We start from the raw sequence: 72,089 nt of genomic DNA on the forward strand, positions 1-72,089 counted from the left end.
GCGAGCAGAGTTCAAGTGATAAAGCAAGCACACATACAATTTTGGGGGATGGGGACCATAAACAGCCTTTTACTCTACTAAAATTAACAGCGCTATTTTCCATCACAAAGAGATGTGTTTCAAAAACCAGCAAAAGCCTCCATAATTGTTTTAAAATCAAAAGAAAACAAAGGAAAAATAGAAAAAACAGGTACAAAATAGAGTGGAAAGGCTGAAATGGATTTTATTTCACAACACAGAAGAATTAAGAAGGAAAGTGTACTGAAATAAAGAAAAGCACTGAAGGAAAATAAGGAAAACCAACTCTTTAATGTACTGTAATTACTTATTCCACTATTACCTTTTTCTGCAACATTTTATTGATGGTGTTTCATGGATCATCAATAAAGTAACACTATAAAAAGCCCTAGAATCTTATTTCCTTCTGGTGTTTGTGCTAGATTGGCAGCAACTAGTCCATGACAAAAGGGCAACCAGTTGAGCTTGAAGACCTGATGCAAGAGCAAGGAGGGGGGGGAAATAATTAAAAAAATTTTGCAATAATAATGTGTTAACTTTGGAAGGAACACCAAGTGAAACAAATGAATAAATAATTAAAGGATAACAGTATTTTCAAAGCAAATGGACTATTTCTGTTACCAAGATGATAGGGCATTTGACAGCTAAGACGACAGCAAGGCATTCTGCTTCCAAACCATAAAATGTGAGAGTTAATATTACACTAATGAGCCACAAGCATACTTCTGGCTTGTTATTTATTAACACTAATAAATGAGCTCATAATACTGATCAGAAGTTTTGTTTTTTTTCTTCACACATCTCACAAAAGAATTTCAGGTGACAAGTACTATGATACATATGGTAGAAACAAACAGCTGTGGCCACAAAGATGTTTTGTTAACTGATGATTAATATATTCAGGAAGCAATCACACTATTCATTAGTAAAAGTTTACAAACATTAAAAAGTGCATAACATTTGAAACCAACAACACCACAAAAATATATATAATATATATACTATATATAAAGTGACATCACCTCCTGTTAATAAAAGAAAACATATCTTCTGACTTTGTGATTGGTGCTTATGTGATTGCCATGGTTTACTAGTCAGTTACTCTCTTTACTCACCTTAGTCACACAGAGGTGTGGCTGCCCCATTTTGCAGTATTTGGCCTCATATACGACCTTGTTTATTGGGGCAGGATTGGGGGGGGGGGGGAAGGAAATCAATCAGCACAGCTACTGCAGAATAGGTTATTATTAACTCAGATATTTCAATGAAGGTCCAGTTTGGACTGTCATTTTGGAATAGCTGTATCCTGGTTTCAGCTGGGAAAAATACAGTCTTTTGGGTGCTAGATACCAAGTCTCTCACGTCCCTCTCCACATCCTGGCCAAAAAGCTGCTGTAGCAGCTTCTAGCACTTGGCTGTACCTGGTGCGTCAGTAACAGGCTACTGGCTGTGCAAACTCAACAGCCTGATCAACTGAGGCAAAGGCAAGGGACAGAAAAAATAGTCCCCCTGGCTGGATCCAGCCCATGATCCACTAGCTGGACTATCCTGCAATCTAAAACTCATTCCAGAATACATAAGTGGCAACAACCTACGCCAGTTATTCTCCCGTGTGTAAACAAAGGCCCATCTTTAATAATGTGAACCAGGAAAATCTCTAGCACCACGGAATTTGTTTGAATTTTAACCCATATAAGGTTATAAATGTATTCTTAAAACTACCATAACAATAAAATGCTTGGACTAACATTTTAAAAAAATATCTCAGAGAAAGATTAAGAAATTGGGAGTAAAATTAGAAAAATGGGGAAGAATAACATAAAAGATTCCATTTGAGTCTCTGATATGCAACTAACTACAGGCAAGTGGCAAAACTGTACCAAGGACACAAAACACGCTGAAGTATTCACATTAACAAATCGTTTTGAAGGCTCATCTAGTGACAAATTAGAGTGTTGCTGAGTCATTTAGGTTTAGGCATAATCAATTTAGCTGTTGACGTTTTAAATCTATCATGTGCACATCACCACATTATGCAAAAAACCAGCCCTTTCAAAACGCGTGGTAGAAAAATTCACAGTAACAGAAATATTCCTCATAAGCAGTTGAGAAGGGGCAGTGTAGAGCATCTAAGTTGTACAATACAAAAACCATTGTAAATAACAGAGCTGTAAAACAGACGCAAAGTTCTAAAAACAGTGCTTTCTTTACAGTTCTTTTAATGGGTGAACACTTTGGCCAGAGAATTTTAAACTCTGAGGATCACACCAGCCTTTTCTTAAGATACACAATTAGATCCTCTGACTTTTCAAAGGCCATTTGCTACAAGATTTACCTGTTCTACTTTCTAAAAGTGTTCCCATCAAGTAGTCATTATGAAGGGATCCATCTGATGACACTATCCCAAAAAATCAATACATGTTCAACCATTGCTAATGACAGAGGTAGAGAAAATTCTGTCTTCTGCCACAGCTTGTACCCCCATTTTTAGCATTGTGTTGAGTGGGTTCCAGCAGTGAAGACACATGCGCTTTCTTTTCCACCAGCTTGCTCATGGAAACAAATTTGTTCCAGCATGCTCTTGTAGTCTGAAAACATCCAGCAGCTGCTGCAGTCGGTCAAAGTCGAATGTCAGCTTTCTTGCTTTGCTGCCTCCCCTTGGGCCTCCCCGGTTTGCTCACTTGGATTTCGTTGTGCATCTCCTTCTCCTTCTATAACATACAAGAAAAGGACGAGTGATGTACCCTAAAACAAAGAAGTCTTGCTCCCATATTCCCAATTGTTCATCCACCAGTCTCAAAAACAAAGTAAAAAGAAACTGAAACTGAAATCTTGCATTAAATATTAAACCTTTTACTACTAAGATAGCCATACTTTGCATCTCGAGACACCTTCAACAACAAATTCCTAGTTGCAACCACCATTACCATTTTAAGTACAGGCTTGAAGTAGCTAGAAGTTAAAGAATTTAACAAAAATAGTAGGGTATTTTTGACAATTTATTCACTATGATACTATGACAATATAAGAGAAAAAAAACTTCATTACGCCAAGTCTGAACAGCATTTACTATAAAGACACACGGCTTCAATAAAAGCAATAGTTTGTGAAAGCTGTGTTTGTTCTGTACGTCCATTTTCAGTACCACGCCCCACGGCATTCAGTCCGGCTGTCTCACTGCAAACCACAGAATGATCTGAGGAATAGAAAACATCTTACAGTGGCACAGTGAGCAGACAACTCATAAAGGCTGTCTAAAGAAGGCTAAGTAGTGCATTGACAATGGTCTATTAGTACCTATATGCAAAGTGTTGTATTTCACCTAATGGTTAAAGATCTAGCAGGTTCAGAGAGCTGGAAACTAAGTGCAAGTCAGTCACAAGTCCCTGAACACTGGACTAATTAGCTATAGGTACATAATATGGAAAAACATTAGGTAAGGAATAATCTTAATACAGAAGCTGTCTCTTGTATCTTGCAAGGATTTGTATTGAACTGGCTTGATACAGTAAAGAGAAGAAAATTCCATGGACTAAGGTGTAAAGAGGTCTAAGTAGGGGTAGTTGTACCTCTTAACTTTAATATCTAGATCTTTGAAAGGGAGGCGGTTTGAAAGGGCTGGTCGAATCTGGCGAATCAACAAATGATTACAGGACTGGTGCTACAGCCAGGGGTTCGGCTGCTTAGACCATGGGACTTGCTTTGAGAAACCTGGTCTACTGGGGGCTGATGGGGTCCGTCTGTCGGAGAAGGGGAAGAGCATCTTTGGTCATAGGCTGGCCAAGCTGGTGAAGAGGGCTTTAATCTAAAGTTGCCAGAGGAGGGGAACCTCAGTCCATCCCACTCCTACCAGTTTGATGCCAGTGCCAGCAATAGATGCCCAGAGCTGGGAGAAGGATCCCAGGTCAGCAGGAGATCACCTGAAGTGCAGCACAAAGGAATTCAGCCAGTCAGTCAGCTTCATTGGGGGCCCGACTTAAATGCCTGTATGCAAATGCACCTAGCATGGGGAATAAACAAGAGGAGTTGGAGACCTGTGCACACCTGCAGGGCTATGATCTTACTGGCATCATGAAGATGTGGTAGGATGGCTCCTATGACTGGAGTATTGGAATGGAAGGATACAGGCTCTTTAGGAAGGACAGGAAGGGGAGATGAGGAGGGGGTGTCACCCTCTATGTCAATGACCAGCTGGAGTGCATGGAGCTCTGCCTGGGGGATCTAGATGATCTTTAAGGTCATTCCAACCCAAGCTATTCTGATTCTGTGATGAGGAGCTGACCAAGAGCTTATGGGTCAGGATTAAAGGGAGGGCAGGGACAGGTGACTCTGTAGTGGGGGTCTGCTACAGGCCACCTGACCAGGAAGACTGAGCAGATGAAGGCCCCTATAGACAGATAGGAGCAGCTTCACGTTGGCACACCCTGGTCCTCATGGGGGATAACACGGCAGGGCACAAACAATCCAGGAGGTTTCTGGAATGCGTTGATGATAATGTCCTTCTCTAAGTGATAGAGGAGCCAACAAGGAGAGGTGTCATGCTGGACCTTGTTCTTGCCAACAAGGAGGGGTTGGTGGGAAATGTGAAGCTCAAGGGCACCCTTGGACGCAGTGACCATGAAATGATGGAGTTCAAGATCATTAGGGCAGCAAGGAGGGTGCACAGCCCTCTCCCTTCAGGAGAGCAAGCTTTGGCCTCTTCAGGGATCTGCTTGGTAGAGTACTATGGGACAAAGCCCTGGAAGGAAGAGGGGGCCAAGAAACCTGGTTAGTATTCAAGGATCACCTCCTCCAAGCTCGGGAGTGATGCATCCCAACAAAGAAAAAGTCAAGCAAAACCACCAAGAGGCCCCCATGGATGAAGAAGAAGCTCCTGGGCAAAGTCAAACAAAAAAAGGAAGACTACAGAGGGTGGAAGCAAGGGCAGGTAGCAAGGGAAGAATACAGAGAAATTGTCCAAGCAGCCAGGGATCAGGTTAGGAAAGCTAAAGCTCTGATGGAATTAAATCTGGCCAGGGATGTCAAGGACAACAAGAAAAGCTTCTATAGGTATGTCAACAATAAAAGGAAGACTAGGGAAAGTGTGGGCCCTCCCCAGAAGGAAACAGGTGACCTGGTTACCTGGGATATGGAGAAGGCTGAGGTACTCGACTTTTTTGCCTCAGTTTTCACCAGCAAGTGCTTTAGCCACACTGCCCAAGTTGTGGAGGGCAAAGGCAGAGACCAGGAGAATGAAGAACTGCCCACTGTAGGAGAAGATCAGGTCTGAGACCGTCTAAGAAACCTGAAGGTGCACAAGTCCATGGGACCTGATGAGATGCATCCGCCAGTCCTAAGGGAACTGGTGAATGAAGTGGCTAAGCCACTGTCCATTGTATTTGAGAAGTTGTGGCAGTCCAGTGAAGTTCCCACTGACTGGAAAAGGGGAAACATAACCCCCATTTTTAAAAAGGAAAAAAGGAAGACCTGGGGAACTACAGGCTCGTCAGCCTCACCTCTGTGCCTGGCAAGATCATGGAGCAGATCCTGCTGGAAACTATGCTCAGGCACACGGACAATAAGGAGGTGATTGGTGATAGCCAACATGGCTTCACTAAGGGAAAACTATGCCTGACAAATTTGGTGGCCTTCTACAACAGGGTTACAGCGTTGGTGGATAAGGGAAGAGCAACTGGCATCATCTACCTGGACTTGTAGAGCAGGTTGCTCAAAGCTCCATCCAACCTCACCTTGAACACTTCCAGGGAGGGGGAAGTTCCCCTCCTGAGCAACATCGTCTAGTGAAGGGTGTCCCTGCCTATGGCAGGGGAGTTGGAACTAGATGATCTTTGAGGTCCCTTCCAACCCAAAGAAGTCTAGATCAGTGGAGTCTAAGCTTTTTTTATTCCTTTTTTGCCTGGTCTTTAGTCTGTTTATTCTGACTACTGGGAAGTCTTTAATATCCTTCATACTATCTAGGCAAGTCAAGCTTTCCTGAAAGAATTATTAAAAAAACAAAAACCAAAAAAATCCGAAACTGAAGAGAAAAACTTGCAGACTATTGATGTTTAAATGAAAAATCATCCTGGACACAACGCCCAAATATTTCACTACCTAAATGTTAAATGTAGTGCACAAAGATTCAGAGAAAGAGCATTATGGTTCTAATATATCACTTCTTAAAAGATTCTCTCAACTCACTGAAAAAATTCACTAGTCTAAATCCATTTTAATCTATAATACGCTGTCTTGGTACTACAGACTCTGTCTTTCTGCTGGCAGAGCTCTCCTACCAAACGTCTTAAAATATGTTTACTAAAATAATTTTGCTTCTGGGTTCCAAGAATCCCAAACTTGCCTAAGCACAGTCTTGAACTATTCTTCCTTAAAAATATGATGGCTATAAGCTCTTAAGAGTAAGAGTTGCAATTCTTACACAGCATTTTGAAATCAACAGGCAGTATTAAAAAACCTCAAGCAAATAATACGATACTGTAAGCCATAATACAGTTGGGTGAGCTGGTAAGTTAGCAACAATTACTAGTTCTTCTAATACACAGCTTTTAACTCATTTTTCTTCCTGTAACATTACTGACTTTTCAGTATCTATCAGTATTCCAAATGCTTTCACCTAAAAAATTTCTACCATTAACTAAAATCACTTTTAATCACAAATTCTACAATCAGTCCTTCATTCCAGTTCTGTATGACTTTAATGCTTCTACTATCCCCAGTTTTTTGTAGATGGTTGGACCACTACAACTTTTACAAGGAAGTCTCCTTTCCACTTCTGCACTGGATCTGCGTTCTGTGGCATATCTGCAGACACCTAGAAAAGCAGCAGTTTGTTTTAGAGATTAGACTTGCAGAGAACGGACCTTGTTCTTCATTGTACTTTTTCCTTACTACTTTATTTAGCTACAATCACCTGTAAGATGAACTGAATATAAAGTTTCTTGGAATTGCATCAGTTACCTTGAGAGAGAGTTGACCAGATGAGCTACCTACTCACATCCCTACTAAAAAACTTTCTTTTGCCTCCTGTCTTATGATTTCTGTTGCAGTTTTCTATTTATAAGATGTATGCAGTGTTGCTTTTACTAAATTTAGATAAAATGTGTTGCCACAGTGTACTTGGAACCTATATTTTGAAGTTTGGTAAATATATCCGTTTCACAGATATTAGCAGGTTAGCTTATTATGGACAAAGAACACTGAAACAGTTGTTTTGAAGGGAGAGTATTATACAGTAATTATATGTATTATACATAATCATGCAGTAAACTCTTGATTAGCTGTCATTGGCTCATCAATGAGGAGATTAACCAGCACTGTCTTCAGATATCAAATAGTACATGACAGAAAATATATGGTCATTGAACAAGGCCTCGCTGCCTGGTGCTGTTCAAAGCTGTTCCTGTTCTTTGCGGGAAATTTATCTGCAGACTTTTTAAAGTGCATGTACTAAATATGCCTGGGTAGCATAATTTACATATGTTTTATAATAACCTTTTTTTTTTTTAATGATGTGCATTATCCTACTCTGCCATTACTCCATGAAGTTGAAAGCAAATGTACTTGCACTTTTGCAAAAAAATGCATATAGCTGTAATAAGAATAAAAGGGAAAAAAAATTGAAACTTGATGTCTATATTTGTATAATTAGGTAGTACTTAGCATAAATTGACATGCAAATTGAAAGTAGTAAGAGATAACCTCCAAACATGTATTTTCCTCCTAATCCTGTCAGGTGTGAGGCATATATGCATCCCGTAAGCACTAGTATATTCTAAACTGGAATTTGGGATGCAAAAAATTTTTGAGCTTCTCTTTGGTTTCGAAAGACATGATGGGATAATACACTAATACTCACATGAATGATAATACAATGCATTTTTCAATATTTGTGGTTCTGAGTCTTTTATCCAGCACCTAGGTGTACTAATAATACAAAAGTTAAATGTTTTCATTGTATCTAATTCAAACTGCATAACCTCCTGAAGAAGTATGCAGGTGTTTTTGTGTATCTGCTACCTAAAGTAATTTTGTGAGCAACTCTGTACACTTTTCTGCAATGATTAAGTTATCCAAGCTGCAAAACAGGTCTCCAAGAAAAACTAAATAGACTTCTGAATTAAGTGTTAAAAATTAGGCTAACAGTTATTTAAACCATTCTCATCACTACAGAGCTAACTAGTGCATGTACTTAAATGCATATCAACATTTACAGGCACAAAGTCACATTCTTTTTATAGCTCATAAAAGAACACAGTTCTGGCTTACAATCACTCCAACAACTTCACTTAAAAATAAGGATTTTTTTATATCTTCTAAATGGACAAGATCAAAGGCAATTTTAATAAGTGTTAATTTGAGACTGAAGAAAATTCAAGCAAGAAGGAAGGTTGGCATTCTGCATTTCAAATGCCACCTACTTTATATTTTTCCAACATTTTACATGTATCCTCAGATTAAAATAAATAGACACACCTACACACATACTAATAAAGCTTTTCTTTTTAAACAGAAAAAAAAAAAAATTAAAGGCCCTCCTCACCTAGAATTGTATGCATCTAGAAGCTATAGGCCCCAAACTGGCCACTGCAGAAGGAATGACTTAGGATGTGCATTAGTCTGAAAGCCAAAAAAAGAATCACCCTCCCTCCAAACAGCCCTACAACCACCCAAATGTCACACTGCCCACATCTGATTGATGAGACTGCCTCTCAAAACTCTTGCTGTCGTCTCTGAGAAAAATAGATGCACAAACAGGGCAGCTACTTATCAACAGTTTGTTCTTTGCTGCATTCGTTTTCTTCTGCTATTATTAAAATAAACATAAGATCTCTTTCCTAAGATCTGAAAAGGGCTTTGAAATATCTCTAAGATCCAGTCATTAACCCCCATGTAACATAAAAATAATTACACAGCCACACTCCTATTTTTATTTAATATAAGGTCCTTTACTATACACTGAAGATGCACAAACAGCTAAAAATTTTGGCAATATTAGAGGTGAAGCAGAATGAAATATCAGCAGAAAGGGGAAAGAGACAATTTACCCAGAAACAAAGATCCAAGTAAAACAAAGATAAATAATAAAGATTTCCTTATTTTCTTCCTTATACTCGATTTTCCCTAAAATTTATCCTGACATGGACTCTGCCACTAGGCACTCACTGCAGAATGACTTTTCCTTTTTCAGTAATATGTTGTACTTGCAAATTACCACCCTTCCCATTTATGAAACCTGGGCTTCTTATTGCAGGCAACCTCTACTGATCTTCCATTATCAGAAAGAAATATTTTTGTTGCTGAAGGACAAGGGAATAATGTGTGCACATAAACAATGTTTTGTGTAATACTCTTTTCATTTTAGTTTTAAGTCATTATATTAAGAGACCAAAATGTACTCACCTGCTTTGTTTATATCAAGCTCTGATAACTTTAAGGCTAGTTCACTGGAGTTCCCGCCCGGAGAGGACACAAGTATGTCATGTAATGCATTTCTTCTACCTGTTCTTCCTGAAGCAATAAAGTCTGCATATGTAGATTCCACATCAGTCATTGCTAACAAATATCCACATAGCAGTACCTGGGTGGGAGAAAAAAAGAACAACACTTAGAACATCACAAAGACAGATGACGTTATGGAACAGGAACAGAAGAACAAGAGGGTTCTCATTGAGTAGATTAGCTATGCAGTGAGTGGCAAATGAATATGCCTCAATTTCAAAATTTGGAGAAGTTAGAGACAAAACAGTAGAAAGCAAAAAAGGTGCGTGGATTTTATGCAATCTATATTCAAAAGTATTTTAAAAAATTTTTCATACTTCATAAAGTGCTAGTGAGTACTTTATAAAAGCAATGATCTCAGCAACATAATTTCTTTATAAGAGCTGTCTCTGCTTTTAATATTAGCTGGGAAGTAGGAGGTAGGTAGGGGGTGGAAGAAAGTTCTTTTCTGCACAAGATGCAGAGCATAAGGAGTAAGAAAGTACAAACTGATAATGCTTTTGCATGCAGAACACTATACTCATGCACAGGCACAGCTATGTTTTGTGTATTTTCCTTTCTGTTAGTATGATTAGTGTTGGCATTGCATATAGACCTCTTAAAAACTCAACTAATTTATTTTGATGTGGTAGTTGCATCGAAGTGAATGCATTACCATAAAGTCACTGAAATGAGTGGAGACATGCTAACAGAGGAAGCAGAACAATAACGCAGAGGTTAGAAAGCAATGCTCTGTAATGTATATATAAACTCACAACTTTTCATTAGCAAATAATTTTTTCTCATATTATGGAATAATGTCATCATGTGCATTAATGTAAGATCTGACAAAGATACAAGGAAACTCCTATTTCAATCTTAGTACGAGAAAGATTTTCATCTCTGCTGGAGTATCTGTTATAGATATAACCTGTTCGGATTTTTTTTTCTTTTTCTTAATTTATAGAATTGTAACCCAAGATTGGGGGCACGGGCATAAGGACAACATTGCACAGTTGCTTACAGTGCAAAGCTTTAGCTATTATTATTAAAGTAGCTGAAACGTCACATTTGCATAGTATAAAATTATTTTAAGTCTGTTCCTACTGCAGTTGCTGTCCACTGAAGAAGCCCCTGAAGTTATCACAAACATTAACAGCAGCAAAAGATTCAGTTTTCTCTCTTTAAATGAAAAAACCCTATTTTTTATAAACACTTATTTTAAAAATAGATCAATAACAGATAACAGCTAACCCTTCTGCACCCTCAACTCTGAATAACTTCACAACTCCTGTCCATTCTTCATCTTCATTCTAGCCTTCACCTCCCCAACTTCAGTCAGCTGTATGAGGGTGTACATATGATGTGTCTGAGAAGCCAAGAAAAGGGTTCTACATCATATTTTATTTAGTCTAAATATAACTATAGCAAGTATCGTTGCAAAACTGACTTAAAAAGAAGTTCATTGCTGTGAAGCTTTGGTATCCCATACCAAATACTGAATAGCTGACAGGATAATTTTGCTCCTGTGAACAACCACTATGAAACAGGAAACTGCTTTAAAAAAAACCCTAAGCACAACACAGCAAAACAACCAAAACCAAAAACCAAAACCAACCCACAAAGCTTAACAACAAACACCTAGTGAATGGAAAGAGGTCAGCACTGACAGAAAGCCTGCCTGACACACAAAATAGTGTAGTGCCTCTCAATTAACAAATGCTTTCGTGAACATGAGAGCATGTGCGTTTCTTCCCATGAAGTGCCCTCTTTTTGAAACACTGCAGGAATATCGAAGCAAATGAGAAGTCTACCATTTGTTCTTTGCCCAAGGTGCAGACATCTCAATGCCAAATATATCAACCATGTAGTAATGAAGCACGTAACTTGCAAAGGTGAAGGGAAACATTGAGGACAGATGTGATAAGGTAAGAAAGTAGCACAAGTTTTCAGACTTATCTAATCTGTTCACTGAAGAATATCATCCAGCAAGATCAGGAGATGAAAGATTTTAAGTGAAGCTTACAGGAGTTATATTTGTTCATGTCTGTTACTACAACTGGCCTGTAGAAAATGAAGTGCAAAACCTGAAAGTAATCAATGTACAGGATCGGATTTTGTCATTAGTGTACCACCAGTCCAAAGTCATTATAGCGATCACTCCTACCAAGACATTAATTTATTTTAGCGTAGAAAAAAACACCACAGAGAAGAACATTCTTTCGCTGCTTTGGAAGCTGCATATCAGTGCATCAGGAACAGAATAAGCAGAGAAGACTGACTACAGTGGAACAAGCCATAGGGCTGTCAGGCTGGCAAAATGAGCAGTGCTGTACTCCATGAGCAATTCCCTGGACTGTATAAACTGCACTCTACAAAGTACTCTTATTTAAGATTATATTATTCTTGAAAAATTCCATAAAACATGGAGAGCACTGGGGGAATTCTCAAGCTTATTTAATTTTAGTGATGAAACAAGCTATAAAACCATAGGAAAATGTGCTTGTGGAGAATTTTATTTTAAAGGTTCATTTTCTATAGGCTCAATATGGCATTACTAACAACATTCTGATCAAAAAAGAATGTTACCAAACATACATTTGTTAACACTTCCAAGTTTTCCTGTCTGCATCTTCTCCTAAATGTCAAACACCATTCTGTTTTGTATTGGCATTATCCTGAGACATTACTGCATAAATATGGAACTCTACTGACATCACCCAAGAGGTCCCCTTCCAATGAATGGCTTAAAGCCCAGCAGTCTGTAATTATTCACTGAACCAGTCATTAAAGAATTACCATTCACTCCAAAAAGCCTTTTTTCCTTCAGTCTCTGTGGAAGGAGTGCAATTTCCTAATAATTCTGTGAAACATAATTTGAATTTCCTAACTAACTGCATTAACAAATATTCCTGTGTTAAAGATTGTGGTCACAGTCCCACTACTTCTAGTAATGTATTAATTTTTTTTTTTAAGTTGCAAAAACAATATTCTGCTACATGGCATTGAACTGAAACAAGAAGGCTGCAAATCTCACTGCTTCTGCCAACTGAACCAGCAAACTAAAGAAAGCAATTCTGTGAGCAAAAAGACTAACGAAACCTGCTGTGGCAGGGTTGGATTCCTTGGTAACTGATAAGATACTATCCCATCTGAAGTCTCCCCCAGCTGTGTTTTGTCTTTCCCCCCATGTAGAATCACTTTGCCTGATAATGGGTTAGAGTTTGCCCTGGGGATTTTTGTATGGCATTTTTCCTTTCCTCAGCTTCTTAGTTGCATAAAACTTCTAGAAATGTGGATATTTTAGACTTCTGTCTCTTTCCCTTCCCAAATCCTTCCTCCCAAAGGATGTTGTGCTGAAAATTAGTAGAGAGCACTTAAAGAATTATGGAGGATGATGAAGGTAGATAGGCATAGCTGCTATCTTGGATTTTAGCCAGTGTAACAAGACATCTCTGTATTATTAATGAATATTCTGGATAACATATACTGCTACACCTACAAAAGGCCTACTTCTATATCCTATGCAAATGAAGTTTTACAGGAAAGCATCATATGGAGTAGAATTAATATCCAGAGCATGCAGGAGGACAAAAGAAGGATGACCAGAACAGTATAATTTAATAGGTACAGAAAGAATCAGTATTTGTGTTTTCAGAAAGTTCCCTTAATACTTCTTGATCTCCACAATCCAATTCTGTGTTAATTTTTCCATTTTCATGCTATATATAACAAATCCTATACCCCAAGTTTCTGAAGCTAACTGTCAAATTTCTACAACTGTTTTCCTTCTTCTACATACTTTAATTTTATTGAAAAAACCTCTTAAAAACCCCCTAACACCTGTGATGGCTTCACAAATGAAATCCCAATTTGACTACATTCCATAATCATTCAGTGTAACATGGTTACGCAGTGCCATTGTTCTCAAGACTTCGGAAGTGAAAGTAGAGAAATTATGTGGCATACCAGCATGAATTAAAAATCAATGTCTATACAGTTTATGGGCTAGAAGTACCGGGAGTTGTTGAATTTAGCCTGTTTAAGAGGCTAGCTACCTAAAGGAAGCCCAGACACATTTAAAGTACCTTCACTAATTCGTATTAGTTATTTTAAAAGGAATACAGAATAAGAAAGGGCACTTGATACATGGCTTGTCTATGGGATTTGGCATGTGTTGCTGGCTACCACAGGAGAGCTGCCATTTTCTTGGCAAACCTGCAGTGTAAGACCAAGAGGTGGGATTCTTCAACATTTACTCCCCCTCTTTCTCCATATATGCTTAATGATGGCATTGAATAAGGGGTTTTCAAATAAAACTCTCCCAGGCTTCGGCTGCTAAACGTTGTATCACGATCAGCACATTATTTAAATATAATTATCTATATTCAGCTTTCATAAGGGAACAAAAAAAAAAAAAAGAGAGAACTTGTCATTTAATAGCACGTCTGCTTTAAAGAAGGTGTATAATTATGCTTTTAAAATAAATTTTGGTTCCAAATCTAGCTTTAGCTTAGAGACAGGACTCTTTCCAGTGAGAAGATAGCTCCATTCCACAGCAACCTGTACCTAGATTCCCATCTCATGCATGGTCTGCCTTGTTGAAAGCAGAAACAGGGCAACAATTTAGCAAGAGTGTACTACTTCTACAAGAGATTATAGATTATATCTGTTGTCCGATACAATAGTATTGCTTTTGCACAGACAGAGGAGCAAGAAAATAGCCTTAACTCTTGAAAGTCAATTAAAGGAAATACAAGTGTCCATGCCAACTAGGGAGCTGGACAGCATCTTATGTAGTTTGAAAATCCCTTATGTAGTTTTGTCTGTCTGATGTTTCTGAAGTGACCACCAAATAGTGGTCACTATTACCAAAATAGTAATGGAGAACAGGGCTCTTTTACATTTTTGACAGTTAAAATATTTTTACTGTCAACATAGTATACATAGTACTAATAAGATCTTAATGGAAATTAGTGGGCAATTCAAATGGTTAAACAATGAAACAAAACAAAGAAAATGACCAGTTGAGATTTTTTTTTTTTTTAACCAGAAAAAAAATAAAGAAGTTGTTTTAAATCTACATAAAAAAAGCAATATGAAGTTGGATATCCTTCAGGTCATAACCTATAAAAAAAGATCATGCACTAAGACAGTTAATAGGTTTTACTTCTGCACTATCTAAGTTATATTTTACCTAGAGAGATCTACAGAACTAAAAGCCAAATATTTAAATTCTTACTATGTTCTTGCTGAGGCAAATTTCATCATGCCCATGCCCATAAAGATTTGGTCTCCCATCTACCACCTACTTTCAGTTCACAAATTCAGTTTTATCTTTCACTATTCCATAAAAACGGGCAGTGAAATAACAGCAGCAAAAAAAAAAAAAAAAAAAAAAAAAAGCAAACATAGTCAATGAAACAATACTACAGAGATCTTGGTTCTTTGGAAAGATGCAGTACAGAAGTTGTCATTCCCACAGACAACTATTGAGGTTATTGGAAGCCATTATAAGTAACAATAAATGTTTTGATATTTTGAAATTAACACCCTATGCAGGAAACAAATCACCATTTAAGTATCCACATGGGGACTCCGTGTTAGGGAATGGAAGAGGGTGAGCTACCATCTACCATCACTAGTCACTGCTCAACCTAAAGAGAATACTGAACGGCAAACAAAAACACGTTTGAGAAAAGAGTTATCTATTGCTGTGTGACTTTTTTACTTGCAGTTGATGAATGGACTTCTTGGCTTCTGAAAGGAAGGAGGGAGTTAAGGCATCACTTTTCAGGATACTCTCTATGAACAACTAAATCTATTGCTATAGGACCTCATAACCATAAAGATGGACAAGGGTCTCAAGCAAGATGAGAGCTGTCAAGCTCCTCATGTGACCCACATCTGGCAGCCCTGCTGAGCATTCCCACATCCATCCGAGCTGTGGGAAGGTTGATGTTAGAAGGTTCTGGGAGGATGAGGCCAGGTATGCAACACTGCAGTTCATGTATTTAGAATGGAGTGGTGCTCCAAACCAAGGAACAGGGTTAACACAATACTGAGCAAATACAGCATTTTGTTCAAAAGGAATGATTTCAGCCTTTGGGGAAAGTCTGTCCTCTGGGGGCCTCTATCCAGCAGCACTCCTTTCAGAACAGAGAGATGACACGAGATGCAAGCCCACAGAAGAATATGAAGACAGAAAACAGACCCTACAACAGGAGAGAGGAGTTCTTCCTCAACTGCTGGATTATTAGCCTATTGAGGATTCACAACAGACTGGAAGCTTGGAAATGCTTTGCACAAAAAAGACACAAGTTTCTGCAGAGAAACGTAGAGTAGATGTCTGTGTAGCATCAGGCCGTTTAGTGGAGGAGAGGGGGGAAGTTGTGTGGGCTTTGCTCATGAAGCATCTCCATATCTTCCTAACCTTGCACTTAATTCAGGATTCATGCCATAAGCAAATTTCTTCTCAGACACTTCCATCAACATGTACCAGCCTGCACAGCCAGTACTTTAAAAGGTACTGATCAACAAACTTCTCATCAGAAAACACAGCCGAGTGTCTGATGTCTATTCTTTAGAGAACTTGTTATAACACTGTAATGACTATTTTTGTAACAGCCACATCTCCTCTATTCACTGCTACATACAACAGCATGTGTATGGTTATTGGGGGGGGGGGGGGGAACGGGACCCAAAACACTGAACATTTATGATCAGTAGTCGGCGAATGTTTTGGGTCAAACTGCTGTGAGCCACTGTAATCCTTACAAACAACTCTCAACTGAAAAAAATTTATAGGTTTAGCCAACTTTTAACTGAAGGTCTGATAGCAAAATAGTTCTGCGAGTTACCTGAAGACCAGTATGACCCTTCCAACCAATCAGTGGTACCAAGGCAATAATGTGGAAGCCACTCAGAAACAGGTTTTTCTATCAAATAGTTTTCTAATTTTTGGCAGAAGCTTAATGCTATGGAAGGAGCTAAGAATGAGATTTAATGGACTAATTTTAAATACCTGTATATGTAGGTAGCACCTATATGAGGTGATTCATCTGACCCATATTAAGCATTTGTTTTAGAATGAATGCAACTAGCACCTTCAATGTGCTTATGTCTTCGTACTGAATAGAAAAGAAAAACAACACTCTAGAAGGTGAGCAGAGATCTTTATTATGCATGCATTAAGTTAGGTGACATTAATCCTACTCTAAATGACCTAAAAGGATTCTGGTCCATTGAATTTTTAAATTAAGCATATATAAAGTGCTTATCCACAGAAGACCTATTCCCCTCTATCTTTTTTATTTCTCCCTGTAGATATACATCTTCCTAGATATTACTTTACTAGTACTAATACTTTTGAAGTCAAAGCAAAGAAAGACTTCATTCTCATAGAAAAAAAAAAAATCAAACAAGAAATAGCACACAGAGTATGCAGTACACTGTTGTGTACTTTTCCAGTTAAATAGGAACCAGCTGTGGTTTTTAAGATGTAGCTGCATGGTGGAAGGCAACCTCCATTCATTTATAAGGGCTGAAATACTCAGCTGAACTACAGATTTGAATCCCTAAGTAATTTATTTTAGTTCCTGCAATTCCTAACAGTGAACCATGAAACTAACATGAAGATTCATGATCTTTAACTAGTTACAAGCCAAAAAACATAGACCATCTCTTCCATAGTAATATATGCTGTGCTGGTTCTGGCTGGGACAGAGTTAATTTTCTTCATAGTAGCCAGTATTGGGCTGTGTGTTGGATTTGTGCTGGAAACAGTGTTGATAACACAGGGATGTTTTCGTTACTGCTGAGCAGTGCTTACACAGAGCCAAGGCCTTTTCTGCTCCTCACACCACCCCACCAGGGAGTAGGCTGGGGGTGCCCAAGGAGTTGGGAGGGGACACAGCCAGGACAGCTGACCCCAACTGACCAAAGGGATATTCCATACCATATGACATGACACTCAGCATATAAAGCTGGGGGAAGAAGAAGGAAGAGGGGGACGTTCAGAGCGATGATGTTTGTCTTCCTAAGTAACCATTTCATGTGATGGAGCCCTGCTTTCCTGGAGATTCCTGCCAATGGGAAATGGTGAATCAATTCCTTGTTTTGCTTTGCTTGCGTGTGTGGCTTTTGCTTTACCTATTAAACTGTCTTTATCTTTTACTCTTCCAATTCTCTCCCCTATTGCACCAGGGAGGAGGGGGAAGGGAGCAAGCAGCTATGTGGGAATTAGTTGCTGGCTGGGGTTAAACCACGACATATGCCCCATCTGATAAAATACATAGCTTTGTTATGCTAGGGTAAGAACTAATGTGAGCCTTGCTCTTCATTATTTTAATATGTCAGTCGAGGTAATGGTTAGCAAGAAGGTATTAGCTAGCATTGCCAAGACTTATCTATGCATGTGGTGGGTTGGGGGAATATGACAGAATTACAAAACCACAATATGGGTGTGAAGAATCAGATCTCAGGTGGGGAGATATCATACAAAAGGGTACTCTGTCTGGAGGACAAGACCAGGAAGAAAAAACATCAGACAGAGATGGGGAGGAAGCAGCAATTGCCTTAAAGAACTCAGTGTTCAGTTAGAGAAACCAGTTAAGCCTGTACAAGCAGAAAGATAGCTTCAACTGTGGTGGACCCCTCCAGCTGCTCTACCAAGAGGTACTCAATGGCTAACGACTCAAGGACTTGACACAGGGCCATTGATTTGAATGAGGGGTTCGGCTCACTGAAAAGACGTTTTATGGGAGGAGGGGAAAGCCTTAGATATCTTACAATGGAAAGATTATCTGGTATTTTGTACTAACATAGTATAGTATTTTATTTTTATACTAATATTAGTATAGTATTTTATACTAATTCTTTGTATGGCATCTTTGTATTTACTAGTCACTAGTCACTAAAAAGTCACTAAAAAGCCTATTTAATAAGAAAACAGATTATCACTTTCCTCCTTCTGGAGGATTCCATCTTAAATATTTTAATTTTCCATCCTTGGAACACAGAGTATTTCCACCACTTACTGCTGAACCAAGATCTAGCACAATTATGGTGCATACTTCATTTCCAGGCAATACTCATATCATTACAATACTCATTTTCCTCTGAAACTGTGATGTATAAGGTTGTCTTAGAAGACCACCTTTCTTCTTATCTGACTGCTAGAGATTTGGCTTAATAGAGTTATCCTTCCTAATGCACTGGTCCCATTCCTAAAGTTAACTAAAGTTTGCATTTTGTGATGTTCTGCATTCTGACAATTTGATTGATATGTTTACAGCATCTGCAACAGCAGTTTGTCGGTAACAAAAGCATTTCAAAGGGAAAGTATGCAGTTAAAACAGCAAAAAGAAAATGTCTAGGTTAACAGTATCATGACAGCATTTAAAACTTAGGCTACACATTATCCTGGGTGGACAGGAGGATGCACCAGCATTTTTGTAAGATTTCTTCCAGACTTATTTGCTAGGATTCTTCAATGTTTCAGTACAATGTGTAGTCTAGCTATCAAGTATTCAAGATATCGAAATACTCCACAGTTTAGCTATCCTTAAACTCTTCTTAGTATTTAAAAAACAACTGTCCCCCTCCAAGACACTTTCCTCAAACCTTTAAGACATTGTAAGCTACTAGGCAGATGCAACATTTGTTGTATGACATATCTTTTCAGCAGGTTCTGATGGAATAGCTTAACTGACTGCATGTGACCGCCTTTTAAAATCATGCAGTCATGACTCATCATGAAAGTATGTGTTGCAGCATCCAGAACAGAAGAGCTTGAGCTTATTGCTGTTTCTTCTTGGGCAGTGTCAAACACAGTACTAGAAAGAAGGGATTTGCCTTTTTTTTGATAGCAAGATCATCCACGACTGTGTGTTACAAATATTTAATATTGGTTCCTATGTTTGCTTTTAATAAAATCAGATTACCTCTCACAAAGAAAAAAAGCTGCTAGCTTGGAGTTTGCCAAGAATACCCCCAGTGACACCATACTTTTCAGTATTTGCAAAGATAAATACCACTAGGCCAGCCCGTGAACGTGAGACAAGCAGCTTTTTAATAATATAAGTATTTGAACCTCTTTGTGCCACAATACATCAATCAGTATTTCATTCATGGTATAGTTGGTCAACTTTTTGGCTTCTCAATAATAAATTAACTTTTTCATGCGATTTTTTTTCCTGTGGCAGGCATTTAACATCTACTTTACATTTGAATTAGTTTTCACAGCCAGACATTCTGCCTTTCTTTTAATTACTATCTAGAAGCTACAAAAAACCAAAAAAAGCACAATTTGGCAGACAGCATTTCAGTTTTTGTGACTTAAAAGCAATTCAATTTATTGTATCTCGCACAATAAATTCACATCTTATATTGCATATCATTTTACTTCGGTTTTCTCTTCGTCTCAACCTTACATTTTTTAAGGTTTCCATCATTTTCGCATTCTGTTCCCATGTGTACACTGACTACTTTAGAGTCTAAGGACTGCCTGGCTCTGTTGCTATGCAACAGCATAGCCTACTTAGGGCTTCCTGAAATAATCGTCTCAAATGTGCTTTTTTTAGACTTGTTTCCAGCAGGAATACTTTACTGTTTCTTTATAATGGACCACTGATATCATTACCACAATATTAGACAGTGGTCACCTGGGAAGTTTTGGTAGCTACATAAGATGACAAAAAGTTTTGGTTGCAAAATTCAGGACATACCTCCTGCATTAGCACAAGGAGGTAAATATCTCAAATATTGATTTATGTTTGCCACATGTTCTCCAGGTATATGAGTGCCATATACTTATAAGGGGAAAAAATAAATATTAATTGTTGTTTGTCTTACTCTATTTCATTCAAGGGAAAAAAAAAAAAGTTCTCTAATGTAGAATAAGCCACCAGTCAGAAAAGAGAAAACTGTCCTGCGAAATATTCAATCTTTCCAGCCCCAAACAGCATTTTTCTTGTTACAGCATTCTAGTGTTGTTGCCGCAAGGGTGGACCAATGTGTTTTCTTTTATTATTACTGGCTTATTTGAGAATCTTAATGTAATTAATTTTTGTAACAAGATGTAGAGCAATATAAACACAGGGCTCTTGTTAAAGCATCAATCAACTCTAGAGGGCCAAATACCTTACTGTGCACCAGGCTGAGGGATCAAAGGAAAGAGGTCTAAAAGTACAAAAGAGATTTTAATGAAAGGAAATATTTTACCTCATATTCTTTTATTTTCCTTGTCCACCTTAGCAAGCTCAGAAGCAGTTACATCTATGGACAGCTGTGTGTCAGTCCAGAATTAAGGTAGAGAGAGAGGAAGGAGGTTTCCCAGACGCAGAGAAAATAGGAACAAGGTTTAAATTAAGGCCCTTGAAGAGGCAAGTCCATCTGCAGTCTTTTCAAGGAAGAGGGGGAAGAGAGCAGCAGTTTCATATTGTTTGCAAGATCCTAAGTCTTAAAGATAACTTTTTCTTAAAAATAGTAAGTTGTGGTAGGCACAGGAATGGGCATCTCAAAAACAAACAGATGAGGTGGTATAAAGGGTTATTTTCCATATGCGTATGTGTAGCCACATTCATGCATAGTAGCCAAGTTATGTAAGAATATGATTCAGCAAGGTATAGTGAGTGTGGCTCTCCCAGAGTGATGCATTTCAAGTCTCTGTTCTTTAAAAACACATAAAAAGTACAGCTCAGACTCAAATTGGTATCAATGCTGTTTTGAAAGCAAAGAGGTCAAGACCTGAAGAGCAACAACATTTGGAAGGATCTCCTTTATGGTAAGCAAACAGTCTGAAACCTGAAAATGATGCGTGATCAGCTGGAGGAGAGAAATGCACTAATAAGGAAGTTTTTCATCTTTCCTTTAGTACGTTCAGTTTGCATTTTACACTTTGCAGTTTTTATGGGCATTTAAAAGACAGGTCAAATGATTTCTAAAATAAAAAAGACAAAAAGAAAGCTCTCACATTTGCCATAAGTTTGAAGACAGGAACCTTACTGACCTCTTTTGCATGTCCATGTTTAAAAAAGAATCTAACCAAGCAAAGAGGAAAAAAAAAGAAAAACAAACAACAACCCTCCTTCCTGAATAATCTTATGTGACCTACGATCATTTTGAACACTTGGGATTGAAATATCTGCACTTTAGAGAGCTGTCCTTAACAATCCTGACAATGTGCTAGTACCAGATGGAAACTAAAAAATGGCTTGCATATACTAATATTTAATTAGCAATTGTGCTGCATTACACAATCTGTCCATGACACTCAGATTTGAGATGCATTTCTAGATGCAAACCCAGGTATCCTGATGAATATCATACCCAACAGCAGTTGAGGAAGATACAGGCTCTGCAAACCACCCATATTTACAATCAGTGCTAGTTATAGCTTTGAATCTGAGAGTCAAATATTGCTTCCCCCCCCCCCCAATTTGATGCCAAACTAAAGCTCAAATACTTCTTATCCCTCTAATGTCCCAATTCTTTATCCAAAAGAAGAAAGAGACAATTGTAAGAAGATAACAGGGTGTGCAACTTACAAGAGGGGATGGTGGAAGCATATAAACAAAGTAGAGTTTCCTTGACTCTCATAGAACTCATTCATTTCAGCCAACCATAACAAATTGCTTAATCACTTCGAGAGATAGCCTAGTAAAAAAGCATACAATAGACATTTTATACTCATGCCAAGAAAAGTTATCCGACCAAACGAACACATATTTTGTGAGCTAGAATTAAGAGCTTGAGGTGCAGAACTCTCCCTTTCACAGCAGTTGCTGAGCACTAAGAAATGTTAAAAGAACTTAAGAAGAATCTGAACATACAGTTCTTCCTACTTGCAATAAAGTGCAAACCATGTTTTCTGGATATGAGCATAAACACACAGGTATGAGCAAAAATAGAAGAACTTACAGAAACCTTTACTACTGTACAAAGTTTCTGAGAGGAATTCATGTTGTGAGGCCACATGAGTGCTTCCATACTGGACCTGAAGAGCTTACCTGACCCTTCAGAGGCCATGCAAAGCACAGAACCCCTCCTTTTATCTACCTGCTGGTGTATTGTTGATAATGCAAGGAAGTACCAGCTGTCTGCTTATAGTAAGAATGCATATGTGGGCAGAATATTTCCTAAGACTTCCAATTCTGAAACACTGGCAAAGTGAGAAAAAAACCTCTCAAGAATCACCCACACACGTGAGTTTCTGTACACCATTTTTTCCATAAAAGGCAAGCTGCAGGTATAACCTCAAAGAGGAAGAAGATAACTATATAAAAGATGTTGCTCCAAATCTAAAGCAACAGAAAAACCACACATACATATCTTATAATCACTACAGAAGTGCCTTGTTAAAGTAAAAACTAAACTTTAGAAATAAAGAGAATAAAAGGATTAAGTAATTGAGAACCAATGAAAAGACCTATAGGCAGATCATGGTAAGAAAGTGCATAAAAATAAACCCAAGTGGTCTCTAAGATTGAGCAGGAAGAAAAAAATCAACACTAAATGCACCCTGGAAAAGAAGAGAAAGAAATATCCTTTATAACCATTATTGCTCCCGGCAAAGCTCTTAGGATGCTGACAGCTAGATGTAAGCCTCTACCCCATCCCAACTAAAACTATCCACCTTTGGACCTAGATGAACATGGGAAGGGCCCTAACACCAGAGAAGATGAGTAGATACCAAGAAGGTTTCCTATACAACAATTTGAGTGTTCAGCAAACTTTGAAAATTACCTCACCTACCCATGTAAATATACATAGAGATATATATATACACTTGCCAAGATGGGTACCATTAAATATTCACTCCATCTGCAAAACTACTTGTATCTAGATTACTTACCAGTAGAGTCTGTGAGCTTAGTAGATTTTCTATAAGCTGTACAAGAACTGCCTAGTATTCCAAATGTTTGTCTATTAAAAAAAAAAAATCTTTGGGTACCTAAAATAATTAGTTTTAAAGAACCACCTGTGGTGGGTTGACCTTGGCTGGCTGCCAGATGCCCACCCAGCTGCTCTCTCACTCCCCCTCCTCAACAGGAAGGAAGGAGAAAACAGGATGAAAGAGCCAAGTGGATCGAGATAAAGACAGGGAGATCTGTTACCAATTATCAGCACTGGCAAAACAGACTCAACTTGGGTAAAATTAATTTACTGCCAATTAAATAATGTTTGAAAAGTGAGAAACAAAGACAAGTTAAAACAACACCTTCCCTCCACCCCCATCTTTTTCTCAGGCTCAGCTTCACTCCTTTCAGCTCCTGACTGCTTTACCTCCTCCCCACCACAAGGCAGCCCAGGGGAATAGGAGGGTGCACTCAGGTCAGTCCCTAACAGTTCCTCTCTGCTGCTTCTTCCTCCTCACACTTTTCCGCTGCCTCAACATGGATCCTTCCCATGGGCTCCAGTGTGGGCTCTCCTCAGGCTGCAGTTCTTTCAGGAAGTGCCAGGCAGCTCCATTGTGGCACATAGTGCTCCACTGTGGTTTCCCCCACAGGCTGCTCCAGTGCCTGGAGCACCACCTCCTCTTCTTCCTCCTTTTTCTTCAACCTTTGCGTTCCCCCTGCTGTTTTTGCTTTTTTGTTTGCTCCTCCTCTACCTGTGTGGTGTTTGTTTTACCTTTCTTAAATATGTTTTCCCAGAGGCACCACCATCTTGGCTGCTGGGCTCAGCTGTGCCCTGCAGTGGGTCCATGGAGCCGACTGGAACCAGCTGGGTTTGTCTTAGGGCAGCCCTGGCCTCTCCTCAGAAGCCATCTCTGCAGCCACCTCACTGCCAACACCTGGACACCAACACCCAGAATACCTGTCAATACAATTCATATTCATCACAAGATACTAAGGGGATATAAATGGCCATGAGAAGCACTTACTATGTTTTCCAGTCTCTTCCTTAAACTTCACTAATTGCTGAGACTGCCCTTCTGTCACTTACTTTCACTTCAGACTGGGAAATCACAGGCACGTGATGATCTCAGCCGTTACATGTCCCTGATATCTCCCAACTGATATGAGGCAGTCTCTTTCCAAGCGAAGGCTATGTGGCAAGTATGTTAATACCACAAGAGATCATAATAAGGCACTATTCTCTAATCACCAGTCTTTACCATCACAGACCAAAAAGAAAATCTCAGTGCTCTCAAAGATCATGATCATTGTAGCCATGACTTTTATAGACACCAGAAGCAATGTGTTTTTCCCCAAGACTGAAGCCCTTATTTTACATGAGAGGACTAGGAATCTTTTCTCTGTTACTTTAAATAACTTAAACATGAGATCAGCTTTGACATGTTTAGGTTTCTGTACCAAGAAAGGTAGAGGAGGAGTATATAGTAGCTTTTCAAGCCTATAGGCTGCTTCCAAGAAAGCATTCACTATAGAAAGTTACAATTTTTTTTTATTTTTTTTTTAAGATCACATCACATTATTCACCTGAATTAATGCCTCTCAGAAGAGCAAGAAGTGCCAAGAATGCAAGCATATTGCAAGAGGTGACATGTTTGTTTGTGGGTTTACTCTAAGCATTGATTAGCTTGTTTAAAAAGTCAATGCTTCACAAGAACAATAGGTAAGACGACAACACTTGCCTATATGCAAGTAGCACACCAAGTTTGGGTGAATGAACACAGTATGTATAGACTGATATTTTCAGTTTCAGGTGACCGACATGAGATACTAAAAAGGACCTCATGCTTCAGAAATCAGTAAGAACCAAACTTTCTTTAAAAAAGTATCTTGGGTTAAGTAGTGAAATAAACTAGCAAGCCTAAGCCTCTTATCAGTTGTGAAAATTAGGCTTAATGTAATGTTGAAATGTAGGACACCACTCATGAAATTTGAAGATCTAGTACAAGCTTCAAGACCTGAAGTTGATGAAAAAACCCCACTGATTTCAGCCGAGTCAGAAATTCATCCACACTGTAAAAAATATTACAGGAAGGAAGGGGTGGGGAAGAGAAGACAAAGACATTTTTCTTTCTACTACTAGGCAATTAATGCCCACATTTTCTAACATGACTATTTAGGCTGGATTAAAAGCTTCACTGAACATGTGCTTCATAGGCAGTGTTTTGGTAAGTAAATTTTAACTTTCAGTGCAATGTCTTTGAATTTTGCCATCCCGAACACCAAAAATTAGCTTTTCTATCCTTCCCTTGAACAAAATTTACCATTGCTACTGCATACCTTTTATCTACAGCCTCCTCATGATCCAACAGAAACAGCACCATTATTTTCAAACAAATAGTACTGATGTTTGCATTACAGATAATATTCCATATTTGTTTTCATCATAGACTCCAATAAAATCAGAGCTGAGCTAAAAATGGAAAGATAAGATGAATCTTCATTTCAGAAAAGCTTTTCAGCACAGTCTGAATAAAATAACATTGAAATGAGAGAGATCTTAACTATACCCTGCTCAGCCTCAGTGTCTATTTTAAATCTTTCTTTCCAAAATGCTCCTCCTCTCCCTAAAGCATTGCTTGTTAACCTGTTGTCAGAAATATCTTTGAGTATAACTTTCAGAATCAAGCAATATTTTCCCCCTTTTGTATTTTGCCACTATTCTTGCTAGCTCCTCTACAGGGATTATTCAAATATTGATACTCAAATATTAAAATAAATTTCTTTTAAAATAATTATATTATTAATTATTGAATATAAACTTTTAAAGTTTATATTTAAAGTTTAAACATGCAAAACACTGAAAGGGAAAAAAAAAAACAAGAATCCAGAAGACTAATTGAAATAGAAAACTATTTCCCCCGAGCTGACCTTTGGATGAAGACTCACACTCTCTGGGCATTTCCTTTCTGTGTGAAGCACTGCTGAATCCACGTGTCCTGACATGTGTCCCTTCCTTTCCACACAGCTATCTTGCATTATGTCATTACTGGAATAACATTTGTATACAGACAGTGATCTACATGTGCCAAGGTGGTTTTTTGGCAGTCACTACCAATCTTTTAGCCATTTGACTTGTGTGCCAAATGAGACAAACTTAGCCAAATTCCCTTTGACTTTATAGATATTTGCCCTGAAACTCCACATACATCACATAATATGAGGATTCTTAGATCCATTAAGTAAATTATTCTTCTGTTTGGCATACCTTAGTATACCATTTAAGGGACTACCAAAGCTAATGGGTTCAACAGAAAGAAAAAATAAACTCAATCAAATTTTCCCCACAAAAAAATAAATACAGAAGGATTTTTTTTTCTTTTCTTAAAAAAGGTACAACTGGACTGCAGAGAGTGTGTAAAGGTGCACAGATTCTCTGAGTTTGACATCTGAAAGCAGATATTATTTGAAAACAGGATTAAAATGAAGAGCTATGTCATCTTCAAGACAAAAACAGTAGCACAGAAAAAGGCAGACACAATATTCACCTTAGGAACACAAGCAGAAAGAAGGGGGTTTGTTTATTTTTAGAAAACAAACAAACCAACCCCCTACACTCCCAAGAGAAACACCACTACACCTCTCCCACTCATCACACACAACACCAAATGCTTCTTATCCAATGAAACTTATCTGAAACATTTTCAGTCAACTTTCCACTTAAATGATAACTTCAAGAAAAAAAAAAAGAAACAAAACCAAAAAGATCACCACTAGGAAAAAAACCCCAACAAACAACAACCAGATAAGTTAACGCAAACCACCACCTCTAATTTGATTAAATACAGATGGTGATTAAGTTGCCAACAAAGGCAAACTGGTTTAGTCTGATTATTAAGCATGTAATCAGATACTACAGAGAGCTCTAATGTTACCACATAAAGCTTTTATGAAGTTGCATAGCGTTATGTCTTTCAGATGCTATAACAGTAGCAATCAAGTATTTCAGAGCTAAACCTTATGACTCAGACAATGTTTGCTCTATTCAGCTTCATATTAGGTTCTTTCTTCTACATTCTTCCTATTAATCTTGGGCAGTCTAAAACAACAGTAATAGGGCAGAGGTGCTCCAGAGACAGATCCGTGCCTGATACTAGATAAAGAGAGTATTCTCCTGTAGAAACAAAGGGCTGATTAGATACATTGAGAAAAATAAGTCAGCTCACGTGCTTCATTATGAAAATTTATCTCAGCATACTATTATAAGACTAAATATATTTTTCCTTAAAACACAGAGACAAAACCACGCTGTGTTTCAAGGCTATTTCTATTTGCTCTGAAGTAGTCTCAAAAATATGGTGTTAAAAATATGGTTAACATCAACTAGATCAGCATAGAATTTAGTAGCTATAATCCTATGCTAGTTTTGTTATAAAAAAGCAAGAATTATAAATAGGTAAAAGCAAAGTATAAACTATAATAGTGCAGAATGATTAGACAAAAACCCCGTGGTCTATATAAGGTGATTACTTCATGTTATGACACTAGGAACAATGCTGGCAAATACACCACCCTTCTGATTGTCAGAAAAAAAAAAAGTGTTTTCTCTATCCAGAACAAGGATTTTTCACTAGCTTTCCTTAACAAGCCTGTGCAGAAAGACTTTGGCAATTGTTGGAAGTGAATACACTTCAGGAGAGGAAGCTACTAGGTCTCCCAGAACAGTGTTGGCAACATTCATAATAAACAAAAAAGCAACAAAAGCTGTGAACTTCTACGCTCTTTACTTGATTTCTGTTGTTTCTTGTCCCACACCAGGACATTTTGAATGATATACAGTTATTAATTTAAATTAATTTACTTATAATTGCTTTAGATTTCACAGATATCAGCATGTGATGGAGCTGATTCTATGTGGGTGGATTTAATGGAAGGATAAGTTTAGTTTGCAATGCCTGTTGTCACATATCTGTGTTTTTCTGCATCAGAATAAGGTACATTAAACAATGACAAACTCATTAACACCTAAATGTGGAATTGCTTATTTGGTTTGCCTCTCATTGTCTTAGTGAGAATTTCACTTTGCGTGGCAGCATAAGGAAAACGGAAGCAATCACTTCACAGAGAACACTGTGGTCATGTCTTACAGGTTCAGGAGAATACCAGCTTGCCATAGCTCTGTTCCTCACATAGAAGTTTGAGAACCATATCGTCTTGGCATTTGAGTATTGTACTGCTGCATTTGGACTCTTTCTGTGGGGCAGGTTTAACTGAAGCTTTGTCTCTTGCATGATCTTAGATCAGCTTATTCCTGTGAAATAAGCATTGAATGACAGAAAAGCTTGTCTTGTGCATAACACCTAGAGCTAGGAAGACTTCCAGAACTGCTCTTATGTTTTACTCTAGAGTCAATTAAAATCAACAAAAATAACCTAAGGACCATGATCCAGAAGTGGAGACTTCCTGTTTTTCAGCTTACATATCATAATACTACAGAGTCAGGCATCCTCTGGTCTGCAAAAAGGCACAGGACCAGAAGGAAAGCAATTGTGCTTGTACGCAATAATCCAGTTTCAACATACCTTTTATACTGGTGGTTCTATACTGTGCTTCGACATAGGTTCAGGTTCTTTGAGGTTGAGGACAGTCTGGAGTCCAGGTATCCTCCTTCCTTGACATAAGGCTATTATATGGAAGATGAGCAATGAGATTCTTGTCTTCCCTATCTCCACACAGAAGGTATTAAACTAAACTCAGACCCTGAGTCAGGACAGCTAGATGTATAGGGACACCTGGTAAATCAACAGATCTCTTTGAATCATAGAAAAACTTTGGCTGGAGGGGACATCTGAAGACCATCAAGTCCATCAACCGCTTGCTCAAAGATAGGCTAACCTCAAATTTCAGTCTGGTTGCTCACGGACTCCAGCTGAATTTTGAGCATCTCCAAGGAACCTGGAGGTTCCCCAGGCACTTTGGACAACCCACATCAGTGCTAGACCATTCTTGCAGTGAAAGATTTCCCTTTCATGTAGTTGGAATTTCTCTCATTGCCACTTGCGACCATTGCCACCTACCCTTTTGTTGTACACCTCCAAGAAAAGTCTATGTCATCTCCATAACCCTTCCTTAGGTAGTGCAGTTAAATGTCCTTGTAGTGTCTTCTCCATACAAAACAAACTGAGTTCCCTCAGCCCCTCCTCGTACATCATGTGCTCCTGCTTCATAATGGTTTTGGTAGCCTCCACTCAACTTGAGTTGGTATGTCAGTATCCCTTTTGTACCGAGGGGTCCAAATGACTGCAATGGCAAACTGCTGCCCTCATCCTTAGTGAGTTTAGGATCAGAGTCCTAGTTACCAGATCATAAACAGTCTTAGGTGAGAGACAGATGGTATGCACATAGAAAGAGTCTGGCCAGCAGTTCTAGATGCTTATAGTTTTTAAGTAAAATAGGAAAGATTACCATCCTGAATTCAGTCTCCTAAAAGGTACATGTAGTTCCCAGATCTTTTCTTGTCTGGAGATCCCAGTCTCATTAAAAGCACTCTAGAAGCAAAGGGTACTGTTTGACAGAAACATTGTTTAATCCATGATTAGTGAGTTTAAAAAGCTGTCACTATCAGCATGTCATAGGTGAAATACACTTACACTCAACTTACACACACAACTGAATCTTGGCAAGACAATTCCCTGACATTAGTTTGACCTACTCTAGACTTGCTCATTCCTATATATACAATATAATTCCTATATATACTATATAATACAAGTAACTAGGTATTTTCCTTTTAATCATACATCTGCACGAGTTTATAAAATCAGACTTTAGCTCTCTACTTTCTGGAAGATAACAGCTCAGTTATTATATTGTATCCTAGTACAATTCAAAACGTTAACATTAGAGGCCAAAGCCATTAATCTGCAAAAGATTGATCTACAACACTAATCGACAAAGGATGAGAGCTCTAACTCTTCACAAGGCAATCTGTCCTCTCAGCTTGTGGTCTCAGGTAGAGACTACCTAGATATCTGGTCACAGGCCTAGAACTTAAGCAGACCGCCTGTATGAACCAGGCACTGAAGGATCCAACTGTGAGATCAAGACAGCATGTTTTAAATTACAGTCTGTGTAATTAGGCACAGTAAAGGCCATCTTCCCTTCTGGAGAAAGACCTGTTAATTACTTTGCTGTCTGCCTATTGCTGCCATTTCTTGTCCTGAAGGACAAGCTGCCCTTTACCTCTTTCTCTCCCCTCTGCTCAAACTTCAGTCTATTTCCTCTTTGGAAAAAGGGACCAGTATCTACTCCTCCCCTCTCCAGATCCTAATATTCAATTAGAAACATGCCTCTTGATATTTTTTAATCCCAAAACAGTGCTACAGATTGAGTAACCATTAAGATTTGATTAATTAAGGTTGCAGAAAGTAGAAGTATAATCTGATATAAAATTAATGCAAAGTGTTCTCAGGGTACCAGCTTTAATTAACTTTACTGGAGAATTTTCACTGGTTGAATTCTCATCAGATTCTACCCATACAGTCAAAAATGTTTAATTTCTCAAGAGAAGATGAAGATTTGCATATTTAACTCCCAAATTTGCAAGAACACACATTATTTGGCCTTGAGCTTGGTGACAGCTGAAAGAGAAACATGGCTATGTATTTTGCTACTAATATTATACTATTTAATTCTATTCTATCTAATAAAGTCTTACACATATAGCTGGGTACATTATCTACAAGCTGGGTAGCATACTACAGAAGGCAGAATGATGATCTCCATTATGAACTGGCACATAAGAGAAAGCCTTAGGAATACGCAGGGCAAACAGGCATTGAAATAAGATCTTATTTTAAAATCAATTTTTGAAGTATTAAAATAAGTAGTAAGAAATTTCATCTGTTAGAATCTGGAAAAAACATCATAATGCATTTTTGCAGTGAAGTTTCCTCATTAATATACTGCAATTAGGAACTTTTAAAGCCTTTGAGTGAGTTTGGTTTTGAAGTATAAACTTGTAAAAGAAGCTAGGAAAAAAATGCAATAAATGTATAGTATGAAGCAATCACTTGGACATATGGTCCAGAGCACAGAGCTGACCTTCATCTCTGTACTTTGAGAGAAAACAAAAAGAAAGGGGAGGGGTACAAGAACAGAGTGAGCTGGAACTGCTAGAAGCTGAAGACAAAGGATTCTACAAAGGCAACTCTCACATGGAGTTCCGGACACAGCACTGAAAAACAAGTAGTTTATAAATTAAGGGTTTTTTTGTTGTTTTATGTTTTTAAAAACATAAGTTTTTTAAAAACTGCTTCTCAGAGACTCTTCAGAAGATCTTACTCATAATTGGTGACCTTTTTTCGCCTTGTATTTCTCATGCTATTTTCAATAATTAATTTGAAAGACCCAGTCAGCATCCTCTGACTGCAACTTATACAAAGGGTTCTCTTCATGCTACTAGATAACACGCATATAGCACAGCTGGCAGTCTTCTGTTTTCACAGTGGTCAAGTCTTCATAATATCTACTGCAAGAGAAGCAGGGGAAGATAATGAGACATTATGCCCCCCTCTTGATTTTTTAGGCAACATGCTGATGTCTGGAAGAATCTTACCTTGTTGTAGATGAAACAAAGAGCTGTAATTAAGAACAGTCTGTACCAAACTTCAAAATGCAAAAAGACAAATAAAGCAAAGTTCATATTGTCCAGTAAAAAGAATGAAGACATACAATGTAATCACAAGAAATTAATGAGGTGTAAAACATTGAAGTGAGGCAAAGTGATGAGTCATACGGAAAGAAACAGAAATGCTCAGGTTTAGTGTTTCAACAGTTTCATAGTTTTCCAGCAAGAAAGTGATCATTTTGATCACTTTGGTGGATTTAATACATAAATTTGCAATGAACATGAAGACAGATGCATTACATATAAACAGCTAAAAAACCCACTAGTCATCTTGGTCTTTAAGATGGCCTGGTAGAACTCTTAATCCTCTTTGTGATGTCTTTGACTTCATCTAACAAACATGCTTAGTAAGCCTTATGAAGAGGTATTTTAGGGTACTGTTGACAAATTTCCTATATTTAAACAACATTCTGACTACCAACACTTTTGAACAAGTAAACTTAATTTGCGTTTCCTTGGTTTCAAAGTTTTATTTTAAGAGAAAGATTGAATGTTTGCATGTTAAGATAAGTTATCAATAGGAAAACAATTATTTCCATTGGTAAAATATGGAAGATGTACAAACTCTTTTTCTCCTTTCTACTGTAGAAAAAACTCCCACTTTTCTTTTCTTTTTTTTTTTTTTGGGGGGGGGGGGGAGAGAGGGAGGAGAAAGGTAAGGAAACACCCACAAATATTGCAGACCATTGCAGAGACTAAGCAAGAAAGGGAAAACCAGATACTCATCGTCAGATAGAGATACTCATCAGTATTTTCTGAGCAGGCGAGACTCTTGTAACTACTCCATCTTTTAGAAATCTTTTCACAGTGAACCCAGAATGAACCCAGAAGCAGCTGCTTACAGTCTGGGCCAGTAATGATTGAAAGACCACCATGAACTTGGTGGGAAGACATTCATCACACCTATATGACAGGTAGTGGGTATGACATAGGTATGAACTTAACACATGACCATATGTTCTGATGTTACTATCTACCACCATGTTGCCTGGCATCTGGAACTAAATAGCAAACCTGACAGGTAACATACAAAAGGTGTTTGAGTTGGCAGACATGAAATAGCATTAACTTCAGTATTGACTGACTAAAATACACTATTAAGCCTATTTCCTTTAGCCAAACTTGTAACCTCCAAAATATATAAAGCCAGCATGTCAGGGTCTTTTTGACAGGATCTTTTTTTCATTAACCATCAGCGATTTGCATTAATTATAATCCTGTCCTTCCAAGCTGTGAGAAGTATGTCACTTTTTCTACTGTTTTGCCTGGGATTCATATCAGAACAATTGCCCTTGGTAACTAAGTCATTATATTTACCCTTTTTTATAAAAGATATTATATTAGCTTTCTTTAGACTCCTGTAATTTCCTTGCTATTCCAAAATATTCAAGTGAAGAGTACAGAAGCATGGAAGAAGGAATGCTGAACAGTTTAGTTTAAATTTGTGTGGCACTGCTGGGTTTTTTTTTTTTGAGCAAGTTGTACCCAATATAAGCACAGTAACAGAAACAGACTAGCAGATTGGTCACAGATGTCGTTACAAGATGAGAAGGATGCCATAGAAGTTCCACAGAAATAAACTGACTTCTTCAAAGGCTTGTAGAAAAGTCTCCCTTGCAGATGAAAATGCTTTCCTGCCTATGTCTTCTCCTAAGAAGCTCGAGGAAAGAAACAAAATTATTTCAGTTATATGAAGTATCTTGTCAGAAAGGCACTTCAAATAGTGAAGACCACAAATGACAAGTTGGTGAACTACTTTCTTTCTGAAATGGGTTATTTGAAGTAAAGCCATTTTAGCTCCTTCAAAGCATCTGGCAGAACATTTGCATTTTGAGAAAAGCCTCACATGTGTAAATATGTAGTTTTCATTCTGCTTCAAACAGATGAGAAAGCACCAAGCATATCATGTTTCCAAGCAATTTTGGAAATAGAAATTACTTGCCAAAACAGGTATTTTCATCAGAAGGCTAGGGCTAAGCCATACTGCCTGAGAGATCCTGCTGGAGCTGCTCCAGCAAATGAAAGAGCTGAAGTACTGCTCAGTGCAGGCAGCAGAGTAGCTTTTGTCATTTTGAGATGAGAAGAAACTCAAAAAAAAGCTTGCCTGCAGAAAAAGCAGCAAAACATGTCAGTCAATGAGACCAAAAAAAGAGATCCTGGTTACATTAAAGTTGCATGTTTGATGAGTACTTTGCAGACTTATGATTAAATGTCAGGATGAGACCTAGACATTCCCATTCTCTGCCTTACCATTCCAGTTTCCATGGAAAGGACATGTACTTGTGCACAGTCCAAGTAGGTGTGCTGTGGATGATCCAAGTGCAGATGGTGAGGCACTCAGCTTGGCATTTTAGAGCTTATTCCAGTCTTGGTTTATTCCTCTCATATTCAGAGACAAAAGGATTTTCAGAGGGTGGCAAAGGATCCTTCAGGAGTAACTGGTTATTGTCAGATATACTTGTGTGCAGATTTCCCAGGTGAAACCAAGCAAATGACTACAAAAGCAAGAATGTGTTTTCGCTGAGTTCTATGTGAAGCTCTCAAAGCAGTCAGTAAAGAGGGAAGGAGAGACAAAGAGAAAGTGACCTATGTTCTGCTTTGGTTATGTTTTGAAGAATACAGCGCTTGAAGGAAGATGACTTGAATTAAACTTGCGAATAGTTAGCCGTCTCAGTTAACAGACAAGCCAGCAGTCAGCAAGGCCTTGCATGCAGCTTCTTTATTTATAGATACACATGGATACTGACTTCATCTATGTCTCACTCTCAGATGTCATCCATGCCACCTTAAATAACCAACAATTCTAATCAAATACGTCTAAAACCACACTCAACGGTAGGAGAGAAGAGACCCTTTTCACAGACAGCTGGTTATGGGGAGGTGCATAACAGCCACTTCAACAATTTTTCTTTACTCTATCCTTAATAGGCTTCTTTTCTATCTCTCTCTATACTTGATCACTTGTAAACTGAAGACCTCTGATTTAATGCTTTCAGTAGCTGAAAGGATTTGAAGAATCTTCTCTTCTAATTCCCATTTTACATGTTAACTTTCCACAATTAATGCCTCTTTCTTTAGCTTGCTTTTAACTTTCAAAGGCTGCTCCTGCATGGAATAAACCCTTATGCTTTGCTATTTAATCCTACTGAATCTTTTCATGCTTCTCTGAATACTTTTTCATTTAGTGATACATCAGCTGGGTTGAATATAAACTGCCTCCATGCCAAGTGTAAGATTTTTAGCTTTAAATGAGCTGGTTAGTTGGAGAAAAAAGTAGGAACTTAAAAGAAAAACAAACCAAAACAAAAAACCCAACACAGATGCCTTTGTTCCTTAGTTTGTAAGAAGTCTCTACGCCCAAACCATACAATAGAAGCACCTCACTACCACGCAAATACGTACACAAGCAGAAAAGAAAAAGGAGAGGAAAAGTTCTGAGTAGAGATTACAGCTACCTTTACTTCTGGTTACTCAAATTTTGCTATTACTGTATTTATAAAAGGAACTACTTGTTCCTTTATGTTGGTCTCAGACTCATTAGTTCCACAGAGAAGGCATTTTGTGTGGAGAAGGAGGGAAAAACTCACTCACTGGACAAACTACTGACATATCAACATTAGTACGCATGTAGAAATATTAAGTTTTTAAGTCCTATATTTGACTTACCCAGAAAGACCCTCACTACATCCACCCTCCCATTCTTCTGGTGACAGTTAACTCCTATTTATTTTATCCTTTCCAGCCTGTCCACATCCATGTCCTTACTTACACAAGAATCTCTTAAGAGATACAACCCTTGGTGAAAATAAAACCCTAGTATTTTGGCCACTGTTATTAAATGTTAATTATTTTTATAAATTACCACTATATAGGGAGAATCAATACAATTGAGGTGTTAAGCTATGACTTCCTTTGGATTTTCACCTCGCATCTTAACACAAAATAAACACATGTAGAGAGTAAAACTGTTCAAAGCCTCTACAACTGTTACTATGAAAGCCATTATACTCCAAATTATTTCTGTATATCTGCCTTCCTTGATAAGGCCTTCAAATGTGCTCAGAGAATAGAGATAAATTAGAACACTTCACTGGAATTACCGCTCTCTGAGCAGAACAGGAATACTTCTGAAAGGGGGATGGGAAGTTGATGGGAAGTTGAAATTTCTTCAAGAGAACAAACAGCAGATATGATCAAATGTTCAAGAAGAGTGTCATAGAAGGAACATCAATTGAAAGAAATCTCACAGGATGCATAGAAAGCTTCTACTGTTTTCATCAGTTTGAACAGAGAAAAGCCAGACAAATTAGCTGAAAATCTGGCCTATCTCAACAGCGACCACATCAAGGGAAAGTCAGGTAAACTAAAAGGCTTCTAATAGAATTTATTTTCTAAACAACATTCAAATCACCTACTGGGAAATTGCACCTAACCCACACAAATTCCCAGACCAAGTTTTAGGCTTGTTCCGAAGAACAAGTTGACACAAGCAAAAAATGTACCAAAATCCTGGCAACAGTTTAACAGTCATAAATGAAAATGTTCTACTGCTCAGCAGTATTCACAGACACTGTTTAACTTAAAGCAAAGATTGCAACTCTGATCCTGCTGATACCTGTTCCATACAAACAAAACACCCTCAAAAGCCCCCATACGTGTCACCAAAATTCATACAAGAATAGAATTATGAAAGAAGATGCTGAAGAGCAGCCCTGAGAGGAGAGTGTAATGAATCATTACTAAGCACAGAGACACGGGCAACTGCTCCTCTCAGGAGCTGGGCAGAAGAGCTTACTTGCCAAAAGCATGCTTAGACACCAAAAACAAGGTGCTCAGGTACTGCCTAAGGCTCAAAGAACATACAACATTCAGTAGCTGGCTCAGATCACACAGCCTGGAAAGCAGGGAAAACTTGAAGTGTTTTTGGCACTTCTTCCTCCCACTGCAGTAGAAAGTTAATGCAACGTACCACCACAGGAAGACAGGCAGTCATTTGGACACTGACTCCAGAACAGTGCTAAAACTTTCTTCTTTCTAGAATTCTGCCTTATAGTTTACTTAAGAAATCACATGCAATTAAGGTATTCAATATGTTACTCTCCAAATAAATATATGGGAGAGTAGTTAAGAACACATATTTATAAAATACTGTGCTACCAAGAAAGACTCAACTATAAACTCAAAAAATTTACTTACTGACAAAATTTAGTAAGAAAAGTATACTTGCAAAACTTGCAATAGGAGTACCAGTGCCTGGCTTAGCCAGACCACAAAGGCTAGAGGAGGCCAAAAGAACAGAAACGCTAGCGAAGAGTGGACTTGGAGAATCTAGTGAACTTACACGAAATACATTTGCACAGCGTGTTGTCCTACTAAAAACACTGCTTAAGCAGAGCTGCAGTCTGTAACAGATGAATGGCCTTCAAAAATTACTTCTAGGAGGCACAGAAGTCATAGGAAAGAGAATTTTCTGCTTGGAAGGAAATAGCATGGTTTAGTGTGCTGCAGCAGTCATGAGAAATCAGTACCTTCTTCTAGAGATTAGCATAAATAACTCCCTGATTTGCAGTCTTATCAGCTATACAACTGTGGGAAAACAATGTTTAAATAACAGCTTTCATCCCTTACTTGCAAATGTTGTCAATAAAAATGGAAGTGCCGTAAAGTATTTTGAGGTCTTCCATGTTGAAAGGTGCTACATAAATAATACATTTCCTCAGTATCTCAGAAAAAGATAACAGAAATGCTTCTTGCTCTTTGGTCTGTACAACAACTGTGTAAGTGTGCAGAGGGTACAATTTAAAAGTATCTTCTTCTAGAGTGACAAGTAGCTAACGCATCATACCATGCAAAATATCTTCATGCAATTTCTTCCTTATGTGCTAATGAAATCATTCCCTGTTATTAGCTTTCTATATATTAAAAGCCTATTGCTACATGAACATATAATGAATACTAAAGCATCAGTGAGGAAGTGATGTTACGTGCTTAAATTCCTTATACAGTATCTATGTTAGTCCAGGTGCATGGCTATCGTGTTCATCTTCCATAAATACCCATTCAAACTTTATTTGTTCTGGAGATGCTCTGCGCATGTGTTGGGGATGGGTGAAGGCTTTGCATCTTGTTTTTCACCACTTATGAGTGTTTTTGCTTTTGTAAAGTTCAAGATAATATTGTCATTGCCCCAGTCAGGCCCTGGTAGTACTGGATTAGGTATAGATACAAAAATTATACTCTAAAAGGACACGTAGCACTAGCAGCATTATTTTTGCACATTGTCACTCAGAGTGAATGACACTGGCATTATACAGTTCTTTACTACCTTATAATATTGTAACTGCCATTCAATAGATCAACATCTAAAATCTCTGCAGGCAAATAAACACATTAAAAAAAAAGCGTTCAACAAGGCCTTTTGCTATTCAGGATAACTTAGAGGACTTCCTATTTAGGATAAATATTCTACTTGGAAAAGGTTTTGGTGTTTGTCTAAGAACTGAATATAAACATTAGATGGCCTGTATACATACAAATATATGAGAAAATGAGCTTACTTCACTGACAAAACCCATGGTTTCCTTAAGCTTTTAAGGCATGCTGTAATCAATTTTGATAAGCTATGTCTCCTTCTCAAGTCATACAGCTTCTATATTCATGCATACTCCATTCACATCTCTTATCACGCTTTGACTCCATGAGACCTTACAAATAACAGTTACTTAAAACGCAGTAGTCTATTTTTAGTTTAGTTGTTTTGGAGGTTTTTGGTTGGTTTTGTTTGTTTGTTTGTTTTTTTTAAATAAAGTGTTTCACATTATACCTGCCTTTTAGAGTCTGAAATTTTTTCACATGCTCCAATTCTTATAGGCATTAATGAATCCTGTTCTCTTATTTTCTGCTTGCCATATCTGAGCTCAGAAAGATTAGCCCAAATCATTAAAGCTGTTATCATCCCACTATTTTAAAACAAGAGTAATACAAAATAAAGGGGTTATGACTGAATCTCTCTTGCTTTATAAGGCTATGCACTACAATTTTTTCTTTCTTACATTTAAAATACACATTTTTGGTATCCAGCTATCAACTGTTATGTCTCCTGCCAATGGCACCAGTTCCTTCCAGTCATACAAGCATATTATTGTACTGATCCCACAATGAAAATGAACCTAACAGGGACAAAAGAGATCAGCCCAAATGAAACATGCAATTAGTAACTGGAAAAAGTATGCATAGTAAAAATACTGGGAAAGACATGGACCAGAAATACAAATTACCATGCTACTAAACAGTGTTCCTAAGTTCTGACCATTGCACATCAGAAATAAATATGCAGGAAGCATATAAAAAGTGACAGAGAATGAATCAGATATGGAACAGAGTCTACATATGCAGAAAGAGTAAACAGACCAAGACAACTCTGTTCTTGAGGAAAAGGAGAATGACAGATATGTCAAATCATGACTTGTGAGAAACTGAAAAGGAAACAATTGCTTAACATTTCTCACATCATGACAATTGAAAGGACCCCCAATTAAATCATTAGGCAACAATTTTTAAGGCAAAACAAAGAGACTTACTTCCTTATACTTCACATGCACTGAGTCACATAATTGCTAAAGGATACTGTGAAGGCTGAGAATATAAATCAGGTGAGCCAAACAGTAAGGACATAATGCCCGCTGTGATTAAATGTAATAATGCAAACATTACTTTATGCTCATGAACGCCTAATAAATGCTGAGCACCAAACACTGGGAAACTGTATCAAAAGATGATTAATCCATTTAATTTATGCATTACTTCTCTAAGCATCCTTTACTGGAATTTTGCCAGTGGTCTTATTTTAATAGCAGATTTATATTCTTACAGACTACATCTATAATGATATGCCACACAGCTTTTCTGAAAAATAAGAGGTTTCTGTCCATCCTATACAGTTTGAACAGGCATCTGAATCACCATTCTGGTGTGAACAACTATTTTTTAATTTACTAGCCAACTAACTAATATTATCTGTCATGTACCACAGGAAAAAAAAAAATTAAAAGTCTCCATATGCATTTCATTAAAAAGATACCCTAATAGTTCATAAGAGCTTTTGCTAAACTTAAATAAGACACATCTTTCATTCCTTTTTTTGTTATATATTTTTGCAGTGTCTAGTAGTGCTTTCTTGCAATTCACTAACAATATGCAGATATCAAGAACTTACTGTGCCTCAAGCAAGCACCTCGGGGAAGTCTGAAAGTAACGGTCTGTTTATCCTGATTGCCCTTTTAAATTTACATTTCAGTGAAGTGATAATGATAGTGAACTGCCACTTAACATCAAGAATTTTTCTTGGCCCTCTTGTGGTAGATAGATGATTTCAAAGTAGAAATAGATTTTTAATTTCTACTTTGACCAGGTTAGACCAAAAAAAAAAAAAAAAATCAAAGGCAAATTCAGAGAGTTACAGAACAGAAATACTAGGCAGAACTCCAGAAATTCTGTGAAAGCAAAGTTGAGAATCCTTAGACTGAACAAAGAAAACAGGGAATTGATGGAACATCAATGGTATTAGGAGACACTCTTGATAAAGGCTCAAGTTCTGCTGTTATTCACTTTCCCTTACTTTGAAGTGTGAAAACTCTGCTTTTGAGGCTAGGCCTGAAGGACTTCACATCAGCTGAGCTCAAGACTTCTCAGTGTAGAAAATCTGTGCACTCATGCTTTTTGCAGTTCTTCAGGTTGATCAGCTATCCAAATAGCAGCGATCATTTTCACAGAACACTTTCTACAGAATTCACTACAGCTTTCTCATTAAGCATCATAGCTATGACTCTCCTGTGAGGTTTACCTCTCTCCTACCTATGAACAATCAACAAGTTAAATAGAGATGCTGAACAGGAACCAATTTAAGGCTGCTGCTGAAGTAATAATATCCTTTACCAATATGATCCACAGTATTTTAAGTGAGGTTTAACATGTACTATAAACAGTATCATGGAAGGGCCATTAATAAGCATCTGTGCTATTTTAAAACAACAGGTGGTGAGATCGTTTCACCAGTTATGTGCTCACCATATGTGTAAGTGGAAATTCTGTAGGAGGTAGAAGGCAAATGAGTGAATAGTTAGCAAATATACATATATTATATAATATATAAAATTATATAGATATATTAAGACGTATATGATCTCATTAAAGCTGCAGCACATTTTACAGGCTAGCGAACAGCTGCCAAGATAACTTTGATATACCTTTGGGTCTTTTGGAATAGCTATTAGAACAAAGATGTGACAAAAAAAAGCAGTCAAGAAAGAGAAACTAAAATTGTATGGTGGAGTTAGACCTATTTGCCTATCACATCTGATGAATCACTGGGACATTAGCGCAGAAAGGGATACATAACTGTGCACAGACCAGCCAATTGCCTTAAAGTACTTCTGAACACGGGGCAGGTTAAATTGCCCGTGAGTCCTGTAAAGCCAAACAACAGCAATGTAGGCAATTTTTAAATTAATTTTAATAAAGGTTAGAAAACAAAACAAATTCTACTAGAGAGAACTACACCCTGGCTGACATGGAAATTCTTCCACTGCAGTTCTTCTGCAGAGCTCATGTTTTATACTTGGTTCACCCAGGGAAGAAGGGCAGAGATATCCTGGAATCATTTTACGATCACAGAAATGCAAGCAGCTCAGAAACACAGCATGTATCATCAGTATGTTAGGGAGGACAAAAACCACTATCATATCTTATTGGTTCTACTGTAAGAATTAAATGAAGAAAAATAAAATTATTTCATCTAGTATTTGGCTAGGACAGTTGCACCAACTCTCCTACGAGAGAGTCCATTTTGTGTTACTTTCTCCTCTGATATGTTTATATTTAAAGACAGGGATATACTGGAAGCATACAGTTCTTGTGCAATTAGATCCTTTCTTTTATAATGTTTTAATAGAGTAATTTTGTAAGAGTATGCAATATGAAGGCTTTCTCAAAACTAGTCTCAATGCATCATGAAACTAATACATATAAATGGATTCATGCTTGTGTTGCTGTCACATGCAGTCCTTTTCAAGAGAAAGGCTTAAATCAGCTTGGTTTTGCAAGAAGCATACATGAACTCTGCACTTTTATCTCCATATTTCAGATGTTGAACTCAGGGCTCATTACCTGGGTTGTAAAGTGCTGACTTACTCTAATAGGTTGAATTCAAAATACAAAGATACTTAATGCCTGTCTTGTTCCCACCAGTAGTATACTATAAATGGATAAAACTCTTAGTTCTCCTTAACAATTGCTACCTTTGCAGTGGACTGGTTACTCACATAAAGGTCTGCTATTGACAATAATTAAAAAGTCCAACATTAAATCCATTTGCATAACGGCAGAGGAAGTTTAAGTTTATGCCTGGCATTTATTTCTCAGATGGAAATTTCTTCTCACCTAGAAACATTAGCTACTGCACACAGAGGGCAAACATTTGGAAATTGTCGATACATTTGTTCTTCAGAAGAAAAAAATGGTATCACTGTTGTTAAAATACCCTTGATTGTTTGCACATGCTAATGTACATAGTCTTAAGTTCACTGTATATCTGTCCACTCACACCCTGCTCAAGCCTTCCTCTAAGGAATTCTTAATTTGGGGAAAATAATCCAATTCAAAGCCTAGTAACAAAACTGAAAAGTTACGTGCTTGCTCTGGAATGTGGTTATTTCAGTTAGTTCAAGCAGCCCTTAGAAACATCAACTTTAACCATTCTCATAATAACAGAAAAGATATTAAATGAATTGTTTCGTTTCAGCGCTTGGAAAGGACCACAAGTGAAATCAAACCTCTGCAACTTCAAGTGCATTTAAGGTTACTGGGTTTTCCAGTTTGTTCTCCTAAGGAAGCAAGCCTTGTGCAAACATACCCATCTGGCCCCTACTCAAAAATTTGGTCAAATGAACCTGCTGCTTCAAAGGCTGACTGCGGCCTAGAAATCTCAAAGATAATTAAGCTCTTACAAATTTGAAGAACTAACCCAGATGAAGAGTTCCAAAATAGCAGACCCTCTGAGGAAAAGGCAGCTAAATCTCAGCTGCTACCCAGTCTGTCTGACATCAACCAGCTGGCCAACTAAACTGTTCTTCCAGTCAGTGGGGCTGTTGCCCCAGATTAACCACAGTAAAGATGCTTTTCTTTGCTTGGCAGAGGTATGGAAGTTACTGTAACAGAAGGAGGACGGGGAGTTCTGGGAAAGAAGTCTGTAGGAAGTGGATTTACATCAGTTACACCATTGAATTAAATTCACACTGATATTAGATACACATTTTTTTCTACAGATATATGCATGTGCACTCTTACATTTTTCATTATTACACCATCTGTCTTTGGAGTACACATAAGATAAAAACAAAAGCAATTCAAGTGTTCAGCGTGAAACCAGTCAGACATACATTCACATCTATGATGACGTGTGACTCTTGGTCAACTACTCCTTCATCCCTACCACTACATTGGTTTAATGTTTATCACTACATTGTTAATGAACAGTCTTTTGAAACATTATTGAGGTTTGCCAGGAAGCACAAACAGCTAAATTTACTGTGCTAACGTTGTGTCACAGCAGTGAGTACTTATACTACCCTGTATTTGCAACAACAGAATGGGAGACCATTCATTACTAAATGCTCTCCTCAGTGAAGAAATTGACTTTATATAGAATGGGTGGACTAATATGAGAAGTATCTGAACTCAGCTACATAGTTTCTTTTTCCGGCCAAAAGTAATTAGAGGAGAAATCAGCAAATGACTACAACATTGCAACCACTGAACAAGCCAGCCAGCCATGCTCTTTTCTAGAAAGGAAAAAACCAAAACAGTAGAGATGTCATAACTCAGAGTCCCAACTGTTTCACAGGAACCAAGTAAATGTTTGGTAGATGAAAGATACAGGTTTGACGGAATGCGAATTTTTTTCTAACTTGAATTGCACACATTGGATGTGCCATGAAGTGCTTAAAAGGAACAAGCTTTTATGGTGTAATAGTGACTGTTCTTCAGAGCAAATATTTGTCTGTTGAACTGATTTCTGACACTGCAATTCACCAGTTACTCTTTGCTTCAGCCTTGTGAAGCCTCAATTGTCTTTTATACGTGTTTCCTGTCTCTGTAGCCATCATTTGCCTTCTCTGTACCCAGCAACAGTACTGAGGCAAATACATGTATTTAAACATCTTCCCAGAAATAATGGCAACTGACTAAGCAACTGCCTGTTACCTCCTTAAGGATTACTTTTATCACTCTAGCACCATGACCAAAGGCTTCAACCACGACTGGGGATCCCACAACTGCATGAGCTGCTCTGTTAACACATAGGATAACAGAACCCTTTAAGGTGAACGGAGAAGTAAATAGACATTCAATAAAATTACCTTCAGCTTCCAATATCCTGCTTCCTTTTTTCATTAAGAACAGATTAATACTCTATCCTTTTCTTCGCAGCGGCACAATCATTGGTTTCACCTCCAAACCAAACCACATAGAGCCGTTAACCATTACTACATGCATAGTGCTCATTCTAATGATCTGCCTCTGTACACCAACCCTAGCCTCCCATATTGACATACCTACTTTAAAGCAACCTTTTTTAGAGCAGAATAAAGAAAAATACAAAACAAAAAAATCACCAACATATGAGACAGAGACATATGCCAGGCATGTTTTCCCCTTCTACTCAATTCCAAAAGACCATATATCTAATGTTAAGACCTGTGTACGTACCACAAACAATGTGCAATGTCAATGGCCAAGCTACAATGCTGCATGTACTCTTGTTTTTCCACTTCTGAAGGTTATATGATGGAAAACAACTCACTAATTCTTCCATTTAGCAAACAAAGGCATTTGAATTTTGCTGATATTTTGTCACACACCTTGTGCTAGATGATAAAAATGGAAAAATGAAAAAAACAAGAAACAGAAGTCCCTGAAAACGTCAACAGAATCCATTTTGGTATAAAGACTGGTTCTCCAACTTCTTCTACACTCCCTTTAGTTTCCTGTGTGAGGCGACTTCCAAATCCAGAAACGTAAATGAGATGACATCCTTTTTCGCTTCTCTTCCCCCCAAAACCCTTCTGCCCTAAGATGTCTTCCCCGTCACTTGACGAACGCACATCGGACTGGAGAGAGCAAGAGGAAACCCGGAGCGCAGTCCTGCACCTGTCGCAGTGCTCCACAGTCCTTCCCGCTTTCGCGCCCGTCCTGTGCTACGCCACAGACAAAGTGCCCCCTCCAGGCGAGGGAATCCCTTCTGACAAGGGTAAAGAAAGCAGCCCGGGCTGCCGAGCAGAGGGCTGGCACAGAGCCACTGCACATCCTGGCAATAAGAGATAAAATGCAACACTGTGGCGCTTCTGAGAGGGCAGCCTTTCTGCTTTTGGAGGGAGCCACAGGAGGAGAAAGGAGAAGGAAGCTACACGCCTGAGCGCAGCTCCAGACCCTGCCCGCACACACGCAGCACGGCGGCTGTTCCCCGGGCCGCCGGCCCGGCCTTCCCCGCGCTCGCAGCCGGTAGGCAGGCGGCGGTCCCGGCAGCTCAGCGAGCCGAGGCAGGCAGCTCGGCAGCGGCAGTGTCGCAGCTCCCCAGCCAGGTAGCGCCGCGGCGCTCGCCGCCCGCCCCCGCACACGCCGCCGGCAGCTCCCGCTCACCTTTCCAGCGACCGGCTCAGCGCATCTTCCTCCCTCCTTCCCGCAGCGGCTGCTGGTGCCGGCCCAGAGCCTCTGGGCTTGGCGGAGCTAGGTGCTCGGCGATGCCCCTCCCTCAGCCGGTGGCAGCTCCCGCTGTCACTTCACCCCCACATCCCGCCGCCGGCGGCGCCGGCAGCTGCTGCTCCTAAATTCACGGCGCTCCGGCGGCATGAAGTCATCCTCCCCGCCCCCTCCCCAGGCCGCCGCACTCCGCTCCCGCTGCGGAGGGGGAGACGGCCCCTCTGCCCGGCCGTTCGAGCCCCGCGGGGCCCTGGCGCTCCACCCTCACCCGAGGAGCCGGCAATCCGGCGGTACTGCACGCACCCCGCTGCCCGGGAGGCTGCCGGCGGCGGCACGATCTCCCGACGGCGCGGCTGCCGGTCGAGGGTCCCTCCCCGGGCACGGCGGCAGGATGGGCCGCTCCGCCCCGCGCCGGCCTTCCCCTCTCGGGAGTCCCCTCAGCGGGCTGCGGGACGTGCGGTGTTCCCGCCCAACGGTCGGTGGCGCGCAGCTCTCTCCAACCGCCGGTACTCAGTTCTCGCCGCTCTGCCCAATCCGGTCGTACGGGGCTAAGCGGTGAGGAACGGGGGAGGGCAGGCTCCCGCAGCGCTGCAAGGCCGGAGCCAAGGGAGAGCCTTCCCCCGGGAGAGCTTTGTGTGTGTCTATCTCTATTTTGAAGGAAAATCCGCTGTAATCCCTCGTGCTGTGTGCAGGTGCCCAGCTCCCCCCCTCCCCTCCGGGCCTCAGGGCGTGCAAGCGCTCCGCAGCTTGTTCCCCCCAAAAATGCAGCTGTTTCTGGGGTGGAAGGGAGTTTCTTTGCCAGTGGCTCTTGCTCTGTGCCTGGGAGGGGACGGCAGAGTAAAGGCACTGCATTCAAGGTCACCAGGACACGGTTCTCCCTTACCAAGGGCGTCCTGATATTTTTAAGATCCACCAGTAGGCAGCATGTCTATTTTTGTTACTTACAGAGTGCCGTGCACATACTGGGTAACTGACAGGCTCGTAAAGAAGGCTGGATTCCCGTCACAGTTTACAACCCCACGAACCCATCCCATGTGCAGGACAAGCATGACTATGTTACTGCATAAATAACACCAGGCAGTCCGCTTCAGATGGATACGTGTGCCGCCAAATCGTTGTAGTCTTAGAGTTTTCGTATTTCACAAGCAAGGCAGGGTTGTGTCTGGTCACAAAAAGTCCTGCTGGACAAGCTCCCAGGAAAACACAACCGTTGTGAACACAGGTGTTTCCAAGGCACTGTGCCTGCACTGTTGACCGGGTAGCCAAGTGGTGCCTCAGCAAGGTTTTGGAGGACACCCAAGTTGGAAATGTTGATGTTTTCCATAGTTGTGATGTCTGAAACAGGAGAGGAGCTGTTTCAGTGTCCTGGGGATAGATAGGAAGGTTGTCTGTAGTGGTAGAGGAAAGCAGAAAACAGGAGAGAAATCTCATTAAGGTAAGGATCTTTGTCTCTCAGATGAAACAGAAAAACTCTGAGCCTGAGTTCCCTTTTGGAAATGCATTGTGTTTATTTTTATAGTGGTTGTGATAAGGCTTTTAAGTGTGCCAGTGTCTTTGATTTGATTCCCTGTACCTGTGCAGTCCTACAGTTGCACTAAATTTGGTCTGCTTCTGTTTACTCCCTACCTCGAACGTTTGCTGTTGATTGGCATCGCAGACCTGAATGTGCAGCACTGGCAGCATTTCAACAGTGATACTTAATCTCTGTTTACAGTGTGTTAGGTTATGTGATTAAAGGCTCATCTCCACATAGACAGAGGCTCTGAGAGGCATGTGGGCAGGCGGGGAGCCCCAAAAAAACAGGTCAGAGAAAGGGACCCCCTGCCCAGCCCATCCCAGGGCTGTCCCAGGGGACCCTCAGCCCCATGGGGCTGGGGGTGGACACCCCAGCAGTCAACCAAAAAGCTCTATGTGTCACCTCACAGATTGAGGGGGCTACTGCCTAGGGGTGCAGGACACATCATGGGGTATATAATAGGAAGAGCATTTTGGGATTGTACAAGGCTTATTATGGGATGTTTAGGGCAAGAATCAAAGGCGAGGAAAGGAGTGGATCAAGGTGATATGAGAATGAGTAATGCGGGAAAGTAGTGGGATAAGGAGGTCAATAAGACTAGTCCTGTGTAAATAGGCTGCGTCAGTACGCTTGTCTGGCTACACCCTATGCCTGATCAGTGCAGTCTCCTGTCTTCTCACAAAACACTACTTTTAACTTTTTTACTGGGTGAGAGGACTCCCTGTTCTGTGTGTGTGTGTGTATGGGGTATGAGTGCTAGCAACAAGAGTAACACCTCAGGTTGTAGGGACCCATGCCAGAGAGGAGGACAGGATTACACCGTTCATGCCGTCTATGTTTGCTTGAGTATTTGTGTCTATGTTGATCTGTGTGGTTGGCCATGTGCATATTTATCTATATTTGTGTATACATACATAATGTGTTTGCATATTAGGAATATGTGTGCTCATTACTGACTAGACCCAGGAAAATGGAGCCATGGCAACCTCTCTTCTATTGGGCTACATGGATCCGCAACTCGACAATCCACTAAGTGATTAATGTGGTAGAAAATCCTTGATCTGTGCAAAAGTAAGAAATATTATTGTTGTTGTTGGTTTTTTTTGTTCTTTGGTAGCAGTAAACTCCAGAGTCAAGAGAAGTAAATGCTCCTGCCCCAAGACTATTAGTACTATTCAATACACATAATTACAAAAAAAAAAAAAAAAAGGAAGGATGCATGGGCAAGACATATACAGAATTTGATTTTAGTAGAAAAACATACAGGTGTGCATCATTTAGCAACATTCAGAGAGTCTGCTCTACTCAGAGAATATCATCTTCATTTTAGTAATCATGGATTCAATCAGTTTAAATGGAAATATAAATACAAATTGATCAAAATCTAAGCATTGGCTTTAAAAAGGTACACTGTAGGGAAAATAGAAGGAACTAGTTAGAGAAATCAGTTGAACAGCTGAATATGGGGAAAGCTTGGAAATTTCTTTAATAAGTGAGAAGAACAATGTATAAGGAATAACTACAGACTTAACTGCAAAGGGGGTGACTTCAAACAAGATATTAGAAGTAGGCTGTCAACCAACAAGTGAAGAGAAAGTTGTGGTTTAGGGGTTAGAAATAGCAAGGGAGAGGTGCGATCTGCCCACATTCAAATTAAATTAGATTGTGAAAATAAATAATAAATAGTAAAAGGTGCATCACTTGTAAAAATGTAAAGCAATCCTGAAGTGTAGATGTTGAGTTCTTTTTTAGTGAGGATGGGGTGAAAAGTCTAGGCTTTTTCCTTTAGACTACTTTACTTTCCTGATAATTGCTGGCTGGAGGAAAAGGTGAAGTGAAGGAAAAATAATGAAGGGGAATGAATGAACAAATGTATAGAAATGGATGTCACTGTTTTCATAGTGAAATTAAAATCAAAAGAGTGGTTCAAGGCAGACTAGATCTGCATCTAAATGTAATGGAAAAAAATATGGTATAAAATCTCAAGAAATTTTTGTAAGTCAAAGGTGGTAAATCAAAGGTCAAATTCCTGGAGATTGTCAGACAGTACCAGTATTTAAGAAATGAGAAGAGACCTAGGGAATTTCAGTTATATGAGCTAGTTGGTAGTAGCATGTAACGCTGAAATTCAGGGATGCTTTTACTATGGAACCCATTTGATAAACTGCAGAATATCAGGATTGGTGTAAGGTAGATATAGGGTATGTGTAAGAGACTAGGAATATGAAGGATGGCAAAAAGTTGTCCTCTTAGGGCAAGATGTCACTCCAGAGAAAAGTTAGGGGTAGCATTTCAAAAAAGTAATCTTGGATTTGATTTTATTTAGCATTTTCAGTAGTCTTGGCAAGTAAGTACGAATGAATTCAATTTGGATAAGAAACATTATCAATATACAGGATGTTTGGAATAATGTACTAACCAGATGAGGAGTAAAGTCACAGAACTGGGATGAAGTTTTAATGGAAAAAAAACCAAAACCAGAGTATCTAGTCTGTCCACAGAATAATTTGTAGGAAGTGTGTAAACAGGACAAGTATGCATGTGTAAATGAGCTGTGAATTTTAACAGTAAAGTGAAGAAGATGATCACTTTATACATTGCCTCTGGGTTTGACTTAAGTGTTTCTGTAACTTAGGGACTGTATGTGTATTTCTCCCATGGGCTTGCTTTTAATTTCAATTTTACCTAGGCTTTTATTGCATCAAAAATCTGTGCCATAGATAGTATAGCAGTATTTAATAGCTTATGGGATCTTTTGGAAGCTCTCTTGTTAGGAAATACTTCATATGTGAGCATATACTTATGTAGAAAGTATATGAGACTTTTCATGAGCATTGGGACCTTCAGGAAGTTCTTAATAAAAAAATCTCCTGGAGCTGACTTAGCTTTTTTAACTACTTTGCTTGGTACCAATGGTAAAAATGACATAGACCATGAGGGTTGGTAAAAGTGAATCTGATTGACAAGATGTCTTATTAATGAAGACATACATTATGTGAAGAACTGTTGTGGTTTAGCCCAGTTAGGCAGTTCAGTTCCACACAGGTGCTTGCTCACTCCCCCCACGGTGGGGTAGGGGAGAGAATTGAAAGGGTAAAAATAAGAAAACTCATGGATTGAGATAAAGACAGTTCAATAAGTAAAGCAAAAGCCGCACATGCAAGCAAAGCAAGACAAGGGATTCATTCACCACTTCCCATGGGCAGGCAGGTGTTCAGCCATATCCAGGAAAGCAGGGCTCCATCAAGCCTAACTGTTACTTGGGAAGACAAATGCCATCACTCCAAACGTGTCCCCCCCCTTCTTCTTCCCCCAGTTTTACATGCTGAGCATGATGTCATACCCTTCGGTGAGTTCAGGTCAGCTGTCCCAGCTGTGTCCCCTCCCAACTCCTTGTGCACCCCCAGCCTACTCGCTGGTGGGGTGGTGTGAGAAGCAGAAAAGGCCTTGGCTCTGTGTAAGCACTGCTCAGGGGTAACGAAAACATCCCTGTGTTATCAACACTCTTTTCATCACAAATCCAAACCATAGTACCATACAAGCTACTATGAAGAATATTAACTCTACGCCAGCTAGAAGTAGTACGAGAACATAAGAAGGTACAAGGACCACTGTACATAGGCTTCTTAGAAGTTTATATTCCTGAAACTAGGAAAATTGTTTGTACTGAGCATAAACAAGAGATCATCCACTCTTTTCTGCCTAAATAAGGCTACCTCCTATGGACCAGTTTATGTGGCAGTTACCTATGGTAGGTTCTTTTTGTGTTTTCCAAAATTCTAACGCCTTTGGAGTCTCTGCAGTGCAAGCCAATGTGCTATTTCCTGGAGAACAATAGATAATTATGTTAACCAGTTTATTTATCATAGTTTGCCATAAGCTTTTTTTTTCCTTTTAATATTAAACTAAGTAGACTAAGTACTAATATACACTTTAATAACAATTTTTTGCTGGATTTGTTCAGACTGCATTTAAAAGAGAGCAAGACAATTAATAAACAGTTCTTATGAAATTTTACCAGTTTTTAGATTTGGCAAAAATTTTACATAAGCATTGAAAACATGATGGAAAAAACAGTCACCACATGTCACCACCAGTGCAATATAAGATATTGAACGTTATTTTACAATTCCCATGGAGAATATAGTAAGTACATGTCAAAACAGTCTTACTGATGTTGAAACACAATGTAGGAATGCATCATAAGAACACTTAGTTATCCCTCTTAATGAGTTAATGTCCATCTAATCCCTCTGATACCGTGTAGATGAAATAATTTCAGGTCCCACAAATAATGCACAGAATAAAAATTACTATTGACTTTCTGCTAAGAAGAAATGGTACTTAAAAATGTTGAAGTTGGAAGTATTGTTTCAGCAGATATTTTCCAAGAGCAAATAGAATAAGCTGTCTCTCTATGACCACTGTTTCAATTCCTTACTCCTTCTTTCTTTACTATTTCATTGCTATTATAGCTTCTTATGTATAGATATGCCTTTAAGTAAATTAAGTAAATGAACACATTTTGTTCAATTGGTTGTAATTATGAGGTGTAATATGTGTGACAGAAATAGTGACCCAAAAGTAGTACAATGATGAAGAACATTGCAAGGACAACTGCAATGTCAACAATACCCAAACAGTATTTCTTATAACTAAAACCAACATCAAGAAAATTTATTTAGTGATATATATCTGCAATAATTTCCAAACCATTTGGAAGGTAATAATTATTTAAGTAAATTCTGAGTGATTACTTTATAACTCTATCAAAATGATATGAATTAAAAAGCAAACAAGTCATGCTGCATTCAGTACATTAGTTTCTAATCTTCAGCAACAGGAATTTTCAAGTAATATGATCTGGTCGTAAACAGTTTAGAATAAACAAACTCTGGATGCAGACAGCCTCTGCCAGTGTTTCTCAATATCCTCTTAATTCTGGTTGCATATTTTCTTAGACTAGGATAGTCAAGTTTTCAAGGCAGGGAACATCAGTGTTTCAGTTTGTACAACATTGTTAGGCACTTGCAAATCACACTGATGGTAATTTATGGCACTTGTATCTCTAATACAATGTTTTGACTTTTATGCACAAGACCTCGTTCTACCCTAAGTTACAAGTTGTTTCAGCTGAAGGTAATGAAAGTTGTGCGTGTACATGGGCAGAGACTGGCCCTTAGCCTCCTGACATCAATAGGAACAGATGTGTTCTCCTTTTTTTCCCCTTGGGGCTTCCAGCATTGTCTTAATACAAAGGAGTGTGATTTTTTTAATGCTTTAATAGCAACCTGCTTGGGTTTTCTCATTTTCCACTGTCAGCTTCATTGCTTGCTTATACATTTTCTAAACTTTGTGGGAATAATGATCCCACAGTAGCATTTTCTGTGCTTAAAAATACATTACTAATATTGTAATATAAAGCATCTTTCCAAGTGGGAAAGATGGCTTATAATAATATAATGCTGTTGTAATGCATATGCCGTAAGGGGAGAAATTAAGATTGTACTCGCATTCTCAATTCTGGCATTAGCCATAATGTTTTCTGAGCGCTTGACTTACAGCCTTAGCTTTTTCACATTTTTAGATGTAGCATGTGGAATCTTATTTGTAAAGAAGGAGCATACTGTCATGTGACAATTCTGATACATACATAGGTCTTCAGTATGATTACTTATGTGAATGGTTATCTAGTGGTCTAGTGAAAGTTGTCCCTGCCCATGGCAGGGGGTTGGACTAAATGATCTATAAAGGTCCATTCCAACCCAAACCATTCTATAATTCTATGACATTGAAATATGAAACAGAGATGTGGTACTTTTCTTCTGGATTCCACAACTATTTGTCAACAGTGGAAAAGTAAAAATTGGAGAATCTTGACATATGTTGTTCATGCCCTCATCTAACTCCATCTTTTCATCCTCTTGGATCTTCAACCTAATTCCCATCTTCAGGTTTCTCATACCAGTCCCCACATATGTCACTAGGAATCTTCATCTCAATCTTCTAGCCAAGTAATCATTACTTGCTCTGCAGTGTCTTTTCCTAGACTCCCCCACCCACTGCCAGCCCCTTTGATTAAGTTACATCCTGGTCTATTTTGTCCTGGATTCTCTTTCTCTTCTACATCCTGGTGCTTCCAGGTGTTTTCTTGAATTTCATTTTTCCTTCCTTCCCCTTTGTCTCTTTCACAATGTAACTTGCTCTTCATTCTTCTGCTAGTATTCAACATAGCTTCTCTCCAGGAACGAAGAAATTAGAGGCTCTACAGTTCAGTCTCACTTTCTCTTCATCTCCTCACAACTACCATTTTGGCTTCTCACCATATCCCTTCATCTCCTTCTGAAAAGCCTGAGCTGATGAACTTCTCTTACCGGAAGCCTTTCCTTGCTCATGTCTCCTTTGCATTTGTTGTATCTTCCTCTTCCATGCAGTCTGGTGGCAGATAAATGGAGTTGGATGTCAGAGAACAAAAGAAGTGGAAACTTCAGGTTTTCAGAGCTGGTACCAGGTCAGTAGTTAATGAAAAGTCCTACTGACTCTGCCCTGCAGTGTGCTTTGTGAGATTGGGATCTTAGAAGTGGTTGTTGCTAAAACTCCCCAGTTCTCTCTGAACATGTGTATTTTTCAGACTTTTAAGGATTTGGATATGTTTGAATCTGAGTAGTTAGTTCAGTTCCTCATCCAAAGCACGTAGACTAGCTCATCAGGTTTATTTTTATTCTAGTTGGAGTTATCCTGACAATTTTTGGAAAAACAGAATTTTCTTACGACATTAAAGTACATTTTGAAGCTTTCACAATTCTGAAATTTATAGGTCGAATGGTTAAAATTGCTGAAGTTATAATAAAGAATAAAAGAGTCCAGTCCAAAGTCATGAGTAACTCCTAGAATAGAAAGGATATTCTCAGTATATATCTGTGTGCAGTGTCCACATTTCATTTTTAGTTTGGTGTCTTTCGGTTTTACTAATGCTCCCAGGAGTTCAACCTGCATGCAATGTACAGCGTGTTTCTTTGTCTGTCATTGATACAGATTTAAAATTTTGTTAAGTTTTAATCCTGATTTTCTTTCAGATTTCTTCCCTTACACCTGTTTGTTTGTTTTAGCAGAGGAACCCATTTAAGACTGGAGTCAGTGAGTCCAGGTGCTTATTGTTATGCACAAGCCTTTGAAAAGAGATTTATTCAAAAGATTGTTCTCTCCACTCTTCATTTTGCAATGCAGCAGATAGTATCTTGCAACACAGATGAGATCTTTCTTTTTTTAAAAAAAATACTACCAAAATCTGCAGTGCATAAGAGGAAAAAAGAGAAGCAAAGACTGTGACAGCTGCCAAAGTGGTGCCTTTGCAGATGCAGAGAATTTGACAGCAAGAATGTGCCACAGTGATCCTGTATACTTTAACTTATCATTCACTACCAAAACAGTTAAAACCGGCCACAAAACATGAGAACCCTGTCCGTTTGACAGGAGAAAATACATCTTTTCCTAATCCCAAATCTAGCACAACTCATGAGTCAGATTTTAGGCAGATTTTTCAGTAACGTGCCAGCACCTCTAAAACTTTGTCTAAAGCAATTTCTAAAACTGAAGAATGCCTGTTTTGATTCTGTATATTAGCTTTGCTTCCTGTTTCCCTTTCTATATGCCTCTCTGTTCAGTATTCTTGGGCAAAAACTTTCAGTTCAGAATTAAAAAAAAATAATTTCAATTTTGGATGGTGGCTAAACTTAGTTTTCTAAACAACAGAAGCTTGTGGGTTGCTTGTAGTTTTTTAAATGTTGGTAAGTAGGTGGCAGTTAAACATATCCAGTTCTCCTGGTTTTCAAGGCATTTGCAATTCTCAGTTGTTTCTTTGGGTACCATCTTCTGAAACTTTCATTTAGGTCCCTGCTCCTCCCTTTTCCTGCACAAGTGTATTTTTTGACTTAGTGCAGTCAGGACAACATTGGACATTTGGAGTTTGAATTGTTTGTTAGTCATCCTTAGGAATATTTTTTGCATGTGCATGTTTCCTGAGAAATCTTTTCATTTTTGTACAGGTGTGTATATTTTACGATTATTTTCCCCCAACAGAATCAAAGAAGCAAATTCATTACTGGTTAAGTGCTGTGCCCAAAGCTGGTCAGTGGTTTTGATTAATGCAGTTGGGATGTGGGGCTTGCTGCTTAAAAATAATTATTTTCCAAACCAAGTACTTTAGTGATTCTTCATGAATGGCAGTGAATATTTTCCTCCACAACATAGTTTTATAAAAAGTAATTGACTTGCAATTTTTTTAGTTTAATTTTGCTGTTTCATTTCTGAGTGTATATTGGAAAATTCTGTAACTGCTCCTTGTGCCTGCCCACTCACAAGCTCAATACCTCCATAGGAATCCCACTTTCAAGTCAACGTTCTGTTGTGACTGTGAATTTCTTTGAGTCTGTTTATGTTTGTAGAACAAACTGTGTCAGTCATGAAGCAGAAGAAACAATAATCCTTTAGAGATGACTTTCTCAACAATAGACTAATGGGATATTTGTTTTGTAGGATGGCAAGAAAGAAAAAGGAGACTGGAAAAACAGTACGAATTTCAGCAAGAACTGAATGGAAGGTACAACTTTCACAAAATCTGGCTGCAAACATTTTTTCTCCAGTCAAAAAAGGAAGAATTACCAGGGAAGAACTTGTAAGAGGTTTAGTTGCTGTTTGAATGAGCTCAGATATTATTGTGATAAACAGGGGAATAAAATCGTAAAATAGGTTGAACATTGACATTTTATGATGTGTGGAAGTTCATTGTACTTGTAAAGATATGAACACTCAGACAGATAAAATTATATAAAAAAATTGAATATCCACACAGCCAGTATCTTCCAGAGGTAGTGTCAAATTGGATGACAGTGGAACAGCAGACCATGCTCCATCTCAAAAGAGCCTTTGGACAATGTATGCTAGCTATCTCAAGACAATAAAAGAATAATTAAGCAAATAAGTAGCTCAATAGCACAGACTGGTAACTTGACATTTGTAGGCCAAATATATCTTACTTCTAGTTTGCTAACCCAGACCTCTGAAGCTGATGCCCAAAGTTACAGTTTTATTCACTTCAATTTCATAAGCAGCTACATTTTTCATCATTCTTTGAACAGAATATAATCAGTACACATAATCCGAACTACCTCCTTTTATGAAATTGGAATTTTACTAGAAATGTCAATAAAAAATGTGATTTGAATTACCATAGCATGAAAAATCTTTGATCCTAGATCAGGATTTGATTAGTCTAGGCACAGTACAGAAACAGCCACAAAACAAGATGTTTTCCTGTGTAAATTACATTCAAAGGATCAAGACACTGGATAGTAGGATAATTCAGTCCTGGTGTTCCCCGCTAGACAAGAATCAGAACACAGGAGCAGCCTAAGTTCTCATTTTTTTAAAGACATAGTAAAAAGAAAGGAAATAGTAATAGTGATGAGATGTCTTGTGAAGATGTCCTGTCTCAGGTCTAGAAGCTTTGCACATGAAACCACGAATATGCTCATACTGAAAACATAATACCATTAATTTTTTAGCTTGCCCTAGAATATGAATTTCCAAGGATTTAGAGGCCATATTGCCACTATATTGCAGGGCTTTTCAGATGAAAGTTGTCCTTAGATGGGGAATAAACTCTCGATTTTTACACTTATTTTATTTCAAATGTCTCTAAGAGACTTTGGATTGCGATCTGCCATTTAATTATTGTAGAAAACATTTTCTAAATTAAGACTACATCCAAAATGGAACGAATCTTTGTAGTGGGCTTTGTGATGCTTAATTATGAAATGTCAAATAAATTTATCAGAAAACAAGACATTAAACAAAATCCTTTTATGAACAGCAACATTTTTACCACTTAAGTGTTTAATGCTATTTACCTGTGAATGTTTTGCACAGATAATGTCCTTTTGTTAATTTTGCAGCTACAACAATCTTCATTAAGGTAGCTGATTAGCTGTACTTTTAAAAGAGACAAAACTGATAGACCAAGAGACTTGTCATTATTGCTGCAGTCTTCATTAGGAGAGAGCTCTGTTGGGCAGATTTTGAGATGCTGTCTAAAACTCAGACTAGGCAATGTCTCTATTGAATATATAGAATCAAAGCTATCCATTTTATTCCCTGGTGTGCAATAAACCCACCATATATTCATGATGTGAGGTAAAACATGCACCAGAAAGTGAAGATACATTGATAATCTTTGGTAGTGAGAATGATTAACTTCTTGCAGCATGAGTTCTCAAAAGAAGTCTGGGCCACACAATGCCCTGGATATTGTACGTACACATAATAACAGAGGCAAGATCCATGTCACCTAGCTTCTGCCTTACCTTGACCCTCAGTATCTAAATTTTGCTCAAGTCTGAGCTGGCGTAGCTCTCCAGAGACTACTTATCCTCCTTGACTGTCCTTAGAATTCCTTGTAGACCTAAAATTAGGGCTTGGGAATACTCGGGAAAAACCCAGACTGCACGTAGACATCCTTGGCTTTTGCTGAAGCTCTACTCTGTCTAGAATGTGTTTCTGCTTACTTAAGCCCTAAAGTAATTCTGTTTAGATCCTGGAGAACAGCTAACTGATGCTGACAGCACTGGCATCACTAAAAAGCATATCATATTACTCACCTCATGCAGCTATACAAAGTGATTAGTGTATATAAGGTGTATAGACAGGTGTTTATGCATATCTCAGATATCTTGTAGTCTGAATCATTAATGCACAGAGGGATAGAAGAAAGGAAAAAGGATTCTTTCATTTCTGCTTTGCAAATGGAGAACTGGAGCACACTGAAATTTGAGCAAGGTCACATAAGGAGTCTGTGACAAAACCTGGAAAATGAACTGAGAATTTGGAGTGCCTTAACCACTCTATTTTCTGTTAAGTGTGTGGTGGTTTTCCCCACTCTAATGTTTATCACATGATGACTGTTTTTTTCCTTCACCCTGAATCCTGTTTGCATTATTGTTTAAATTTGAGTTTTTCAACACCTGCTATTTTTGCACCAATGGAAGGCAATTTTGTAGAGCTGTTCTTCATTGCAGATGGAGAGCAGTTATCAAAAGATTGTTGAATGCTTGTTCCTTGTGACATACAAAGTTGTTCAAACAGCATTCTGAGAGAGGTGTGATAGCTTTGGAAGGTGTTTTTTATAGAGGAAATTTATAAAGTATTAAACCAGTTTTCTACTAAAAACCTAAATTTTGTGGCTCCTGTAATCACTTTTTCCAACACATATCAAATTTCTCTATTGGTGAGACTTTTGCTATGAATAAGATCTCCTCTCATAGTATATGATTAAGTAGTAGAATAGGTTTATATCAACTTCATTTTAAGGAAAAAGCAAGCAACCTGAATATGTGGCAAGCTCTTTCATTTTACTTAGCTTATGTCATCCAATTATGTATGAAGAATTTTAATTTTAGTTAGTAAATCTTAAGAATTCGATAATTGCTTTTATTCAAAGTAATGAACTTCTGATAAAACATGATATGCCTGTGTTATTTCAAGGCACAGCACAGCAAATCAGATTTACCCCTCCAAACGGCTGTTTTGGCTAATGAGGTGTCTTCCATAATTGAAAGATTTTTTTCAGCAAATGCATCACTTCAGCATTGGCATAGACATTTAGGCTGTCCCAGGAAGCAGAGACAAGCCTCAATCACTCCGGCTTTCACATAGCTTCTGTGTTTTCGTTAGAGGTTCATCCACTAAAGGTTTGGAATCTGCTGAAAAAATCCACTTCAGCTTGCCACTCTAGGTAGATATGATGACTGGATCTGAATGTAAAGCTTTTCCTAAAGTTTTCTCAATGCTTCACCAAAAATAAAATGACAGGGCAAAAATTTATCTGTGTGTGCCTGTCCCTGTCAGGCCTCTATTGACTCTTTGTTATTCCAGTTCTAAATTGAATACAGCCTCAGGGAAGGAAACATTTATGTAAGAGGGTTACGGTGAAAGGATCTCTATACTAATCCTGCATATGAAAAACAGGCCTTGGAACCAACATGTCTTAAGCTAATTATATGTAGCCATTCTTCCTCTTGAAGAAAAAATGTTTCTCCCTGCAAGTTACCAGGGAGCTTTATGGTGTTCTCTCTTTCCTTTGCCAGAGAATACCTTCAATTGAGGAAACTAAAACTGAGCAAGTAAAAAAAATAATCTTGCTAGAAGTAATATTAGGCAATATTTTTGTGCAATTATATGTGACTAATTTGTAATCCCTATTTGTGTTGGCAATATTCCCTGATGATGTTATTTCTCCTGTGTAGCCAGGTTTGTCTTCTTCCATTTCTCTGGTTATTTACTGTTCAGAGAAGGAATCCTTTGGGAAGGACTGTTTCTCCTGATTTTATAGGAAAGTCCTAACCTATTTTGATAATGCCAGTAACATGTAATAAAGACATTCAGAACACTGGTATTTCTTAAGCTGTTTTGCATTAATTTATGATGTGTCATATCACATAAGAATAATTTCAGTGATTTCTGATATCTCAAATGATGTTAATTTGAAGTAGCATGACATTAAAAACCTCTCACTTGTTCTAGAATAGGTAGCTGTTGTATGTGGCTATTCAAATCTACATTGTGCAAAAGAACATCATGGAAGCATTAAGGCAAATGTTTAATTATAAAGGTTACTGAAAATCATCCAGTTGACTGTTAAAATTCAGAAATACAGCTGGTGCACTTAATCACACAAAAGCTAAGTTTATCACTTATTCAGCATTCTTTGTCTCTAACAATGCCATGGAAAAACAATAGCATGTTTTTTCTCTTAAAATAGACTGGGCAGCTCTATTTCTTTCCTCCCTTGTTTGATTTACAATATATGTATTGTCTGAACACTTTGCATGAATATTTTTACAGTGGATGCCTTGTCTGTCTTGAATTCTAGATCCAGTGATTTATTATTCTGAAGGTTTTACTTGCCTCAGAATAGGCCTCAGGAAAAGGAGCAAAATAATTATGAAAACCGTACCTTGCTGTCCAGTAGAAACATGGATTATAAATTCATATTTTGGCTAAAGACATTTTTTTTTTCTCCCTGGGACATGTAGTAAAGTAAGAAAAGCTGAATTACCAGTCTGTTCCAAAAAAATGTCTGTCACAGGTGAATTATTAAGAGAAGTCATCATTATGGGATTAACTAAAAGGGTTTTATTAATGATTGAGTGATGATCAAATGATAATTAATCAATGACTGAATGAAAAACAAATGGTAATCAAATGGTGATTAAGCAATAACTGAATGTTAAACAGTGATTTAACAATGATTTGAGAATCATTTGGCAATGATTTAAATGAATCTATGATTCTATGATGATTTAAATGATAATTTAGATGGTGATTAGATGATGATTTAGACAACAGTCAAACACTCTACTACTTACTACACTTCTAATAATTAAGCTATAGCTGGATATATAAAAATCTCACTAGCATACAATATACTTTTAGACCTACTCTAAAATGTTACTTACCTCAGTATAAATATCAGATGCCGGGTAAGGGGCCTCAACCTCGAGAGGTAACCTTGAGATCACCGCCGTGCAGCCCGCTGTCATGCTGGAGAGAGAGCTCAATGGGCTCGGAGGGGCTACACATTTTTATAGCGTAAAGTGATTGAGTTGTAGTCAGTCCCCCCACCCCACTTTGGTGTACTTGAAGGTGTGCAGCTGTATCAGTTTTAGTTTTGCCTAGTCCCGGCTCAGGCTGGTACTGTTAGCTCCTGATAAGACATGGCCTAGAGTCCTTAGTTCCCCAGAAGACGTGTCCCAGCACAGTTCTCACGGGCTGCGCAGCAGGGCTGGTTTCAGTCAGCCCCGCTTGAACCTCAGTGCTGTTCACTCACACAGAGTGGGAGCTTCCCTCACACCAAGTTACCGTGCAAAAGAGCACAGCGAGCAGGCAGCAGCAAAGAAAAGTTGGGAGGTATAACAGTGATACTGGTGACATTTTTCTACTTCAAAGCTGCTGTACTTTGAGTTGTTGACTCCTCTAGGGATGCTGTATGTGAACATGGAAAACAGTTTATATGCACTTGGGGTTTGGTTTTTTTTTCCTTGTCTTTTCTCTCCCCGCCCCCCCCCCCCCCCCCCCCCCCCCCCCCCAGTAAATTGAAAAACTAGAACGGTATACATAAAAGTGAACCTTTTTAAAGTCTGTGTAAAAGCAGGATAGAAAAAGAGGATACAGCTGACTTAATGAGGCAAGAATGCTGGGGGTTTTATAAAAGATCAGGTTGTGACTTGTCCCAGATCTCAAACACAAAGAACTAATTTTTATTGAAGTAATTAAAATTTGCCAAGCAAAGGAAATTTGTCAACCCACGTGAAAACTTACTGAAGAAAGTTAAGTTCTTGGATAGCATGAGTATGAAAGAACACAAACAAGAAGAAAAAAACCAATCCCAAAACAGAAAAGAGAATCTGAAACAAAAAAGGGAAGGAAAGCTCAAATTTGGAGTCCACGAAAATCGTGTTGCCAAAATCACACCAATCAGCATAAGATCAGCCCATGTTGATGCTTGTAAAATGGTAGCACAACTACAAAAGATTGCACGAACTGCTAGAGTCAGCAGAATGTATATACCATAGACAAAAGAGAATCTCCCAGCTCAGAAGAGACCTTGGGAGCAATAGCACGAGGGTAGCAAAAGACAATTAGAAAACTAGCTTTTAAAAAAATTATATTTAATTAATGGGCCCATGTTGCTAGAAAAATCCTATTTGCCTCAGAAAGATATAGTGTGTGTAGTAAAATAAAAAAAGAAACAAAACCAAACAAAACAAGAACACAGATACATTTTTAGTTTACTGTGGTGAAGTTACACCTGTTATTGTGTTAGAATTACACCTATTACTGGAGCATTTAAATGAAATGTATGGATAAATATAATATCCCAAATATAAGGAAAAATAATGATGAAGAAGTTCTGTGGAGGGGAGAAGCAGAGAAACCCAACTTTTAGAATTAAAATATGGCAACCTCTTTTTGGTCTCATTAACGTCACACACTTTAGAAGGATAAATAAAGACAGCATAGAGACAGGCTGCCTGCTTCTTAATAACATTCACTGCTTTAGAAAATTTGCTAAGTTATTCTAGGAAGTAATGTTTGCTTGCACAATAAACCAAAAAGATGTAAAATACTACTTATGCAAAAAGACTTAGCAAGAACAGTGCAGTTGAGTTGCTGTGAAAATGCTGTTTTGTACAGAGTGTAGCTGATGGAATCCGCCCATGCCCCAGTTCATGCTCTCAGGAGGGTTTCTCTTTTTGTAATGCAGAAACTAATGGATAGATGTGATAGTCTGCCGCCTTTGGTAGTCGAAGAAAGAGTGAAAAAAATGAAAGAATTAGTACACTTCCTAGGTAATGTCAGAAACAAGACAAAGCTGTCTATTTAGGTATAAACCCAAAAGCACTCAGCGTGGCCTCAGCCCATACTGACATTTTAAACTCTTTATATTATCAGCAAGTTTGTTGAAAAATGCAGCCTGGAGATCCTTACACTGTTATAGGAAAGCACATGAGATTATATTGCTGTAATTTTCTTGAAGATTGAAAAGTGTAATATTCATAGTGTTTCTGTTGTGACATCAAATAAAGCAGCTGTTAAAGGCCTACGCATACACCAAAAACCCCAGGCAAAGTCAGGAACTGATACTCCTGGCACCTTAGGAAAAATTGGACTCGGATTGTTTGGTTTGTATTGCCTGAAAGGAGCAATGAACTTGTCCTTTGTTCTTAGCCTCATCCCTATTACCTGTAATCTAGTGAGCTGGTGGACGCTGGTATTAAAGAAGAAAAAAAAAGGTGTAAAATCAGATTACTGATGTGTAATTAACTTTGCTAGGTTACAATATAGCAGTAACAAAGTGTCATTGATTGATTATTAATTCACAGAACACTGAAAATCAGTGTCTCCATGGTTAGGAATTGCTGTCAGAGCTACTGGTCTCGGGAAGACTTCCAGGCAGATGGGAAGAAAGCAAAGAGATACAAGGAAAATCGAAGAATAGATTATATTTAACAGGTCATTATGGAAAAAAACCCACCATTTCCTCCAGTGTATTAAGACTTTTTCTCTCATTTCTATTTTTTCTTGCTCCTATATATACATGTCAACATGTCTCAAATTGCTATTTAAAATGTTTTCCAGTTTAATATATTTCAAAATGTTAAAACCCCCAAATATTTAATAACTTATACATGTAATTTAAATTAGATTGATGTTCAACCTTAACAGAATTAATATTTAGCAAGTTTCTGTGATTTTTCCAAGACTATTTACTAGGAAAATAATTGCTTTGAGCACATTTTCTATTTTGTAGGAATAAACATGGCACATTTTAAACTTTTTAGGAACTTGAGAAAATCTGATTTAAAGATAGAAAAATTAATTTCCTAATTTGCATACTCTACTGAAACTCAATTAAAATATTCCTTGTGCAAACAATCCATAGTAATTCTTTTGTCAGGCTCCAACTCTATAATAATTCTTATAGTTTTGTGAGAAGTAAAATAAATACAGAATAGTTTTTAGATAAAATGGTTACATTATACTAGAGTTTGGTTTTTGGGTTTTTGTTGTTGACACCTGACTGTTAAATTTGAGGGCTACTGTATATTGCTAAAATAAATTTATTTCCTTTTCTTTTTTTCTTTTTGTTGTTGTTTAGCTATATGTTTTTAAGGTGTATTAAATCTGTGAAAAAATACTTTGTCATCAGCTCTCCTTTGGTACTTAACCATCAATTAATGCATTATGTCATTAAAGAAATAGGAATAGCTCTCAGGCATGGAAAGTTTCTTCCAATCCATTTTTTGGAGAGACTAAAAATTGCAGTTTCATCTCATGGTACAAATGCAATATTGGAAAGCAACAAAATATTTTAAGCTGCTTTCAGCTGTAGAGTTAAAGGGACATGCACAACATTTCCTTGTATCTAAAACTAACAACATAGCTCTTATTATCCTACAATTTTGGAAGATGAGAAAGGAAGATGAAATGTGTTATTACATCTTTGGAGGGATCATTTTATGACGTATAGTGCATTTTGCTCTGCAGGAAATGGACAGTTAGCTGGAATTAGCAACCATTAATTTGCAGACAGAGTAATATCTTGCAGAGTTGATGTTAACACTATCAGCTGGAGATGATAATTCTCTGTCAAAGTACAGACCAGTGGAATGTAGTACACTACTTATTTGTTCAAAACTCCAGCTGCAATTTCATTGTTTTTTTGGAAAGTAATCCATCAAAGAGTAGATTTGTTTTGGTTTTGGTTTTGGTTTTAAAAGTATTAATAAAGTAAGACTATCAGAAATTATTTTGATGATATATTTATTGTTTGAAGTACTAATAGCCACAAAGGAAAATAGTTTTTTTTCCAATAATTCTTAATGAGTTTCTTAGTTCAAAGAAAACTGGCAATTAACAAAGCTCTGTCATACAAAGAGCTAACACTTTAGACATGGTTGTTCTTAGAAAGCCATGCTACCTTTTTATTAAAATAAAATAATTAATGAGAATGATTCCAAATGATATGGCGGTATAAGTTGCTTGTGCAGCAGCCACTTTGTGAGCTTCAGGCTTTTCACATTTGTTAGAAATAACCAACAAAAACACAAACCCAAGAGCTTTGTTTCTAGATGTTGTTTTAGAGTTATTTGGAGCATTTTCATTGCTTGTATGCTGTCCTACTCCAAACAATCCCTGTAAGCATAGAGAAACTGCTGCATAAAGTATATTAAAAAATGTAACCATACATATCACACAAAATGTTTGTCATCATTGCTGAAAGAACAAAGCGTATTGTCCTGAAAGTATATCTTCTCTTTAGGGCATGACTTCATAACATTTTACCAACATCATGTTCGTGATCCATGGGATGGCGTAACTTAAGCAGACAAAAATAAATAATATCTGGCTCTAGCCCGATTATTATTGCCATGCCTGTCTCTGTAATTGATTGATGTTAGAGAGATAGTCCCCAGAGAGTGCAGTCTATAATAAATAGATAGCATTTATCCTGTGATAAATACAAAAAATGAAATCTTTACTTACTAACTAGCTGAATGTATTGGTTATTGTGGTGGGTTGACCCTGGCTGGGGGCCAGGTGCCCACCAGAGCTGCTCTATCACTCCCCTCCTTCACTAGACAGGGGAGAAAAGGTACAACGAAAAGCTTGTGGGTCGAGATAAGGACAGGGAGAGATCACTCACCAATTATCATCACGAGCAAAACAGACCGAACTTAGAGAGGGAATTCATCCAATTTATTACTAAGCAAAACAGAGTAGAGGAATGAGAAATAAAACCAAATCTTAAAACACCTCCCCCCACCCCTCCCATCTTCCCGGGCTCAACTTCACTCCCGGCTTCAACCTCCGCCCCCCTCAGCGGCACAGGGGGACAGGGAGTGGGGGTTACGGTCAGTTCATCACGCGGTGTTTCTGCCGTTTCTTCATCCTCAGGGGGAGGACTCCTCTCATCATTCCCCTGCTCCAGCGTGGAGTCCCTCTCATGGGAGACAGTCCTTCACGACCTTCGCCAACGTGAGTCTCCTCCACGGGGTGCAGACCTTCAGGAGCAAACTGCTCCAGCATGGGTCTCTCCCATGGGGTGCAGACCTTCAGGAGCAAACTGCTCCAGCGTGGGTCCCCCACGGGGTCACAAGTCCTGTCAGCAAACCTGCTCTGGCGTGGGCTCCTCTCTCCACGGGGCCACAGGTCCTGCCAGGAGCCTCCTCCAGCGCAGGCTTCCCACGGGGCCACAGCCTCCTTCAGGTGCCTCCACCTGCTCCGGCGTGGGGTCCTCCACGGGCTGCAGGTGGAATCTCTACACCCCCTCATCCTTCCTCCATGGGCTGCAGGGGGACAGCCTGCTTCACCATGGTCTTCACCACGGGCTGCAGGGGGATCTCTGCTGTGGGGTGCCTGGAGCACCTCTTGCCCCTCCTTCTGCACTGACCTTGGTGTCTGCAGAGTTTCTTACATCTTCTCACTCCTCTCTCTGGCTGCAAAAGCTCTCTCCCTAACTGGTTTTTTTTCCTACTTAAATATGTTATCACAGAGGCGCTGATGGGCTTGGCCTTGGCCAGCGGCGGGTCCGTCTTGGAGCCGGCTGGCATTGGCTCTGTCAGACACAGGGGAAGCTTCTAGCAGCTTCTCACAGAAGCCACCCCTGTAGACCCTCCCCCCCCCCCCCGCTACCAAAACCTTGCCACACAAACCCAACGCAGTTATCCCAGCTACAGCTTTGTAGGCAGTTTTGTATTCTGGAAATATATTTTTAAAATAATCATTTTTAATGATGGATTTAATAATTTCTGGAAAAAAAACCACTCAACAAACAAACAAAAAACCACCCCAACCCCAAAACCCCCTAAATAAATTGAAGGTTCCCTGTTTTTTAGAGATGTATGCACATAACATATTCAATATAAATATCAAGCAGACAGCACTTGATATCGAACACCATATTTGTCTGTGTAATGAAGTAGTCACTGGCTAAGATAGCCTAGGTGCATCTATCAGACGGACCTCTGCCTCATTAAAGATGCGCACCACCGTTCATCCCCAGTTCTTCCCCAATTTGTAACCAGATTTTCAGTTTTTGACCAGTTGCGACAGTGGAGAATAGAAGGGAAGTAATTTTCCATTTCAATTTGTCTTCTGAAGATCTCTTGTAACACATACCTAGTCCTAGAATTGAGCCCAAAGGGAGATCATCTCTTACCTGGTTCCAGCGCCAGGTTTTGAAGTCCTTTAATTCTTCAGTAGTTCCGTACAAGACAATGGAGGCTGTCCCATGAGGTTGAAGTCCTCTTTTCACTGCAGCCTCTTCAAAGCTTTTCCCTGTATGTGATACTATTTGTAGTAAAATGTACGATTGGTAATATTAGCTGTTTACACAGTGATTAATTAACCTTTCCAGATTTTTCTTTTTATATGCCAGTTTCCTTACCTTGGTTGCAAACATTAAAAACCCAGAACCTTGGGGCAAAATCAAATTCTAACATGCAGAGTCTCAAACCAGGGAACCACATCAATGACTTTTACTTTAGGTCCAGATTTAAGACAACATGAAAAGAAGACACTTTTTAGACCTTTGCGGTTGACTTTTATTAAAGGACTAGGTTTCCTCAGGCTGATTTCCTCTAATTATTATAGTGTATAATGCTACCCTGCAAAACTGTAATTTTTTGCAGTCTTCACTTTCCTCATGCTACCAACAAAGGAAATAAAGGTGATCTCTTGAAATAAGGTCGAGTTGTTCAAAGAAAGGGTGGATAGTTATGGCACTTTGCAGGCTATGTTGTAGTGCACAACACTTTAGTTCAGCTAACAGTATGGTCAAAAATTTTTGTTATTTGGTTTAATTAATTGATAGAATCATAGAATAGTTTGGGTTAGAAGGGATCTTTAAAGGTCATCTAGTCTATGCCCCCTGCAATGAGCAGGGACATCTAGACATTTAGAGCGGAGACAACTAGATCAGGGTGCTCAGAGCCCCATCCAACCTGACCTTGAATGTTTCCAGGGATGGGGCATCTACCACCTCTCTAGCCAACCTGTTCCACTGTCTCACCACTCTCATTGTAAAAAATGTCTTCCTTAGATCTAGTCTGAATCTACCCTCTTTTAGTTTAAAACCATTACCCCTTGACCTATCGTAACAGGCCCTACTGAATTTACAGGCTTTACGTGAATTTAAATCAGCAGTTGGTGAAAGCTGGGAGGAACCATAATTTAAATATTTGTGCCATAAGCCAATTAAAAAATTGTTGTTATGCTTAACTGAAGTGTATGTTAAGGAAAGCTCATCATTCACAATGCGGACGACAAATGGAGCAGAGCTTTTGGCTGCTCCGGCTTGTTGTGACTGATGAGTAACACAAATTAGGTAGAAGCATGAGAAAAAAAATGATGTTGCAAGATCTAGAGAAATGAACAGATTTCAAACAGATAGTAATGCTTCAATAGAGAGTGCAGTCCATTTAATAAGCTATCTATTAATTTATTTTTCTTCATATTCCTCCTGTCAGCCAATCATTGTTAAATATACCTGTATATGGCATAAGCTGTTTTGTGGGCTTTTCTTGTCTCTAATGGTTGAAGAGTGCAGATATATGGCAAATGATAGTCTTTGTGGGCCTCCCCTCACTTTTAACAACAAAAAGTAAAGCTACAGGATTCGGTGCTGTATTATTTGTATTATTTCTCCTACCATCAGAACACCTTGCAGAAGCATCAATTAGTAATTAAGAAATGGTTCAGTCACAATTACACTAAATCTAGTTTGCAGTAATCTAAACACTGAAACAGGGCAAACAGCATTAGAATGCAAACAGCACTGTATGTACGTTTATGGGGGAAATAAAATTAAGGTGATAAGATTTTCAATCACAGTCTTTTGTATTGAGACACTCAGCAGCTGTTATTATGCACCAGCTGCAGGGTTCAGGAGGCTTGATGTGCCATTATGGTGCTTTTATGTTAGATTATGTGATAGAGGCTCATCTGCACACCCACAAAGGAGCACAGAGAGACTATGGTAGGTTGGGGTACCCCAAATAATACCCTGCTGGGCTACTCCCAGGCCCATCACAGGAGCCAGCAGCCCATCAAAGACCCATCTCACAAGCCTAGAGAAGCACAGAGGCACAATGGGAGGCAGGAATCCAGATTAAGGACTCAGGAAGAGCAAACACCTTGTCTGGGCCCCTCCCAGGACTGCCCTGGGAGACCCTCAGCCCCAGTACGCAGGCTGAAACCCATCACCATGAGTCCTTGAGAGCAGCTCTCCAGATCACCTCTCAGACTAAGGGGGGTTGCTGCCTGGCGGTGGGGGTGCAGGGGAGGAGCATCTTGGGATCATGCAAGGGTCATCATGGGATTTCAGGGAAGAACCAAAGGTGAAAAAGGGAGGAATTTAGGTGACTTGGGGAGGAAGAAGTGTGGGAAATACAGGGATAAGGGAATAAAAAAGGCTGGTAAAATGTAAATATTTGGCTAGTTGGTGCACTTGTCCAGCCATGCCCTGTGCCTTATCAGTGCAGTCTGTCCCATCTTCTTATTAAATACCTGTGTGTATGAGTGCAGCAACTGGAGTCAGACCATGGGTTGGAGGTCCCATGTGTCCATGGTGCAGTGACTGGAGCGAGTGTGGATATGTGAACAAGGGTGTGATCACTAGTGGACATCAAGCCAGATGATGCAAGCTCACTACCCTGGACTTCAGCAGAGCAGACTTGGCCTCTTCAGAGATCTGCTTGGTAGAATACCGTGGGACAAAGCCCTGGAAGGAAGAGGGGCCCAAGACAGCTGGCTAATATTCAAGGGTCACCTCCTCCAAGCTCAGGAGCGATGCATCCCAACAAAGAGGAAGTCAAGCAAAAACACCAAGAGGCCCCCATGGATGAACAAGGAGCTCCTCAGCAAAGTCAAACACAAAAAGGAAGCCTGCAGAGGGTGGAAGCAAGGGCAGGTAGCCTGGGAGGAATACAGAGAAACTGTCCGAGCAGCCAGGGATCAGGTTAGGAAAGCCAAAGTCCTGATAGAAATTAGTCTGGCCAGGGATGTCAAGGACAACAAGAAAAGCTTCTACAGGTATATCAGTGATAAAAGGAGGACAAGGGAAAACGTGGGTCCCCTCCGGAATGAAACGGGTGACCTGGTTACCCAGGATATGGGGAAGGCCGAGGTACTCAACAACTTCTTTGCGTCAGTCTTCACTGGCAAATGCTTGAGCCACACTGCCCAGGTCGCAGAAGGCAGGGACTGGGAGAATGCAGAACCGCCCACTGTAGGAGAAGATCAGGTTCAAGAATTCTAAGGAATCTGAAGGTGCACAAGTCCATGGGACCTGATGAGTTGCATCTGCAGGTCTTAAGGGAACTGGCGGATGAAGTGGCCAGGCCACTCTCCATCATATTTGAGAAGTCCTGGCAGTACAGCAAAGTTCCCGCTGACTGGAAGAGGGGGAACATAACCCCCCTTTTTAAGAAGAGTAAAAAGGAAGACCCAGGGAACTACAGGCCGATCAGTCTCACCTCTGTGCCTGGCAAGATTATGGAGCAGACCCTCCTGGAGACTATGCTCAGGCACATGGAAAATAAGGAGCTGATTAGTGACAGCCAACACGGCTTCACTAGGGGCAAATCATGCCTGACAAACTTGGTGGCCTTCTATGATGGGGTTACAGCATCAGTGGATAAGGGAAGGGCCACTGACATCATCTGCCTGGGCTTGTGCAAGGCATTTGACACTGTCCCGCACGACACCTTGTGTCTAAATTGGAGAGACATGGATTTGACTGATGGACCACTCGGTGGATAAGGAATTGGCTGGATGGTCGCACTCAAAGAGTTGTGGTCAACGGCTCAATGTCCAAGTGGAGAACGGTGACGAGTGGCGTTCCTCAGGGGTCGGTACTGGGACTGGTACTGTTCAACATCTTTGTCGGTGACATGGACAGTGGGATCGAGTGCACCCTCAGCAAGTTTGCTGACAACACCAAACTGTGTGGTGTGGTTGACACGCTGGAGGGAAGGGATGCCATCCAGAGGGACCTTGACAGGCTGGAGAGGTGGGCCCGTGCAAACCACATGAAGTTCAGCAAGGCCAAGTGCAAGGTCCTGCACGTGGGTTGGCACAATCCCAAGCACGACTATAGGCTGGGCGAGGAATGGATTGAGAGCATTCCTTAGGAGAAGGACTTGGGGGTATTGATTGATGAGAAGCTCAGCATGAGCCGGCAGTGTGTGCTTGCAGCCCAGAAAGCCAACCGTGTCCTGGGCTGCATCAAAAGAGCTGTGACCAGCAGGTCGAGGGAGGTGATCCTGCCCCTCTACTCCGCTCTTGTGAGACCCCACCTGGAGTACTGCATCCAGCTCTGGGGGCCCCAGTACAGGAGAGACATGGAGCTGTTGGAGTGAGTCCAGAGGAGGGCCAGGAAGCTGATCGGAGGGCTGGAGCACCTCTCCTATGAGGACAGGCTGAGAGAGTTGGGATTGTTCAGCCTGGAGAAAAGGCGGCTCCAGGGAGATCTAATTGCGGCTTACCAGTACCTGAAGGGGCCTACAGGAAAGATGGTGAGGGACTGTTTATGAGGGAGTGTAGTGACAGGACAAGGGGAAATGGGTTTAAGCTGAAGGAGGGTCGATTTAGATTAGATGTTAGAAAGAAATTCTTTACTGTTAGAGTGGTGAGGTACTGGCACAAGTTGTCCAGAGAGGTTGTGGATGCCCCCTCCCTGAAAGTGTTTAAGACCAGGTTGGATGGGCCTTTGGGCAACCTGGTCTAGTGGAGGGTGTCCCTGCCCGCAGCAGGAGGGTTGGAACTAGATGATCTTTGAGGTCCCTTCCAACCCAAACCATTCTATGATTCTATGAGCCAGCGAGTAGGTGAAGTGGTCAGGGAGCAAGGGGGTGTGTGGGTTGGTAAGCACCCGCTGTGAGCATCAGAGTGCCTGTGTGTCACTAGGTGGGACAGCACAGGGGGTCAGCTACGGGACCGAGGGGAGTCCTGGCCAGCACCGTGTGTGTGTGTGGGTCTGTACCAGCAACTGGAGCAGGGCTGCAGCCTCAGGGGCTTGTACGCCCATGTGCCAGCAAGTGGGGAGATTGGGATCCGGGGAAAGCTACTGGGCAGACTGTCTGAGCCCAGTTGCTGCAGGGATCCACCTCGTACATGTGCAAATGTGTATTTTCACTGGAGGACCTTTGCCCTGCTCAGCCAGACA

At 39.3% G+C, this 72,089-nt stretch overlaps 1 protein-coding gene across 4 annotated transcripts; it reads right to left on the bottom strand.

Moving 5' to 3' along the window:
* Positions 1 to 203: 203 nt before the first annotated feature.
* On the bottom strand, positions 204 to 46,463 carry PKIA (cAMP-dependent protein kinase inhibitor alpha). 4 transcript variants are annotated; one of them, XM_075743850.1, is made up of 4 exons: positions 45,730 to 45,940; positions 25,689 to 25,821; positions 9,415 to 9,592; positions 204 to 2,729 (listed from the first exon to the last, which is right to left on the bottom strand). In XM_075743850.1, the coding sequence occupies exons 3-4, from the start codon at positions 9,563 to 9,565 to the stop codon at positions 2,650 to 2,652; spliced, it is 231 nt and encodes a 76-aa protein (XP_075599965.1). In that variant the 5' UTR covers positions 9,566 to 9,592; positions 25,689 to 25,821; positions 45,730 to 45,940; the 3' UTR covers positions 204 to 2,649. The 4 variants fall into 4 exon arrangements, with proteins under 4 accessions (XP_075599965.1, XP_075599962.1, XP_075599963.1 ...); XM_075743847.1 differs by lacking the exons at positions 25,689 to 25,821; positions 45,730 to 45,940 and adding an exon at positions 46,058 to 46,463; XM_075743848.1 differs by lacking the exon at positions 25,689 to 25,821 and having other exon boundaries at positions 45,730 to 45,937.
* Between the last annotated feature and the right edge of the window lie 25,626 nt (positions 46,464 to 72,089).

Source organism: Balearica regulorum, chromosome 2 (assembly GCF_011004875.1).
Source record: "Balearica regulorum gibbericeps isolate bBalReg1 chromosome 2, bBalReg1.pri, whole genome shotgun sequence".
Classification (NCBI taxonomy): Eukaryota; Metazoa; Chordata; class Aves; order Gruiformes; family Gruidae; genus Balearica; species Balearica regulorum.

What these genes read in the sequence shown, in the direction of transcription:
- PKIA (XM_075743847.1), bottom strand. Translation starts at nt 9,565, where the DNA reads ATGACTGATGTGGAATCTACATATGCAGACTTTATTGCTTCAGGAAGA. An exon ending in GCTTGATATAAACAAAGCAG is followed by an intron (nt 2,730 to 9,414) that starts GTGAGTACATTT and finishes TGTATGTTATAG; the next exon opens with AAGGAGAAGGAGATGCACAA.